This window comes from Pleurodeles waltl, chromosome 5 (genome assembly GCF_031143425.1).
Source record: "Pleurodeles waltl isolate 20211129_DDA chromosome 5, aPleWal1.hap1.20221129, whole genome shotgun sequence".
Classification (NCBI taxonomy): domain Eukaryota; kingdom Metazoa; phylum Chordata; class Amphibia; order Caudata; family Salamandridae; genus Pleurodeles; species Pleurodeles waltl.
Window position 1 is genome coordinate 1,235,991,520 of NC_090444.1, and position 72,089 is coordinate 1,236,063,608.

Genomic DNA, 72,089 nt, shown 5'->3' on the forward strand with positions numbered 1-72,089 from the left:
TCTTGTCCTATCCTACTAGCTGACTTCACTGAGAGTCTTAATTAGGTCATCCACCTCCTTCAAATTCTTAAAGTTGTACAGTTTTTTTGGGGGGGAAAACATGGCGGCCTTATAGGTTGTGGCCACGGCACGTCCGCATGGGGCCAGAGTAAGTTTTATGAGATGCTGCTTCCGAGCGGTGTCCAGCAGAAATAGACACCCGGCGAATACTCCCCTTTTCACCGCTAGCAACAGCAAGATGCTAAATTTGGGCTGACGGTGATACAAAAACTTAAAAATACTTTTGGCAGCTGTTAGGTGCTCCGTGCCGCGCTCTGCAGCAGAGAACGAGGTGGGGCTGGAGACGCAGGGGATGAGAGATGCGCCCAACTTGTGGGCGCAAGCAGCAGCAGGAAGAGGGTTTTGTTCCGGGGCAGCAGGAAGACCAATTGTGGCAGTGGCAGAACAAGCAGTGCAAGCAGCAAAGGGTCCTTGGAGGACCTCGAGTGGATGCAGCAGAGGCAGTAGAGGCAAGGTAACGTGCTGTTCCCCTCCTTAACAGTGGAAAGCCTTGAGACTGTTTTTGAAGAGAAGAGTCATGCTATGCTTACACATAAAGGTCTGAGGGGAAGTAAAAGTGCTGGCCTTACCTATTCCTTAAGGAGCAGCAGGAAGAACATTGGGGCTAAGGGAAATTTGGGTTCTGACGTACCAGAGCTCTCTAGTGACAGCCCCAAAGCGCTAAGAGACCAAGCTAGACCCAGCGGCAGAGGAGGTAGGGGGAACGATAAGCCCTCTGTAAAAACTGGGAGCGCTCGGGATAGGAGCCTTAAGATTACCCCCTCATGAAAGACTTTTTTTAGGATCTAGCCCCCAGGTATGGAGAAACCAGACTTAATGCAACAAACAACACAGATAGCGCAGTCAGTGCACGGGGAGAAAGGAGTTTCGGAAGTCGGCATGTGTGAAGGAAACAGACAAGTATCCCATGCCATTTGTAGCTCTAATAGATTTCAGCCACTAGAGAGTATGGAGATTGAGCAAATGGTGAGCAGCGGACTTCCACAGGGTTTCTCGCTAGATGGCCTTGCAAGGGAAAGGCTTAGTGGGGAAGTTCAAATTTTGGAGACGGAGAAGATGGATCTCAGATCCGAGGGGGATACTGAAGAGGCGAGACAACAGAGTCAAGGCCCTCGGCCCCAGAGTCCTTCCCCCGGGTGCTGATTAGGACACCTCCCAGAGATGAGGACACGCAACAGTGGGGTTTCGAGGGGGGGGAACTTCCCAACCACTCAATAGCAGGAATGTTAAGAGCCCTGTCCCTGGAGGTTAAGGGAGGCTTTGATACTTTGATTAATAACAAAAAGGAGATAAGATGCCTATGCAAGACCATTGGGGAAAAAAATGATGATCTAGCTGGGAGGACTGCTGCCTTGGAAGAACAGGTGGGGGAGTTGAAGTCAGTGATGGAAGTAAACAAGGTTGAGATTCAGAGGTTGAAATCTAACAAAGAGAATGTTTTATCGAAACGAGTGTTTGGAGAATAATCAAAGAAGGTGTAACCTGAGGCTCCTAAGAGTTCCAGAAGAGATGGAAGGAAGTGGCTTGAAAGGCCTCATAATATGGTTAATCAAGCAGGGTGTGCAGATTGCAGACACAGCAGAAGATTTTGCAAGAGATATCCAAGGATTGCACAAGGATCCATGTAGAAAAACTCCAAATAGGGATAAGCCCAGGAAAATACTGGTTAACTTTCACACGTATGCGCTTAAAGAGCGTATTTTGGTAGAAGCACTGAAACAGAAGTCGTTAGCAGTCCAAGGGGTGAGATTTGAAATTAGTTTGGACCTGTCGAGTGTAACCCTGAACAGGCAATGGGAGCTGGGAAGAAGGATCGAAGCTTTGAAAGGTTTGGAGGCTACGGCCCAATTGAAGTTCCCAGCTTCCCTGAGAGTTATGGTTAACAAGACAACTTGCATGTTGATCGAATGGAAGTGCTTCCTGTTGTGATAGACTTGTTCAGTTGCATGAGGTGGCACAAATGCACTATAAGTGCCATCAGTGGCTCCCACCACATGTGGAAGACGACCAAATCCATAGAAGTCAACCTTCATATTGGCTAATTCCTCATGTCTAGGGAACCTGAAATGGCTGTCAATGTGTTTCATCATTACTGATAGCATGACTTTTTAAAATACCACTGGACATAAGTTGTGACATACCACCAGATACAGCCACTGTATATTGAAATGACCCTGTGGCCAGGAAGTGTAATACTGCCATGAGTCTCACAATGAGTGGTATACATATCGGGATAGTGTTTTGAGGCATGAGCTCCGGCTCCAACTGACGACATAGATCTTGGAGTACTTGCCTGTTCAGATGGAACTGCTTTATTATGTCACATTCTGCCATGGTCTGAAGGTCTTGAAATGGACGGTAGACTGGAGGTTGTCACATCTTCTCTCTCCCAAGGTACCTATTTGTAGAATCAAATGATTTGAACCATTAGTCACTGTGTCCAAACCACCATATCTGATGAGTGTCAACAAAGTCATGTGACAAAACATTACTGGCAGAAATTAATTACACCCATTACACATCTAAACAGTCTGCTACTCAAGGTCCAGCTATGAACCCCATGGTTGTCTAGACATGTGTCTACAACATATAAGTGCACATAACACACCTATCTGCTCCTCTTGGGCCCCTTGATATTGTTAAGTATACCATCACAGGAGGGTTACAGTGCAACACAGTAATATGGCATCTGTGACCAGCAACACAATACACTGATGATTGTGTAGGAGAATGTACATATCAAGGGATGTTGACATATTTTGAAAAGTTAATGCACATTTATACATGTGATGCATTTTACAGTTAACAAAGCTGTAGTTTCACCTGCCAAAACTACAGATTCTTGACCTCGTTCGTTGACCCTTAGGAAACTCCCTTTGCTTGCAGAAGTTGACCGTGCAGTGGGTGGGTTCAACTGCAGCAGTCACAGTCATGGGCTAATGTTGACTGTGACAGTTGTGGGCCAATGGCTGTGGCCGTCGATAGTGATGATCGCATACATCACGTACATGTATGTCGTGTTTTTGGAAAATTACTCACTTACCTCCTGACACTGCTGTTATCAACACCTCCACAGCGTCAACTGCTGTGTGGCCCCTCTGGGAGCAATCATGCCAGGGCAAGCAGGTGAAACGGCCTCTGCCTTCTCTCCAGAGGAGCTGGAGAGGCTAGTGGAAGAGGTTCTTCCCTTGTATGGCCAGCTCTATGGCTCACCAGAGGAGCAGGTAGCTTCCTTACTGGCATAGTTGACTCTGTTTAACACCATCCTTTCCTTCCTCACAGGCTACAATCTGCCTGTGAGTCCCAGTGGGTTATTTGGGTACCTGTTGTCACAATCTGTGGTTCATACATAGGATGTACACGTTGTGGAGTGTGGAGCCCTCTGTTCTGTATATTTTAAATGACCGTTGTGTTGTGTGATAAGCCCTTGATCCTCCTTGTTTTGCCTTTATATGTCTATGCAAGTAAATGTCACAGACAAACAATGATACATGCGATGATCTGATGATGGTAAATGACACAGTAAATGTATTTGCATTACAGCATGAGCTGTCTATGAATACTGTTTGTGTCAGTTGAGGATGTTGGTAGCAGTGTGTAAAGCCCCACTGATCACTGAGCCCAGATCCTTGGCAAACGGTGGTGTGACAAAAACGTAATTCTCATGGAGCCCTTCAGAGTGCCACACAACCTTGAACTCATATATAGGATGGCCACATGATGTACTGTCATGCATGGAAGTGATGGAAATGTGATGGTTACGTAGGTTCTGTATGCTCAGCCTGCAGAGGGCAAGGCCTGTCAAAGTCTTTTCACAGTATGGGAGCTGGTGCACAGTAACTGTGACCATGCAACTGAGTCACCAGGCCCACTCAATGTAGACCTTCAGATCCTTGGATGTAGCCAAAATGAGTCTTAATAAGCAAAATTTGGTCTGAATGCTTTTGTAGGAATGGGGATTGAGGTAACCACCTGACCTGGTATTCATTTCCATTGACCCTCATTGGCAATGCTTGATAATGACTTATGACAGGCCCCTTACTCCCACAGGTCTGTTGTCACCTTTCAATAAGAATTGTTTCTACAGTAAAGGCCTAGTGCACAAGTGACAAACACACAGTGCAGGAAGATAGTTGGTTAACTCTGGGGAAATTATGACATGTGAATCACTAGCTTTGTAACATGCAACCAATCCCACCAAACATACCTTGCTATTTTAGATATCATCTCTGTCAGAGTGCTACATATTGTAACGTGTCTCCTGTAATACCACTACATACCACACAAACCTACGCAGAAGTGGTATGAGACCCCATTAGGTAGAGAACATGTTGACTCATCCACAGTGAAGAAGCTTTCAGTGACACCCATGCCAGCCCTTTCATTCTCACCTAAGTCTTAGGGTGTAGTCAGTTACATGGTAGTTGCCAGTATGAACCATATAAAGCAAGTCATTGTGTCTGGATGTTATGGTGTTTCTATAATCATGCATAAGTAGTTTACCCTTTAGAAGGTTGCAGTGGTGTGTTGTGTGTCATTGTGGCTCCCATCACAATACAGGTTGCTTGGGCCTGGGCTACATGATGTGAGTAGGCTTGCTTAGTCAGTGCAGACCTTGACCAGGGTTGTGGATAGTTAGCAAGTGACTCCAAAAGTGTGTATTTGTGTCCGTGTACGTATCACAATCTAGGCTTTTTACAAAATGCCTGTGCTAGGTGTTTCCAAGGTGTGTATTAAACAACCAGTCTACCATTAAAACAATTAAATAGTGACCTCTTCATTTGTCTATTGCATCTATTCAGGTCAAATACCATTAGAAGCAAGATATCTGAAGAGCCATTACAAGGAAGGTACGGACCATGGGGGGGTCCATCACTGGTGTAGCGTACACTGTCAGAAAAGGGGGGAGGTCCTCTGATGCTGGGCTTAGAAGAACGCAGAGGTTGAGGTGGGGATGTCCTCCCAATGTGGACATGCTGCATGCCGGACCTGACCCCCCTGATGACCCACATACTTGTGGTGGCCTACTCCGAACTTGATGGTTAATTGAGGGGAACACAGCAGCTACAAGAGGCTGAGTCCTGGGTAGATTCCTGCCTGTTGCATTGCCAGGTTAATGTGTTAGTGGCACCCATCTCCCCATGAATATTGGAGGTGGCGCATGAGCGATATACAAGAGGAGTTGTTGTTTGTGTAGGTATGGTGGTTGGTGCATGCTGATGTGTCTTGTGTATTATCCGAGTGACTAGGGACACAACAGAGTACAGTCCACTATCAATATACTCTCCTGGACAGACACATGCGTGAATACGGTGGTCAATTGTCTCATGTTGTTTCATATTGTGAGTGTCACTTGCACCCAACAGTCCCCTTGCCTTCAGTTTGTCACCCCTAACATAAAACATCATGAGGTAATACATCATTCTACTCATCCAGGTGTCTGGTCAAGTGAGCATATTGGCATCTATACCCAACAGGCCATTTGTTTTTAGTGTGTCAAGAGTGCTGATGCCTCGGTACCGTCTCTCTTGTGATAATGGCCATCACACATGTGACATGGCATATATTGTCCTTTGTGTGGAGACAGTGAGCAATACTTTCCCTTGGTAAGTAGTAAATGTACAGTTACATAATTTGTGTGACATCCCTGCTGGCAACAGTATTTATGCTGACATGTTAGCATGTGTACCTTATACTTTTGTAGTATCAGTTCCACTACTGTTTCATACAGCTTCTACCTGTCTTATTGAGGTGATGTCTGATTCCATCACATACTTGTGCATGCCAACATTTCTCAAAATATTTGTGTATGATGGGAATACAGTTCATGTGGTACCACAGATAGGAGTGTGTCAACATTGTTTGTTGAGTCACACATACCCTAAGCCTGATGGGTATGATGCACAATTGCAGGTGCAATGATGGACATAACAGGCAGACTTGCAGTACCTACTCACAATGTGCATTTCCATGTCATTGATGTGGAATAATTTGGCTACATGCTTGGCATATGTGTTGACATGCATCAGGGAGTCACATGCAGAAGTGTTAGAATCATATGTGAGTGTGTACACTTAGTAATCCAATGGAATCTGCATTTGCATGTCAAAAAGGTACAGTGAATAGCCTTCTCATTGAGATTCATGTTAAAGGCTCTCTTCAAATGATTGAGATTCCCTGAGCCACAACAATATTCAATGGACCATTAACTTTTAGTTAAACAATGTTAGAAGTGCATTCTCAGCAGTGCCAAGGAAGACAGGTGATTTCCCTATGCCTTGCTGATTCATTGTGCTGTGGATATTTCTGGACAAATCTCCCAGACATTTTGACCATATTGTCTTCATAGTACATGTCAGTGCAAGATGTGTCATCTAGCGAAGCAACATTAGTACAACTTCCATAAGACTATTCAGACAATGTAAAATTGGGACGTAACCACTGGTGAGTTTTTACAGTGTGACATGGATGTGTCAGTGTCACCTTTTTCCTGCTACTGTACTTTCTACTGCAACATGGCAAGATTATTTGCTCAACAATTCCTGATGATGTGGTATTGTGTGAATATATATATGCTGATTGCAAGACCTTGGGCCCCATTATGATCTTGGCAGACGGAAAACTCCATCTGCCAAACTCCAGACAGGGTGGTTGCCACCTATGTGGCGACTTTCCCACCGGAGCAATTATGGGTTTCCTGCTAGGTTGGAAGGAAGCAACCTAAGTTTCCACCTCTAGCCTAGTGGGAAACAGACTACAGCATTGTCTCCAGCTCATAAATGTGCAAGTAGCAATGCTGTAGCCTGCAGGGTGCACCAGCACTCCCACAATGTTCAGCGTCTATAAAACAGACAGTGAACATTATGATGGTGCTGGAAATGGGGACCCCTGTACTGCCCATGCCAAGTGTGTGAGGAGTACTGGAGTTACCCTATGGCCCCCCATGGCCCCCTGCACCTGTTCTCTGCCAGCTTTTTCATGGCAGTGCTAATGTCATTAAACCACTGTTGGAGAACAAGATCGTAATCCCCAGACTGCTGACATCCAAGATCCTGGGGGAGCTGACGGTTGCCAGACCACCACACTCGTAATAAGGCCCCTTGTGTTGAATCTGTGAGAATGAAGTTGCCATATTAATTGATGCCAACAGGCTAGATAGGGGTGCCATAAGAGCCAAACCATTTAAGGTGACAAGGACTCCTACTTGGTCCATGGGTATTATGATTGGAAAACTTCACTCATACAATTGACTCTGTATGTGAATCTGATTTTCCTGTGTGCAAATGTTTACAGTTCATGTAGCATGCATGCATGAGGTGTTGCAAATGTTGGAGGCATTTTGGAGGACCTTGTGGCTGGGGCTACTGTACTTTTTGGTAATGGTTTGTGCTCATAGCTGTTGTTCAAGTGTATTGAGGCACATGGAATGGCTTTATTTGTATTTGTGATTTCAGCATTACCCCAGGCAAGTGGAGGAGACAGGGCGGAGATGCAGCTGGCCACAGTACCTCCAGTCATGAGACAAAAGACCTGGATGGATCCAGTGGCCCAGAGGGTGATGGGAGTGCCACGGAGGACACAGGCTCCACATCATCATCTTCAGAGTTTACCTCTATTGGACACTCCCTAGTGGTGGCAGAACACTCAAGACCTGCTCCTATTCCATCCTGTCCACCACCCCTAGTTCCATCTACACTTTCCCTGTTGCTCCCCACCCAGTTGGCTGGGCCCTCTCCACCAAGAGAGTAGCAGCCTTCTTCAAACCAGGTACTTCACCCCCTTCCCCTGTTACCTCTGCTGCCCTGAGTAAGGAGGCCAGTGACCTCCTAAGTAGCATCTCTATCGGTCAAAGTGCCATTCTGAATGCCATCCAGGTGCAGGGCACCCAGTTTCAACAGCTCGTTACATCCCTGGGAGGCATTCATAGTGTTAAGTTTGCCCTATAGAGATCTTTTCAGGCTCTGGTATCCTTCCTCATGGCAGCCTTCCACCCCTCACAATCCCCACCACCACCTTCCTCATCCCCATCCAATTTCCCTATTCCCATATCTGTCCAAAGAATACTCATACATACACGTACCTCAACAGCTACAAGCAGTGCACATAAGCACAAGCACCACAAAACACAAAGCATACAAGCACTCAACAGTCACTCAAGCCACTCACCACCACATCCACTATACCCTCACACTCCATCCCAACACACACTAACACAGCCACCACTTTCACCGTACCCAGATACCACCCCCATCCCCACAGACACAGCCACCACTCACATCATACCCCCAAACACCACCCTAACACACACAGACATAGCCACCACATCCACCATAACCCCCAGAGACCACCCTAACACACACACACCACTCCCACCTTACCCTTCACACCCAGGTCCAAGCTCACCAAGAAATGCAAATGCCCACACTCACACATGCAACAGACACCCACAAAACAGACACACACACACATCAGCACAAACAACACACAAAGACACAGTAGACACAGGCACTTCCTTAACCTTCAAACCCCTAATCCCTCCTGTTCACCCACCCCATTTTCCCAAAGCAAGTTTCCTGTTTGGCCTGCCCATAATCCTGTAAAATCTCTCATCCCAAACCCAAATCGACCCCCCTACAACCCAAACTATCCCTTCTACATCCAAATCCTCCCCAGTGACACCTGCCCCTCCCCCGGGCCCAGCCATACCGCACCCACACCCAAAAAGAAAGGCACCCCTCTCAAAGTAAGGCCTATCCCTCCCACAACCAAACAGACCCTTACTAAACCCAACCCCACACAAGGCTGATCATTCAGGTGCCTGGACTGCCCATTAGATGCCCCTTCCTGTGGAGGTTCCTGTGGCAATGATTAGTGAGGCAAGTTTTGGGGCACAGCGGTGTGCTATGCACATGTTTTCATGGACTAGCCATTGGTCTTTACTCCATTTTAGTAGTTTTGTCAGTAAGGTTACTTTGGTTGTTGTGCTATACATTAGTCCTACAATTATTATGTTGCTACCTTCTTGATGTTCATGTATAATTTGTGATATATGACTACAGTTGTGTTTGTTTAACCCTGATAGATGATCCATTTGATGTAGTGTTGATCGGTGGAGTGGCACTGCTTTGGGTGTTGTTTCATGGGGTAAGCATTTCGTCTTCCTTTGGGTGTTGTTTCATGTGGTAAGCATTTCGTCTTGGCTTGGCCGTTGTCAGCATCTATTGGGTTTCATTTCTCCCCCTGATGTAGACTGGACAGTTGTATTACGTGTGTAGGCTAGAGGTTTGTTTGTCCACACATGAAGGGTGTTCAATTGTGCTACCTTTCTATACAACTAAATGGAGACTTGTCTATTTTGATGTGTGTACCTTACACCTTTTTTATCTAATTGTGTGACCCATGCTGTTACTGTTGTATTTGCTGTCTAGACTTGCACTTACACATTTGCCATATAGGTATGATACTTGGCAATGCTGGTGGTTGTCCCTGATATACATCAGGCCACAGTTCCTGTGCAAATAGTGGTTTAGAGGCATGTGCAAAGTGGAATGTGTCCCACGGCTGAAGCCTTCCTGGGGTCCCCCAATGCTGTCATGCCTACTGTGCAGGGATTGTTTACATTGTGTGCTTTGGATGTTTGTTATACAAATCATTCTGCATCCCATTTACCTTACATTCTCTTGCAATTTGGTTAATATGTGTGAGCCCATTACAAGGATGTTGAAGGGGAGGTGTGTCAATAACACATTCATACAAATGTTTCTGTTATGTCACAATAGGCTTTGGCATGTGAACAATGTGAGGGTGTCACTACAATTTGTAGATGTGAGATGTGAGATGTGAGATTGATGAGGATTAGCTATTGTGTTACACATCACTATCTCTGCAACTGAGATGTGCACACATTGAAAGTTTTGTAGTATGTGATGGTGCAGTGTCAGTGACCTGGCCAAAGGGTGTACCATGGGGTTCTGATTGTGACTCTAAACTTGGGCACAGACAATCTTTTGGCCCATCAAGCACAGCCCACATACCAGGTCAATGGCAGCCTATCGATTTGCTGTGGAGTGTGAGAGAACCCATAGATGTTTGGGTTACCATGAGTTGCATCCATGATGCCGTCAGTTTTGTGAACCATCGAGCAGCACAAGCAGCGGCAGGACATGTAGGACTGGCTCTATGGCAGCACTGGGTAAGTGAGGCTGCCTACAGGTGAGTTTTGGCCTTATAATCCCGCCAGATCAAGTGTGGTGGTTAGCCCACCATGGTCATGTCAGCGGTAAGTAAAATAGTGGCTGGGACAGTAGTTGCCCTGGCGGTCTGACCTCTGAAATCTGTATTGGGCTATCTCTCCAACACAGCGGTCAGGAATTTATTTTGGTGTGGGCAGGACCGTGGTGGTATTTCATCTATGTAACCACATGTATCATAATACGGAAGTCAGGCTGCCAACACTGCGGCAGTTAAGCTGCCACCATGTTGGTCTCCAGACTGCCAAACTTGTAACCAGGCCCATAGTTTGTAATTTTAAGTGATTTATAGTTTGTAATTTAATGGCTAATAGTAATTTATACTATCATAGAGGGTTACTATGTTTGTAGGGGTATATGTTGGGAAGTTAAGTAAGTATAAGTAATAACCACTTAATTTTTAATTCATTATTATTTAATTGATTAATAATCATGCAAATTGTGTAACAATTACATTTTTTAGGTTATACATTAGGTGTGGTCTGTTGGGTTTGGAGGGGTATGTGGTGGGATGTTAAGTAAGTAATAATTAATTAACAATTAATTATTAATGCATATCTATTCTATTGAACACTAATTATGTAGTGTGTAAAAATTATAGGGGTTATTGTGACCCCGGCGGTAGCGTTAATATTGCGGTAGTATCACCAACAGGCTGGCGGTACTTACCACCACATTGTGACATTGGTGGGTTGGCTGAAGTCAACCCGCCAATGTACCACTCCGACCGCCAAGGCAGTAGCAGCTGCCGGGTTGGAGATAACCATCTCTAGCCCGGCAGCCGCCATTGTGCCACCTGCGGGATAATGACCCCACCTACCGCCATGGTTTTCGTGGTGTTCGTAATGCCACGAAAACCATGGGGGTAGGTCCTATCAGTGACAGGGGATTCTTTCCCTGTCATTGATAGGTGTCCCCCGCCACCTCCACCTCCACCTCTTCAAACACCCCCCCACCCTCCCCTACATCCATGCCCCATCACACTTCACACACACATGCAAACATAAACTCATTCCCACATGCACACACGCATGCATTCATCTATTCACACACACATCAAAACATTCACGCAGCCACACTTCAATACATTCATGCACTTACACTTCAATACATTCACACGCTCACTATTCAATACAGTCAAGCACTCACACTTCAATACAGTCATGCACGCACTCAACAGTAAACACACACCCACATTCAAACACACACTCACACATACATGCACACACCCCCCACGCACACACAAAACACCCCCATCACCCCCTGCCAGACCTGACTTACCTGGATCCAGGGGGTCCTCCGGCAGGAGACGGGACAGGGCGCTACTACTGCCAGAAGCACCCGCCAGCAGAACACCTCAAGACCATAATATTTGTCATAATATGGCTGGCGGCAGTCTAGTGGTGTGGCGCTGCAGGTGGTAGCAGTGCCATCTTACCGCCATCCTCCACTATGGCCACAGCCAGATTTCCGTGGCAGAAATCCGTCTGTGGTCATAATGGGGTGGACAGCTGGTAGCCGCGGCAACGGTCTTATGGCGGCCATCGCCACGGCGGTAGGTGGTTTTTACCGCCGATGTCAAAATGTGGGCCTATATGTTTTAGTTTTATATTAGGTGTGGCTTGCTGGGTTTGTAGGGTTATAGGCTGGCAAGTTAATTAGGTAATAATACATTAACACTTAGGTAATGATGTATGATTAATTATTTATTTGATTATTAATTATGTTAATTGTGCCATACTTATTAATTTGAGTTTTATTTCAGGTTTGGGCTGCTAGGTTTGTGGGCTTATATAGTGCAGGAAATGAAATAATAAATATCATTGTAATTGATAATTGCTACATTTTTTCATAATCATGTACATTGTTTATATATGTCAGCGAGGATGGCACTGGGTCAATCCTATGCTTAAAGTTTTTGCTGCACAAATGGCAAAATACTTTGTCCCTATCTAGCTCGGTGTGGATAGCACTGTGCTAATTATATGCTTAAAATCTTTGCTAGATAAACAGGCATTTGGGATGAGCAAATCTAGAGTGTCACTGGTGTTGCAGGATGCTCCTTGTTGGAACTGCTCTCTACCTAAACTTGGGGACTACCCAGAGGTCTCTCTTCTTTTTGCATTATTTATGTGTCACTCTAACCCTGAAAGGGATTTGTTTTGACTTATACTGGGTGCTCCCTTGTGCCGGACAAAGCTAAACCCCGCTGAAGAGCTATAATGATAGTGAAGCTTGTGTCAGGGGTTGCTTTTATTCTTTTGAGGTTGGCTTGGAAGATATTTTACCAATCAAAAGCTGTTATACTGTCTCTTGAGGGGTGAATGGCTTTTGTCATTTTACAGCTCTCCCACAATAGCACTGGGTCAATCCTATGTTTAAAGATTTTGCTATACAAATGACAAAAGGCTTTATCCTGATCTTGCTCGGTGTGGATAGCACTGTGCTAATCCTATGCTTATTTTTCTTTCTAGATAAACAGACATTTGAGGTGAGCAAATATAGAGCGTCGCTGGTGTTGCAGGGTGCTCCTTACTGGTGCTGCTGTCCCCCTAAACTTGGGAACTACCCAGAGTTCTCTATATATATTGGTCAATTAATAATGTTTCTATTAAAAGTTGTATATTTCTAGTAAATTAATAGGGCTATTCAAATATGTTATGTCTTTGAAGTAAAGTACTTACCCTATTCCTTCACTGGGTGGATTGGGATACTAATTATTACCACTCCAAAGTCCAACGCTTTCCCTACTGTTGCACAGACTGGAGTGAGAATACTAAATTTAACCCATATGAAGCCCATCCAGTTTCCTGCTGTTGCAAAGAATGGGGTGTGAATAGTAAGTTTAGCCCAGCCAAAGTACAACGCCTTCCCTTCTTTTGAACAGACTAGCTTGAGAATAGTAAATTTAACCTCTTCCATGACAATCACTTTCCCTAATGTTGAACAAAGTGGAGTGTGCATAATAATGTTTTTAATTATTATTATCATTTGTTTAATCTTTATTTTAAATTATTTGTTTATAAGTGTATATATATATTTATATATATGTATAATTTATATATAATATATTTATAATAAGAATAACATTTTAAATGAATTTCTTTTTTTTTGGATTTTATATTTTTTATATTTAATTAATATTGGGTCATTTATTTAATGTTTTGCAATTGATTTGTTAATAGAAATATATATCTATGTATGCTACTTTATTTCTACCTTCAAAATATATATATATATATATATATATATATATATATATATATATATATAATAATAGCGTTACAGTGTTAATTTGTAAATGTGTATATAAATATTCACACACATGCATGTGTGTATGTTTACATAAGTATATATTTTACACAGTGTTAACTATTATTTACATTTAATTTATTTATATTACATTAATGTTATTTGCTAAATTATATTTATTTTTTATATTTATAAATATGTTAAAATGGGTATCTTATATGTTTTATTTGATATCAGTATGAAACGATTTTGAAAAAATTGTTTTCTACTTACCATTATAAGAACAGGAAAACAATACTTTTGTAACCCATGTTTGTGACACAATATTTTTGTTCTACAATATAGTTGGTTCCGATATTACATCACTGATCTTCATTGGAAAACTAGCTTTCTCAAACAATATAAAGCACTGAGAAAAGGTGACAAACATAAATGATGGACTTACAGTAAACAAAACCAAAATACTTTTACATGAAATATAGTCTGTTGTCAAACACTCCCTGAATTTGTTCCCTTAAAAGCATGAAAAGCATGAAAAGAGGACTATGCATTATTATTATTTATGGTAAATCAAATTCACACATTCCGTGTTTCAATTATATGGAATAAGTTTGAGGTTTTGCATAGTCATTAGGAAGATGCATGTTGAATTCAGCTTGACTTTATCCATGGGATATACACATATATGTCATTGATATACCGAAAACACAGATAAAAAACTGGGTGTATGTTTAAATATTACTCCATTGTGTCATGGCATATCCCACCCATCATTACTAATCACTAACATGGTAAAACTATTTACAGTTCTATACTATTTTTTTGACATTCTAAAATATCTAAAGCATATCCCAAACCAATTCACCCAAACTTGTAAAGGAGGTTGGCAAAATGCATCGTACATCCCAACAAAATTGAATTCAACTATTGATGTTGTATTAAGTCCTATCCTTTAAAACCTTTTAGTTTGCCAAGGCAAAGGCATGCATTGAGGCAAGTTAAAATACACCCATATGTAGTAAGGAAATTGATCCATCATTTATATTCTGATCAAATCAAAAATAATAAAATACCCAGCAGTACTGCACATGCATATAGGGAATCCTGCCCACCTGGGAAGACCATGGTGATGGTGGCATGCCATATATAATTATATACATTATCAAAAAGGCAATCAAATCCTCATCAGTCCACAAATAAGATGCACTTAATACTAATGCTTATGTACATGGGAAGATCAAATCAAATCAAATCATTAACATTTATAAAGCGCGCTACTCACCCGTGCGGGTCTCAAGGCGCTAGGGGGAAGGGGTTACTGCTGCTCGAAGAGCCAGGTCTTGAGTAGTCTCCGGAATGCGGAGTGGTCCTGGGTGGTCCTGAGGATGGTGGGGAGGGTGTTCCAAGTCTTGGCCGCCAGGTAGGAGAAGGACCTCCCACCCGCCGTGGAGCGGCGGATGCGAGGGACGGCGGCGAGAGCGAGGCTGGTGGAGCGGAGAAGACGGGTGGAAGCGTAGAAGCTGAGGCGACGGTTGAGGTATTCTGGTCCCTTGTTGTGGAGGGCTTTGTGTGCGTGGGTGAGGAGACGGAAGGTGATCCTTTTGCTGACGGGAAGCCAGTGCAGGTGTCTCAGGTGTGCGGAGATGTGGCTGTTGCGGGGTATGTTGATGATGAGGCGGGCGGAGGCGTTTTGAATTCGTTGCAGACGTTTCTGGAGTTTAGCGGTGGTTCCTGCGTATAGGGTGTTGCTGTAGTCCAGGCGGCGCGTGACAAGGGCGTGGGTCACGGTCTTTCTGGTGTCGGCGGGGATCCAACGGAAGATCTTTCGGAGCATGCGGAGGGTGAGGAAGCAGGAGGATGATACGGCGTTGACTTGTTTGGTCATGGTGAGAAGTGGGTCCAAGATGAAGACGAGGTTGCGTGCGTGGTCTGAGGGGGTCGGTGCGGTGCCAAGGGCCGTGGGCCACCAGGAGTCGTCCCAGGCGGTCGGGGTGTTACCGAGGATGAGGACTTCCGTTTTTGAAAATAGGTTAATCATTAGCATAGTGATCTAGCATATTTACATGAAGTTACAGGAATAGGGCTGATAAAACCTTACCCTAAATGTACAGCCATTTCTTCATCCATGTTCAGACCATCAGGCTAAGTGGACATCAGCCTGAGGATCTTCCTGAATTTCAACTTTCTTCATTGTGCGATTCTAGCTCCACCTCTCCTGATGGAGGTGCTCTCGCTGCACCAACAAAATGACGAGGTATCATCAGAATTGTGTACCTTTTTTAAATATCTTGTTAATGAAAATGGCCCATTTTTACTTTTTTGGACCAAGGTGGGAACCTCAACAAGGACTAGGGTCTAGAGTGGCAGGGTATCCATACCCTGCCCTATTATATATTTGTCTTAAAACATTTTCAGGACAAGGGGACCAGGTCCCTGAGTCCTATAAGGTCTGACAGCAATGTTCTTCTACCAGTTGCTGGCAGCCAATCAGAGCGAATTGGCTCAAGGAAAAAATACCTCTCTGGGTCAAACAAAATGCACAGTTTTTTAAAATTAGGTTCAAGAGATTCCCTCAAAAGTACCTCGAACTCAACCATCCATATATACAAATATTTTTGTACCTTAATTTGTCAAAAACTACTGAACAGATTTACACCAAATTACAAAAAGTAAGCATTTTGGACCAAGATCAAGCTTCCGGACAAATCTGGTGTAATTCACTTCAGGAGTTTTTGCAAAAATGGCTCTGATAAAAGTCTATGACACACGCAAGGAAATTTTACTTTTTGGGACCCCCATTTTGTTTGGTCCCTGCTTGATGGATCACCCCAAAACTAGACAGAAAGTAGCACTTTTTTGGAAAGTTTTGAGCAGATTTGTCAAACAGCGCCAATGTAATTTGCAAAACAAAGGCTTCACATATGGTAGTAAAATATTAATTTACATTTGTTGGAAATAGCCCTTTCTGCAGAGTTAGTCTCAAACATTTTGCCTTTTTCCACCTATTTTTCTGACCCTATTTTTGTTGGCTTTAGGTCTCTGGGCACTTTATATATATTCTTATGTGTTACATTTCCTAGTAGTGACAAACAGCCTATTTTCTTTTTCACTTCAGTGAGTGCTGCTCCTCTTATAGGGTTTCATTGGGAATTCCCTTATATATGTCTAGGTGGTAATTTATGATCTGTAAGGAATAGTGTGTGTATGTTTGGTATGTTTGGAATGGTAGTGCTAGTGCACCCAGTCCTTAGTAAGTAAACTTACAAGGGGATGCGTATAAGTTGATGAACCTTTTGAATGGCATGGAGTAACCTAGTTATGCAGTGAGCACTAAACCAACTTCAACATCAGCAAACAAGATAAACACTTTGAGGAACCACAATAGAAACCATACTAATCAGAAATGTCCACTACTCATGTAAAGGGTTAACACGTTTTATTCCCTATTGATTACAATTCTAATCATTTATTAATTCAATCTTTATTAATCAATCTTTATTAATCCATCAATAGAAAAACATTTTCTCAAAGGAAACATATATGATGATTGCAAAACCATAAGCTATGAATATCAGCACTAAGAATGCAATTCAGCAAATTAATTTGTCAGTTATTTGTCACCGTCAACATCACCCCTGACAGCCTACCTAACCAAGATTACCATTAGCATGTAGGTATTCATGCAAAAACTATTTAGGGAAAACATTAATTTATTAAAATTCTTCCTAAGAGTGAAATCTCTATAAAGCAGCACAGTTAGTACCTAGAAGAAAAGGCACAACATTGTCAGTCACATTCTGATAGCTACCTATCCAGGATGGATCAGCAACAAGTCAGTCTTCGTCTTCAAGTCATCAGAAAGTCAGCTATGGATCAGGCTCACAGAGTATGAGCCCAATAACTAAGAACTCTGAACAGCGTCTCCTGACATCATCAATTTCTTCTTCCGATTCGCCTAAATTCTGAATTCTTAGTCCCTTGTCATGTCTTTTTATTAGGGTCTCCCAGTCCATCCCACTAATTGCTAATTAGTCAATTTGTCAGTAGATATGACTCTAACCTATAGTTTTTGTTTACTAAATCTTTGAGTTTGTATATGACTTGAGTCCCATAGAACTGATTGGTTCTTTATGCGATGAGGGCATCATCCGGCTTTTCAGGTAACAAAATTGTTGCATCTGTTCCTTCAATCAGTGCCTCTATTGTTCAAGTCCTGGGAAAGTACATTTATCCTACACTACACATAATTGTATCAAATTGTCTTCATCCTCTCCTGTCTGTTGGTACATTGCAGAATGTTCTAGTTAAGCGGCTTGAACTCTGAACAGTTCAAGGTCTCCTTCTCCAGTTACCAGTCCTTTGCGAAGCATTCGAATTCTCAATGTTCAGAGCGAGCAAGGCCCAGTGAAACCAGGCCCTTAGTCCGGCTAATTTAAGAATATGAATTAATATAACACGTAGGTTATACATTTCATTATGACATGTTAGTATATTTTTCTCATATGTTTTTCATTATTTTGCATCTTTTAGTCCTTTTAGTACATATGGTGATGACTCCCTGAGGGCACATTTTCAAACGTGCAGTTTATTTTCTACAATTAATATCTTTTCATTAGTAAACACACATATAAGTCATTAATGATTTCTTAATTAACATCTGTGCTCCATCAGTGGTGAGAAATCCTGCTTACTGGGGTATTTAGGGAATGACACTTTTAGAAAGTAAGCATTTCTCTGTGCTTATGACTTTTGTGCTTTGCAGCCTGACTCCAATCCAGATCTAGAGTAGAGTGACAGCTGGGCTTTGTGCATACTTTCCAGACAGCGATCACACAGGAAGGGTGTAGGTGTAACAGGATTACATCTGTATCCTGGGCTGGGAGAGAGAAAGAGGTGGGGTGGACTTACATTTGTATTGGCTGTGTCCTGCCATCACACAAAGGGCTTGTTTACCTCTAGTGATATCTGAAGTCAGGTCTGGGGTGTGGTGCACTTCAAAGGTTCTTTTGAAGTGCCCCCTAAATCAAAGGCATTTTAATATTAGTACAGGTGCTTGTAACACCATGTTTTCAGACACTGCATGGGACCCAGACGCTGCTGACACTACATGCTACATCTGAGGACTGCTGTGCAGCCAGGAAAGATCACCACTTGGACTGTCTGGGCTCTGTTGTGCTGACCTATTTGCCTGTTAGCTTCTGGGGACTCTGCCACTTTGCTACACCAGTATGCTGGTCTGCTGCCTGCCTGCTGGTTCCTCGTGCTCCCCAGTGTTTTCCAAAACTGAGGGCTCCTCTCCTACTTCTGTGGGGTGAGGAAGGACTCCTGTAGCAGGCCTAAATTGGCCATGGAACCAAAGTTTGGCTGCATAAAGTTCCAAATTCAGTGGGTAAAGAGCAGTGAGTGAGGCCCTGTGTTTTCTCTGGCTTGTGGGGAGGTGTGCCTTGCCTGGGATGACTCCCACCACCTGTGGCACGGTGCCGGTAGTAAGTGTAGGGCAACGGTTCTCCCCAGGGCCCTAGGATCTTCAGGAGACCCATTTCTGTCCTGCCCCACCTCTCCAGGGATAGAGAGAGCCCCCTGCAGAGAATGACAATCCTCAAGAGGAGCTCCGTGGCAGGAGGGGTGCAGAGGCAATACCAGCCATGCCATGTGTTCCAAAGACCATCACGGTGCTGGTCCGAAGGAGGCCCACTGATATGTTTGCAGTAGCCTGCCCCCTGCCACAAGGAGAGCCAGGGGTGAGTTGGGCCCTGGGGGAGTTTGTGAGTCACTGTGCTGCCTTTTTGGATGCCCCCACCCAAGGAGAAAAGGGATGTATTCATCAGAGTCATTGTGCTGCACGCTTGTAGGCAGTTGACTTTTGGGAATTCCACTCAGGGGGAGCCCAAGCAGGGTTTCCCCACCATCCTCTTCTGGGTGTGTGCCCCCACATTCCTCCATACCTTAGGTAAGGGTCTCGGGGCATTGCTTGTTGAGGAGTGATTCTCCGTAACAGCCCCCAATAGAAACATGGGGTGACCTCCGAAAGAAGAAAAAACAATTACCGTAAATACAGTGGTAGATGCACAGGAACTCGTGCACCTGAAGTTGTGGGTGTGTAAGTACTGCACTACTTATAGAAGGAGCGCGAATGCACTATGACTTTCATGTAGAAGGCATTTGTGGTGACACCTGTACTTCCGGGGATTTCACATGCAATACAATCTAAAAAAGGAACGCAGGAGCACTGTGTCTCATGGTGAGGCAGTTGATGTTCTTATGTATATGGTGATGTGGTGGTGAATCATTTATGTTCTGGAACACACCACTGCATTTTATACCCTCAGTATTCACTGTAATGTGTTGTGGCATGCCTTGGATCATCAGGGTACACTTATAATTTGTAGTGTGACAGTATGACCTGCTTAGTAATGGTGTTTTCATTATGTGCAGCATAAAATCCTTCCTTTTATTGCACTATGATGGTTTGACAACTGTCTAGTTGGCAAAGTAACTATTGATCTATGGTTTAAATGCAGTACAGTTTATTTCCATATAATAGTGTGTGGAGTCTCTCATGTGGTGTATTTATTGTGTCACTGGAGTGTGTGTGTTGCACAAACACCTTACACATTGTCTCTGGGATAAGCTTGACTGCCCTGACCAAGCTACCAAGGGGGTGAGCAGAGATTATCTTGGGTTTGTATTTCCCTTACCCTGACAGTAGTCAACCAGAAACCCCATTTCTAACAACGTTAAAAATCCCCAGATATTCACTGAAAAAAAACATAGTAAAGTAACGTTATAGTTAGGTGACATATTCAACATGGCATTTTCAATTCTAAAAACCACATAAATTAGCCAGTTATAGTTAAAGTTTACTTAAGTAACTATAACTTTTGCCCTAATGTAACTATAACTCACACCCTTGCCATACACTGCTAAATACCCCACAGATTACATCACTCATGACATTTTCTATGACTTCATTGATAATATTACTGCAAACATTTGCAATGAAATTATTGATGAGACTACTGTGCAGTCTAGGGTGGGAGGTGTAGTTACATGAGATAACGGTAAATATAACTGGTCAATTTCAGTTTTTTTTTGTTTAAAATGTCACACATATATATACACATACAAACACACACAGAATGAGCCCAGCACAGATCTAAGAAGTCGGTATCCAAGTCAGTATCCAACCGCATGCATCTCTGTAAAATTATAAACCTACTGATCTGGGAAAATAATTTAATGTCAATTACAGCTGTACTCGTACATCTTGTTAAATTCCACAGTTGGATTCTGGGATTATATGTGTCCATAGAGACAGAAGACTTCATAATTCAGTTGAAAATTGGAATACATCTACTTATCAGATGACCTACAGATCAACTGTGATGGACATTGAATTCTTTTCCATGATCAATAAGTTGACTATTATAGTTATCTTAGGGCACGAGTTATAGCTACTTGAAAGAACTCTAACTGTAACTGCTAACTGTGGCTTGGCAGTAGCTGTCAAAGCTGCAGCCAAGCCACAGCAAACAGCTATGTCCCAGGTCTGGGCACCCTGAGACATGGCAGGAGCTGGTCCTGTGGGGTGGCGGGTGCAAAAGTGGTTCCTCCAGGGGGGTCATGCTGCCCCCCCTACTAAGATATCCCTAGGGAGGTGGTAGTCCACAGGCCTGCAGGGGTCTTAAACGGACCCCATTTCTTTTTTTTAACATTTGCCCCTGAGAGGTGGTAGTCCCTGGGGCTGCAGGGGGTGCCATGGGGCCCTCCACATAGAACTTAAGAAATGCCTGAGGCAGTGGTAGTCCTGGGGCTGCGGAGGGCTCCGGGGGGCTGCGTGCCCCCCCTGCATACATTTTGAGCAATGCCCCAGGGTGTTGGTGGTCCCTGGGGCTGTGGGAGAGGTTGCACGACCCCTGCACACAATTTGAGCAATGCCCTGGGGATGTGGTGGTACCGGGGGCTACGGAGTATTCTGAAGTCCCCTCATTGCAATTGCTTAAAGGGTCAGTGAGGTGGTGATCCCCAGGGCTGTATGAAGGCCGGTGGCCCCCTGCATTTCCTTTTTTTAAAGCCCCAGGAAGGTGGTGATCCCCGGGGCTGATGGGGGGACCAGAGGGCCCCTGCATTAAAATTTTTACTGCCCCCAGGACCTGGCCCACCTAGGGTCCTCACAAAAACAAGCACAGGAGCCAGTGAATTCACACATTTTGTGAATTGTTTGGCAAAACATGTACAAAAAAAGGCTTTTTAGCCCTGGGGACCCTTCTGGGGGGAGCTAAGGGGTCAGTGTGTCCCTACTCTGGTCCCTTTTCCTTTTTTCACATTTTGTAGTTGGACTCAGCTGAAGCAGAGTCTCAAGGTGGCTGACAACACTTCACGGTTTAAAGTGTTGGCTGCAAGTCAGAGCTGTGCATTTGCAATGCACAAGGTCTTAATCTTCTCCACGACATCGCAGCCAGAGATATACAAATGTCTTTTCCCTTTAATATCTCAACAGATTTACACCAAATAAGTGAAAGCACAATCTGTGTACCGAAAGCTGCCAAATATGGTGTCATTCTATCCAGTGGTTTGGGCTGTAGTCGTGTCTAAAGGTCCTCCCATTTTTTCTTGGCCCCTGCTTGATGGATCACCCAAAACTTTCTGTGCACAAAAAAGAGTCACTGGTGGACTTTTTTGGGAAAATTTGGTGAAGATTCGTCAAACGGTGCCAAAGATATAGGCAAGTCAAGTAACGCTTTTTCTATTGAAACATGGCCCTTACTATAAATATATATATACACACACACACGTATACATTAATTGCAGAATGGTGGTAGCCACTCTGTAGTCATAGTTAGGATTCCTAGAGATAGGATTTTCTTGGATTTTTGCTTGCTAGTAACCTTGCCGCAGCTTGCGAAATCTCCATAAAGCTATGATGCAACATTTTGTCGGGATTATTTAAGGGGGTGCAAAGATAAAAGGGTGGTATCAAAACAAGTTTTTTCCACCAATGAATTTTCCTTAGACTTTTTATACAGATGTAGCATCAAAACGCCTGAACAGATTTTTACAGACTTTACAAAGAATATAGTTTATGGTCTGGAAAGGATCCTTTTTGGTTTTCCATGAAAATCAGTTAAGTAGTTTTTTTAGTAATAAAGGACAAGATCTTAGTTATATACTGGGCTGTGGTCTACCACAATACTTTCACGGTATACAGCGGAACATAGCGATGACAAAAATAGCATAAAGCTATATTATTGGCTAATGAAAGCTCCTACAAAATGGAAGCCATATTGATTAGAATACCCTTTGGCTGTGCCGTGTGTCTTGTACTTGAGATATAGCTTATTACAGTGTGTTTAAGCTGTAGGAAGACATGGGACACTTTACCATAGTCTGTGCACATAGGTAAAATTATTTATATTGCTGTATTTATTTTTAAAACAGTTTTCCAAGTACCACTGTACTCTTTTTCGAGAGTTCCAAGGCACTTCTGAAATGCTAAAAAAAAAATGAGGGATGCAAGTAGAGGGGTGCTTTACGTAGCAGACAACAACACTCTACTGTATGCCACTAAACTGTAAACCACTGCACTATATGACAACGCACTCTACATCACTGCACTGTACTCTGCACCACTATATGTCAATCAACTCTACTGTGTTCCACTGTACTCCATGCCACTGTACTTTACCCTGCAACTATACTTTACCCTGCACTGCACTCTATGCCACTGCCATCTGCTTTGTGCCACTGTACTCTATGCCACTCTACGTGCCATCATTGCACTCTATGCCACTGTACTCTATACCACTGCACGCTACTTGACTGCACTCTGCTCCACTATGCTCTGCTCCACTCTACTCTACACCAATGTTCTCTACCCCACTGCACTTCACACCACTGTACTATATGCCACTCTGTTCTTCTCTGCACTACTGTACTCTATGCCAATGTACTCTACCCTGCTGTGCACCACTTTACTCTATGCCACTGCACTCTGCCCTTGCAGTCTACTGTACGCCACCGCACTTCATGACACTCTCCTGCAGTTTGAACAACTCTACTCTATGCCACTGCACCATACACCACTACACTGTACACCACTCTACTCTATGTCACTGCACTCTATGCCATTCCACTCTACTCTGCACAACTGTGCTCCACTGCACTATACCCCTGGGCACTATATGCCACTATACTGTACCCTGCAGCACTCTACAATACCACACTCTACACCCCAGCACTCTATGCTATTATGCAGTACTTTGCACCATTCTACTCAATGCCACTCCACTCCGCAACACTGTGCTCTATTGTGCACCACTCTACTGTATGCCACTGCACCCTATGCCACTGCACTCTACGCCAGTCCACTGTACTCTACTGTACTCTATGCCTCTCTGTCAAACCACACTAAACTATGCCATTCTACTCTGTGCAACTCCATTTTACACCACTTTATTGTATGCCATGCCACTCTACTCCATGCAGTGCCACTTTACGTCACCCTACCCCACTCCACTCCACACAATGCCACACTACTGTATACCACTGTACTCTATGCCACTCTACTGTACGCCACTCTATTCTACACCACCTTACTAAACTTCACTCTACCCCACTTAACTCTATCCCATTTAACTCTAGGCCACTCTACTCTATGCCACTGCTGTCTATGATACTGCACTCTGCGGTACTCTACAGTACTCTGACTACTCTTCTCTGTGCCACTGCACAGTACACCAATGCACTGTACGCTAGTACACTCTACGCCAGTGCATTACTTATTTAGTGTGCTAGTGAGTTGACAGCACTGTGTACCGAGGTGCACCAGCTATAGTATATTTTGACTAGGGCACAGATTATTAATGTAAGTTATAACAATAGTTTGGGAATTTCTAATGTTGGTGTAGCTTGTGTAGTTTAAGTTGGTTTTGTATACGAAAAATTATTAAAGTTTTTCTAACTATAACTTAACTTTATTATCCTTAACCTTTGTTTTTTAATTAATTATATATATGCATATTACCTAGTTGCAGTCACCACTAGGTGGTTAGAGTTAGGACCAAGTTTCAATAGGAAAAGCAGTTTTTTGATTGCTTATGAAATGTTCACGAAAAGTGTCTCGTGACAGTCACGTAAGCTGCTGTTTAGAAAGTTTCCGGGTGATCTGTGAAGCAGGGGCCAAGATAAAGGGGGTAAAAATTAGAGAGTTTCCCATAGGAAAATTTGAACATCGATAGTGCCAAAACCACTGGATGGAATGACACCAAGTTTGGCAGAAAGGTAGCTCTTGGACCTTTTTGTTATTTGGTGAAAATCCGTTCAATAGTCTTTGAGAAACTGAAGAAAATCCAAATTTACATCTCTAGGGATGTGAAGGATTCAGAACCCTCCACGATCGATCTCGTGACTGGGATCTGATTGGCTGTCAACACTTCAACAAGGAAGTGTTCACAGCCATGCGTGGATCCGGCTTGTGCCGAGTCCCAGAAAAATAGAATAAAAAATTTCAAAAGGGACTAGGGTATGAAAATTCTGGCCTATTAGCTCTGGTGCTGGGGTCCCAAAGGGACTTCCCAGGGCAAAAAAGTTTTTTTTGTAATTTTTCCTGCAAAATTGTGATGGGTCACGAATCCACGGTAAAAAAAAAATTTAAAACAAAAGAACAGGCTTACGCTCTTGTTTTTAAATAAGTCCCGGGTGGGCTAGGTCCTGGGGCACTGTTTTTTTTTTTAATTGGGGTGGGCCTCCTGGCCCCTTCCACAGCCCCGGGGACCAGCACCTCCCTGGGGCGATTAATTAAATAAGTGTTAGGGGGCGCGTGGCACCCCTGCACTCCAGGGACCACCACTTCTGGGGGGCAAAATGCTTTTATAATGTGAGGGAGGTCCAATGGCCCATCCCCACAGCCCCGTGATCCATCACCTCCCTGAGGCTATATATTAATATATGTGCAGCGGGCTGCATGGCCCCCACACCCAGGGGACCACCACCCCCTGGGGCATTACAGAAATTAGGTGCAGGGGGCCAACCTCGTCATGCACTGCTAATTACCCCACAAAATACTGCACTCATGGAATCTTTGATAATATCATTTGTTTTTTTAAAGTGTATACATATATATATATGTAGATAGATAGATAGATAGATAGATAGATAGATAGATAGATAGATAGATAGATAGATAGATAGATAGATAGATAAAAACAGGTGTAATAGGAAACAATAGTGTCATCAAGGGAGCATGATGACATCACAAACTACAAGGCTGGAGGTTGAAGTTTTGTAAATGTCACTAGAACATCTTGATGGCAATATTGGACCATATTATACAGTTCACCATTGTACCCTCGCTCTCTCGACGTATCCATCTATATCTATTTTACAGAGAAAATAATAGTTATGGTTAAATTAGAGTTTACAGGGATTTTTTTTTTTTTCATAACTGAGGTACAATTTAATAAAATGCACACATCGCTGCAAAAATGAAGTACATCAACTTTTAATTCTTTATGACAAGTCTACTCCAGATCCATCAAGTAGGGGCCTGAAATACAGGCCTAATGTGACTTTTCCCTTTTTCAACACTCATGAACTCTTTGACAGAGAAACTGGCTGAATGGAATTACAATAAGCTTGGCATGTGAAAAGACTTTTACTCGAAGATGTGCCTTTGCTTGATTTTTTACAAATCCATTCAGTATTTTTTGAAAAATTTAGAGATTAAAAAGTATTCTGCTCTGGGCAAGGATAGATCAAAGTTAGGAGATAACTGAATGGTTAGTTCACAGATCCTCTGTGGATTAGCGAATCCATGGAGGATTTGAAAACCAGTAGGAAAAATAAAGGCACACCACTGGACTTATACTTTTACTTGTGTCAGCCATTGCAGATTTGTAAATACACCATGCTCTGAAGGGGCTAGGGCAGCATGAACAATCCTGATCTACAAACCCATGCAAGGGGGGGTCTTAAAGCACTGCTCCTTAACAAAAAGCATAATTATCAGAAAAATGGTTTGGTCATAGGACTCACAAATGTTATGTTAGATTGACAAATTCTAGACCTTTTCGATGCTCATCATTTGTGAATTCAGCAAAACATTTCTAAATCTGGTAAAACACTTCTTAAGAAACTATTCCATATAATACTGCTGTGTTCAGACAATGACCGAGAATGGGACCTGGCCACAGGTGACAAGGTGGGAACAGGCGCACTCTAGGCGGGCAGCCAGACCCACTCTGAACACATGTGAATGCCTTGTGCAGGTGCAGTTGGCCGCCTGTGGATGGTTGGGCGCAGATGACTGGAGGCCAAGCACCGTGAACAGTATTGTCGCACACGAACCAAAGCCATTGTGGAGGGGATTGGCTGTCTACAAAGTGATGGTAGCAGGGTTTGGTTGTAGGCTCGTCCCTGTGGTCAACCCACACTGCACACAGCTGGAGGCATGCTTCAGTTGTTGGCTGCCTGCAAACGTTTGGGCCTAGTCAGATGGCTTCTCCTGTTGACAATCTGCTGCTACACTCAGTAGAAGGCCATGCACAGCTGAGGTCATGACTGGTGTAACATGAGAGGTCATAAGCAGTGCAGGGTGTGTGTGCAAGTTATAGTTGGCTCACTTTGGCATAACTGGTGAATTATTTTTTTTTAACATTTGTTTTTGCATTAGTTCAACATCTAACAATAATAACACTTTTTCAGTGAGGTACTAGTTTTTTTTAACATCAGCTAAAATCCTATTTTCTTACTTTTAACTCCACTTTAACCTTTGTTTTTTCTGTGAATTTCTGAGGATTTTATATATAATGAGAGATATTATTACATTACCTAACTACAACGTCACTTAACCTTTATCTTTTTTACTGAAAAATATTCTGCCTACTCCCCCAATGAGCACAGCATTTGGCTGGCCAGGCCAGTGACTAGCCCTTTATGGGTGGCCAACCCCCTGCCGGATGCAGACTTCAATAAATACATGTTTAAGAAGGTGGTTTAGGCCTGTTAAACATGTACAGCAAGGCTAAACTGTGTAGTCCTGTGTTTGACCTGACTACCTTGTTGTGATTTTCCCCTAACTTTTTGCCTTTAATCCTCCTGTGTTTGCTGATTTTGTTTTTGCTGGTCTTAGGACTCTACACACTTCACCACTTCTAACCAGTGCTAAAGTGCTTGTGCTCTCTCCCTAAAGCATGATAACATTGGCTTATAACCAATTGGAACATTAACTTTATTTGTACGTCCGTATTAATGTGGCACTAGATGTACCCAGGGCTGGCAAAATCAATGCTTCTAGTGGACCTGCAGCACTTATAATGGCACCCACTTAAGTAGCCTTTTAAAACATGTCTCAGGCCTGCAATTGCAACCTTTGTGTGCAGTTTTTATACTGTCATTCCAACCTCGCAAAATAAATCTTTTGCCATGCCTAAACCATATATCACCAGAAGGTGGGTCCTAAACAGCCCACAGGACCTGGTGCAGTATATTTAAAAAGTTGGACATGTACTTTTAACGTTTACATTCCCTGGTAGGGAAAATCTCTTAAGTTAATTTTTCATTACTGTAATGAAGGGCTTACCTCTGATGTAGGATATCATTTAGTTACCTTAGTACATTTGGGAGCAAGTAGGAAGCTCAAGTTTGTATCTAAAGATTTGTAATTCAAAATCCACTTTAATGGTAAAGTTGGGTTTTAAGTCACGATTCTGAAAATGCCACTTTTAGAAGTTGGCATTTTCTTGTCCCATCCATATGGTGCCTGCAGCCTGTATCCTTGGTTACATGGTCAGGTGCAGCTGGCAGTTGGTCTTTGTGTATTGCTCCCAGACAGAAAGACAAAGAGGAGTAGGTTTTGGCAGGATGGGCCGTCCCTGACTTGGTAGGGGACAAAGCTGTCACCCATCCAACTTGGACATTACAAAGGCTTTGCTGTGACACACTCACAAAGGATTTGACACTAATCTTTTGTGTTCCTAGGCAAGTTGGGGCTAGAGCAGGGAGTCAGGAAATTTCAAGCACCTCTGGTGGTAGAAAACTCTATAAAACCTTCTGCTACTTCAAAGTGGGCATCAAGGTTAAATAGTGGACCCTTATACCTAACACTGCAGAACACATCTAGACCTGCCGATACTACAGAAGATGAACTTCTATGCTGCTGTGCTGTCAGAAGGAATGCTACTCTGCTGCCCTGCCACTCTGCTGCGCTGCTTACTGAGAAGGAAGACTGGACCTGCACCCTTTAATCCAGGCTGAAATGATTCTAAGGGTCAGCTGACCGACCTCCTGTTCTGAGCTCCAGGGGTATAATAAGCTCCAGACACCTCTCAGCAAAGGCCCATATACCTGCTGCACAGACCTGCAACTGGACCTGCCTGAGCCCTGCTGACCTCTGCTGGAGGGAGTTCCTGATCCCCAAGAGGTCCCCCTCAGGTCCTGGACCCTAGCTGTGGCATCAGCTGAGCTGCCCCCGAAGAAAAGGAGAACTCCATATTTTTTGGCTCTTCACAACTGTGAACAGGCCAGTTCACATCAAGATTCTGACACCTGCCAACACAAAGCTCCAGTAAACTCAACTCTTCATGCCACAGCGATCACCAGTGACAATTGGCTGCCCAAGATCTTCACTTCACGCCACAGCATAGACAACCTGTGGTTACTGCCAATGCAAATCTCAGCAATGACCATCCACAATGTCTGACAGGATCTTCAAGCTACAGTGATGACCATCAGTGACGACTGGCCTGCTCTCCGCACTGCATCAAAAACCCCTACAACACTTTCTCTGTTCCTTGCAGTCCCCTCCACCGCAAACAGAACACTTCATTCTGCACTTTTGAAGGTAACTCTTTCGGCAGTATTAACCTGATCCTTGCATCCAGCCCATGCTTCATTGCACGCTGTCTGAATTTGTGACTTTTAGGTGCTGTACTTACTTGAACTATTTAAAATTGCACATCTTCAGGTCTACTCATTGTTTTTTTGTTGTGTTGGTCCCAAATAATATATTACATTTTACTCAATTATTCAAAAGTGTTGTGTGTTTTTTCTTGTGTTGTATTTTCACCTCATTACTGTTTTAAATGCTGAATGAATATTTTACTCATTGCCTCTAAGTTAAACCTGGTTGCTTTTTTGCCAGGCTACCAAAGGCTTATACACTGTTTAATTTGGGGTTGCTTGTGGCTTCACCCTGATAGGAATTGTGGTTGCTGCTTGAGTAGATTTTCATCCACCTAAACCAATAACCAAGTTTCCTGCAGCCTGCAGTCATGTTTACACTGTCACTGGTATGGATGGCACAATGGGTTCTAAAATCCACCTGTCACATTTAACATGCAAGCCCTGTGTTCATTTGGCACCGTATAGTAGGAATTTATAGGTAAGGTAAATATGCCAGTTATGACTATCCCAATTTTACCATGTTGAAAGGATGTTGAAAGGAGGTGCAAACACTTTCTCACTGGTTAGCATGCCACAGCTAGCAAGAATATAGGTTCCAAAAAAGGCACATTTCCTACAGATTTCCTTTAGCAGAAAGTGTAAGGTCAACCATAGACATAGCTGCTGACCAAAACATAGTCTAGTCAGGTGTGATATTGTGTTCATAGAAACCAAAGACACAATAAAATTGGAAGGCTTCATTGTGCACTGAACGTACAAAGTCTATAAGAATAGTAGCTATGTGAAGAGATACACATTATTATGCAGTGAAAGAAATAGGGACATACGAAAATACCTCACCTGCTGTTCTGATTATGTTGTTTATGCTTTGATGCATCTCTTTAACTCCCTCGGTGCCTTGGACGAGCTGGTCTCGTCCAGGCGCACGGTGCTTGTGTGCCCTGGACGAGATAAGCTCATCGTGCACCTGCCCACTGGCCTCCCACCCACACCCCTAAGTCGAAGATTGAAGGGGAATCCCTTCCCCTTCCACTCCGCCCCCCCCTCGGCAATCTGAAGGGGGGTCAGGGGTGGAAGGGGAAGGGAGCGTCACAGCATGCCGACGTCATCAGAAGCTGCAGAGGACGCGCTGGAAGCCATTTGCTTCCAGCGTGAGGGGTTAGAAGACTTGAAAAGGTAAGTCTCTCTCTTTTAGGTTTTTTTTGGAGGGGAAAACAGACACGGGGGAAAGGAAAGAGTTTTTCCTTTCCCCCGTGCCTGTTTCAGTGGATTCCTGGTCCACGATCGCGGACGGGGCCCGCAATCGTGGACCAGGAATCCCCACTAGGAAGCAGGGATTTATTTTCACGTTTATTTTTGGGAGTGACCACTTGGGCAAGGGTCGCTCCCATGGGGGGCTACTATTTATCCTATTTTGGCCCCCCTGGGGGCAGATCGGCCGTTTTTTTGGCCGATCTGCCCCCATGGGGTGTGGAAAACCACTAGACACCAGAGATTTTATTTTCCTATTTTTTTAGGCCCAACTGCCCCAAGGAGGGCAGAAAACACCAATGCACCAGGGATTCTTTTTTGTTCCCCTTTTTTTGTTTTGTGCTGGGGGTGCCCCCTTGGCAAGGGTCGCCCCCTAAAGGGGGCACAGAGCTGTTGACCATTTCTGCTCCCCTTGGGGCAGATTGGCCAAATTTCTTTACGCCCATCTGCCCCCAAGGGGTGCAGAATCCACTTAGGCACCAGGGATCCTGTGTGTGTGTGTGTTTTGTGTGGGGTGGGTGGTACCTTTGGTAAGGGTCGCCCCCTAAAGGGGGCACGTTACTGATGGCCATTTCTGCCCACCTTGGAGGCAGATCAGCCTATTTTTTTTAGGCCCATCTGGCACCAAGATGTCAGAGATTCTTTTTTTTTTTGGTTCCCTTTGTTTTTTTGTATGCTGTGGGTGCTCCCTTTGACAAGGGTCGTCCCCTCAAAGGAGGTACAGAGCTGTTGGCCATTTCTGCCCCCCTTGAGAGCAGATTTGCCTTTTTTTTAGGCCCATCTGCCCCCAAGGAGGGCAGAATCCACTTAGGCACCAGGGATCTTGTGTGTGTGTGTGTTTTGTGTGGGTGGGGAGGCGGCCCCTTTGGCAAGCATCACTCCCCAAAGGGGGGCACATTACTGATGACCATGTCTGCTCCCCCTGGAGGCAGATCAGGCTATTATTTTTAGGCCTATCTGCCCCCAAGGGGGCAGATGCCACCATGACACTTTTTTCCTCCTCTTAGTTTTTTTGTGCTGGGGGCACCCCCATTCACCCCCTTTGGCAAGGGTCGCCCCCCACAAACAGGGTACAGAGCTTTTGGGGGCAGATCAGCCTATTTTTTTTAGGCCCAACTGCCCCCAAGGGGGGCAGAAGCCACTTAGGCATCAGGGACAATTTCTAAGTTCTTGGTGGCGGGGTGTTTTTCAACTTGTGAAGTATTTGTATTTATGATTATGACAGTTTATTTCTTCTTTTTGTTCTAGTTCAAAGCTTTTGCTTCCTTTGCTGTGGATCCTTGCGGTTTTGGCAGTAGTTGTCCTGCGGTTTGCATAGTTGCATGTTTTAGGTAAGTGAAAGCAATTTACTCCAAAGGAGTATTGCTGACATGCATGCATGACATGTTTGTAGGTGGTGTACTAAATGCAGTATTATGTGTGAAATTGTCCTTAGATTTGAGCACAATGATATTTGTCTTGTCATATGTCTAATTTTCTTTTTTCTTTTTAGTGGGATATCATTGGTGATTGTTGTGTCTGTGCAGAGTAGTTGCTGGTGAGTAGCTTTTTCAGGCAAGTGAGTGATATAGTTTTTTAGTACATAACTCTTTGTGATAAAGCTACACTTTGTTTATTACTTATTTTAGTGCTGGTTGTTGTTGGTAATCCATTTGTTGTTAGTGAGGATCATGGCTAGCCACAGAGTGACCACTCAGCAGGTTGTTGGCATGCTTTTTGAGTCGTCTTCAGACCATGATTACGAGACTGAATTTGCATCTGAGGCAGAGGAGGAAGTGAAAGATTCTGGCAGTGAATTTTCTGTCCGAGAGGATTCTTCTGATGAGGAAGCCACTCTCAGTGCAGAAGAAGAGCCTGTTTTAGAGGAGACATTGATGTGCCAAGAGTGCAGCAGCCTGGGACTGAAGGGTTTCCCATTAGAAGACCTGACACCTGGATTGCCCCAAACATGGAGCAGCCACAGTTACCTGCATTTAATGGTCTCCCTGGGTGTAGAGTCAATATGGAAAACTTTTTGCCTGTCAATTTCTTTCACTTGTTTATGGACAATGTATTTTTGGAAGAGATTGTGGAGCAGACTAATGTGTATGCGGAGCAATATTTGAGGGACAACGCTGCCAGACTTAGGCCTCAGTCTAGAGCTACTCAGTGGGTTCCCACATATCTGGAAGAGATGACAGATTTTTTAGGTTTGACTTTTTTGATGGGGTTGATAAGGAAGCCATCACTGGCTTCTTATTGGTCTACTAGTCCCTTGATGGCAACAGCTATATTTCCTGCAACTATGACTCGTAAACGCTATTTGCTTCTTTTTCGTATGCTGCATTTTGTACCCATGCTTTAGTCGTGCCACGAGATCACCCTGATTGTGACCATCTTTTTAAGATTAGGCCTGTACTTGATCATTTTGTAGATCGGTGTTCAGAGGTCTATGTTCCAGGCAAAGAGATAAGTGTGGACGAGTCTTTGGTCCTTTTCAAGGGGCGTTTCGTTTTTAAGCAGTACATTCCTAGTAAGAGGGCACGATATGGGATTCAATTGTATATGCTGTCAGAAAGCAGTACAGGACACGTGTATAATTTCCGGGTCTACACTGGTAGGAATTCCAGTATTGACCCTCCTGGTTGTCCGGCCACTTTTGGAGTTAGCAGAAACATTGTGTGGGAACTTGGTAGACGACTGTTTAACAAAGGTCACCATTTCTACGTAGATAATTTCTACACTGGAGTGCAGTTGTTCAAGGAGTTGTTTAGAGGGGACACTGTTGCTTGTGGCACAATCCATTCTAACAGGAAAGGCTATCCAAGGAAGCTTGTCTGTAAAAAACTTGAGAGGGGACAGTGCAGTGCCTTGCGGAATAATGAGCTGCTAGCTCTGAAATTCTCAGACAGGAGGGATGTGTACATGCTATCTACCACCCATGATGAGAGTACTTCCCCTGTGACTGTCTGGGGTCAGGTTGCCGAAGTGCGCAAACCTGCGTGCATTTTGGACTACAATAGGTACATGGGTGGTGTTGATAGAGTAGATCAGAGGTTGGAACCTTACACTGCTCTTCGTAAGTCTTACGTGTGGTATAAACAAAAAAAGTGATGGTGTGTGTGGGGTGGCGCTTGGCTGGCGGTGTGTGTGGGGTCGCGCTTGGCTGGCGGTGTGCTTGGGGTGGGGCTTGGCTGGCAGTGTGCGTAGAGTGGCGCTTGGCTTGTGGTGTGTGTGGAGTGGCGCTTTGCTGGCGGTGTGCTTGGGGTGGCGCTTGGCTGGCGGTGTGCGTGAAGTGGCGCTTGACTGGCGGTGTGCTTGTGGTGGCGCTTGGTTGGTGGTGTGCGTGGGGTGGTGCTTGGCTGGCGGTGTGCGTGGGGTGGCGCTTGGCTGGAGGTGTGCTTGGGGTGGTGCTTGGTTGGCGTGTGCGTGGAGTGGTGCGTGGCTGGCAGTGCCAGCCAAACGTCAATCTACACACTCCCATCAACTAGTGTGACTGCTGTATCAGGTATGTGGGCATATGTAAGTGATGGGCCCTTGAGTAGCGCAACCTGTCAATGCGAGTGTTGTAATGTGCTGGGCCCGTGGCTGGCGGCGTGAATGGTCTTGTGCATGTCATTTATGAAAGGTGTGTGAATGGACCTTAAAACGGTTGGTGCCTTGACGTGGCTTTACAGCTCACAAGCTGTGAGTCATTGGTTCAGTTTTTTGCCTTTCAGTTATTAACAGTGCATTTCACTTTTGCGAAATCTCTTGTTAAGAAAATTTGATCCACTGAACCATCGCTCACCCTCGTGCCAAATCCAACCAGTATGTGTGGTACAAACGACAATACCTGCTCCGCTGTAATCAGGCGTCGCAGCACACTTGTCACACGCTAGGTGTCTCAGGTGGGACCCCGATGATGAAGCATGCCACCAACTTGGTTGGTGGATGAGGGGTCTTTTTCACATAACCTAAGAGTGCTTCTTTTCACAATTTTAGTGTTTGGCACATCACGGACGTACGTGGACACATCAAAATGATATATTGTAAAAATACCTGTGTTTGTGGAGGCGGGGGCACATATGTTTTTGGTCGTGGGTGCAGCCTTCATCTAGGGGAACCTACCAAACCCAGACATTCTTTAAAACTAGACACCCCAAGGAGTCCAGGGAGGTGCGGTTTACGTGGATCCCCCAACATTTTCTTACCCAGACTCTTCGGCAAACCTCAATATTTGCTTAAAAAATAATATTTTCCTGACTTTTCTTAGTAGGATCACCGTTCCAGCACAAAATTCCTACTCCTCAGTATTCCCCTCAGTCTCCCAAGTAAAATGACACCTCACTTGTGTGGGTCCCCAAAGCAGAGTCAACCTAAAGATGTATAAAAGAAGAATATGTCCTAATCAGCTCGCTGTGCTATCCCCTCCATCTCTACAAGTTTTGGGCCTTTTTATGTTGCAGGCACCTGGCCCACCCACACAAGTGAGGTATCATTTTTATCAGGAGACGTGGGGGAATGCTGGGTGGAAGGAAATTTGTGTCTCCTCTCAGATTCCAGAACTTTCTGTCACCGCAATGTGAGGTAAATGTGTTTTTTAGCCAAATTTTGAGGTTTGCAAAGGATTCTGGGTAACAGAACCTGGTGAGAGCCCCACAAGTCACCCCATCTCGGATTTCCCTAGGTCTCTAGTTTTCAAAACTGCACAGGTTTGGTATGTTTCCCTAGGTGCCAGCTGAGCTAGAGGCCAAAATCCACAGGTAGGCACTCTGCAAAAAACACCTCTGTTTTCTTCGAGAAATGTGATGTGTCCACTTTGTTTTTTGGGGCATTTCCTGTTTCGGGCACTAGGCCTACCCACACAAGTGAGGTACCATTTTTATTGGGAGACTTGTGGGAACGCTGGGTGGAAGGAAATTTGTGCCTCCTCTCAGATTCCAGAACTCTCTGTCACCGAAATGTGAGGAAAAAGTGTTTTTTAGCCACATTTGGAGGTTTGCAAAGGATTCCAGGTAACAGAACCTGGTAAGAGCCCCACAAGTCACTCCGTCTTGGATTCCCCTAGGTCTCTAGTTTTAAAAAATGCACAGGTTTGGTAGGTTTCCTAGGTGCCGGCTGAGCTAGAGGCCAAAATCCACAGGTAGGCACTTTGCAAAAAACACCCCTGTTTTCTTTGAGAAAATGTGATGTGTCCACTTTGTGTTTTGGGGCATTTCCTGTCGCGGGCACTAGGCCTACGCACACAAGTGAAGTACCATTTTTATCAGGAGACTTGGGGGAACGCTGGGTAGAAGGAAATTTGTGGCTCCTCTCAGATTCCAGAAGTCTCTGTCACCTAAATGTGAGGAAAAAGTGTATTTTTAGCCAAATTTTGAGGTTTGCAAAGGATTCTGGGTAACAGAACCTGGTGAGAGCCCCACAAGTCACCCTGTCTTGGATTCCCCTAGATTTCTAGTTTTCAACAATGCACAGGATTGGTGTGTTTCCCTCGGTGCCGGCTAAGTTAGAGGCCAAAATCCACAGGTAGGAACTTTGCAAAAAACACCTCTGTTTTCTTTGAGAAAATGTGATGTGTCCACTTTGTGTTTTGGGGCATTTCCTGTCGCGGGCACTAGGCCGACCCACACAAGAGAGATACCATTTTTTTCGGGAGACTTGCGGGTATGCTGGGTGGAAGGAAGTTTGTGGCTCCTCTCAGATTCCAGAAATCTCTGACCCCGAAATGTGAGGAAAAAGTGGTTTTTTTAGCCACATTTTGAGGTTTGCAAAGGATTCTGGGTAACAGAACCTGGTGAGAGCCCCACAAGTCACCCCATCTCGGATTTCCCTAGGTCTCTAGTTTTCAAAACTGCACAGGTTTGGTAGGTTTCCTAGGTACGGGCTGAGCTAGAGGCCAAAATCCATAGGTAGGAACTTTGCAAAAAACACCTCTGTTTTCTTTGAGAAATGTGATGTGTCCACTTTGTGTTTTGGGGCATTTCCTGTTGCGGGCACTAGGCCGACCCACACAAGTGAGGTACCACTTTTATCAGGAGACTTAGGGGAACGCTGGGTGAAAGGAAATTTGTTGGCTTCTCTGAGATTCCAGAACTCTCTGTCACCGAAATGTGAGGAAAAAGTGTTTTTTAGCCAAATTTTGAGGTTTGCAAAGGATTCTGGGTAACATAACCTGGTGAGAGCCCACAAGTCACCCTGTCTTGGATTCCCCTAGGTCTCTAGTTTTAAAAAATGCACAGGTTTGGTAGGTTTCCCTAGGTGCTGGCTGAGCTAGAGGCCAAAATACACAGGTAGGCACTTTGCAAAAAACACCTCTGTTTTCTTTGAGAAAATGTGATCTGTCCACGTTGTGTTTTGGGGCATTTCCTGTCACGGGCACTAGGCCTAACCACACAAGTGAGGTGCCATTTTTATTGGGAGACTTGGGGGATCGCTGGGTGGAAGGAAATTTGTGGCTCCTCTCAGATTCCAGAACTTTCTGTCACCGAAATGTGAGGAAAAAGTGTTTTTTTGCCAAATTTTGAGGTTTGCAAAGGATTCTGGGTAACAGAACCTGGTGAGAGCCCCACAAGTCAACCCATCTTGGATTTCCCTAGGTCTCTAGTTTTCAAAACTGCACAGGTTTGGTAGGATTCCTAGGTGCCGGCTGAGCTAGAGGCCAAAATCCATAGGTAGGAACATTGCAAAAAACACCTCTGTTTTCTTTGAGAAATGTGATGTGTCCACTTTGTGTTTTGGGGCATTTCCTGTTGCGGGCACTAGGCCAACCCACACAAGTGAGGTACCATTTTTATCAGGAGACTTAGGGGAATGCTGGGTGAAAGGAAATTTGTTGGCTTCTCTGAGATTCCAGAATTCTCTGTCACCGAAATGTGAGGAAAAAGTGTTTTTTAGCCAAATTTTGAGGTTTGCAAAGGATTCTGGGTAACATAACCTGGTGAGAGCCCACAAGTCACCCTGTCTTGGATTCCCCTAGGTCTCTAGTTTAAAAAAATGCACAGGTTTGGTAGGTTTCCCTAGGTGCCGGCTGAGCTAGAGGCCAAAATACACAGGTAGGCACTTTGCAAAAAACACCTCTGTTTTCTTTGAGAAAATGTGATCTGTCCACGTTGTGTTTTGGGGCATTTCCTGTCACGGGCACTAGGCCTACCCACACAAGTGAGGTGCCATTTTTATTGGGAGACTTGGGGGAATGCTGGGTGGAAGGAAATTTGTGGCTCCTCTCTGATTCCAGAACTTTCTGTCACCGAAATGTGAGGAAAAAGTGTTTTTTAGCCAAATTTTGAGGTTTGCAAAGGATTCTGGGTAACAGAACCTGATGAGAACCCCACAAGTCACCCCATCTTGGATTTCCCAAGGTCTCTAGTTTTCAAAAAAGCACAGGTTTTGTAGGATTCCTAGGTGCCGGCTGAGCTAGAGGCCAAAATCCACAGGTAGGCACTTTGAAAAAAACACCTCTGTTTTCTTTGAGAAATGTGATGTGTCAACTTTGTGTTTTGGGGCATTTCCTGTCGCGGGCACTAGGCCGACCCACACAAGTAAGGTACCATTTTTATCGGGAGACTTAGGGGAACGCTGGGTGGAAGGAAATGTGTGGCTTCTCTCAGATTCCAGAACTCTCTGTCACCGAAATGTGAGGAAAAAGTGTTTTTTTGCCAAATTTTGAGGTTTGCAAAGGAGTCACAAATGCACAGGTTATGGTAGGTTTCCCTAGGTGCCGGCTGAACTAGAGGCCAAAATCCACAGGTAGGCACTTTGCGAAAAACACCTGTTTTCTTTGAGAAAATGTGATGTGTCCACTTTGTGTTTTGGGGCATTTCCTGTCGCAGGCACTAGGCCTACCCACACAAGTGAGGTACCATTTTTATCGGGAGACTTTGGGGAATTCTGGGTGGAAGGAAATATGTGGTTCCTCTCAGATTCCAGAACTTTCTGTCACCGAAATGTGAGGAAAAAGTTTTTTTTTTGCCAAATTTGGAGGTTTGCAAAGGATTCTGGGTAACAGAACATGGTGAGAGCCCCACAAGTCACCCCGTCTTGGATTCCCCTAGGTCTCTAGTTTTAAAAAATGCACAGGTTTGGTAGGTTTCCCTAGGTGCTGGCTGAGCTAGAGGCCAAAATCCACAGGTAGGCAATTTGCAAAAAACACCAGTGTTTTCTTTGAGAAAATGTGATGTGTCCACTTTGTGTTTTTGGGCATTTCCTGTCATGGGCACTAGGCCTACTGTAAGGAAATGCCTCCTTGACATGGTTACTCCCTGACTTTTTGCCTTTGCTGATGCTAAGTTATGATTTGAAATTGTGCTGGGACCCTGCTAACCGGGACCCTGCTAACCAGGCCCCAGCACCAGTGTTCTTTCCCTAAACTGTACCTTTGTCTCCACACTTGGCACAAACCTGGCACTCAGGTAAGTCCCTTGTAACTGGTACCCATGGTACCAAGGGCCATGATGCAAGGGAAGGTTTCTAAGGGCTGCAGCATGTCTTATGCCACCCTAGGGACCCCTCACTCAGCACATGCACACTGCCTCACAGCATGTGTGTGCTGGTGGGGAGAAAATGACTAAGTCAACATGGCACTCCCCTCAGAGTGCCATGCCAACCTCACACTGCCTGTGGCATAGGTAAGTCACCCCTCTAGCAGGCCTTAGTGAGGGCATAAGTGCATGAGCACTATGCCCCTACAGTGTCTAAGCCAAACCTTAGACATTGTAAGTGCAGGGTAGGCATAAGAGTATTTGGTCTGGGAGTCTGTCAGACATGAACTCCACAGCACAATAATGGCTACACTGAAAACTGGGAAGTTTGGTATCAAACTTCTCAGCACAATAAATGCACACTGATGCCAGTGTGCAATTTATTGTAAAATACACCCGGAGGGCATCTTAGAGATGCCCCCTGAAATTATACCCGACTTCCAGTGTAGGCTGACTAGTTTCTGCCAGCCTGCCACACACCAGACATGTTGCTGGCCACATGGGGAGAGTGCCTTTGTCACTCTGTGGCCAGGAAAAAGGCCTATACTGGGTGGAGATGCTTCTCACCTCCCCCGCCAGGAACTGTAACACCTGGCGGTGAGCCTCAAAGGCTCACCCCCTTTATTACAGCGCCACAGGGCATCCCAGCTAGTGAAGATGCCCGCACCTCCGGCCACTGCCCCCACTTTTGGCGGCAAGGCTGGAGGAGATAATTAGAAAAACAAGGAGGAGTTACCCACCAGTCAGGACAGCCCCTAAGGTGTCCTGAGCTGAGGTGACTCTTACTTTTAGAAATCCTCCATCTTGTGGATGGAGGATTCCCCCAATAGGATTAGGGATGTGCCCCCCTCCCCTCATGGAGGAGGCACAAAGAGGGTGTAGCCACCCTCAAGGACAGTAGCCATTGGCTACTGCCCTCCCAGACCTAAACACACCCCTAAATTCAGTATTTAGGGGCCCCCAGAACCTAGGGAACTAGATTCCTGCAACCTTAACAAGAAGGACTGCTGACCTGAAGCCCTGCAGTGAAGACGGAGACGACAATTGCTTTGGCCCCAGCCCTACCGGCCTGTCTCCCAACTTCGAAGAAAATTGCAACAGCGACGCATCCGACAGGAACCAGCGACCTCTGAATCCTCAGAGGACTGCCCCGCAACCAAGGACCAAGAAACTCCTGTGAACTGCGGCCGTGTTCAACAATCTGCAACTTTCTTGCATCAAAGAAACATCTCTAAAGGACTTCACGTTTCCTGCTGGAAGCGTGAGAATTTCCACTCTGCACCCAACGCCCCCGGCTCAACCTGTGGAAAACCATCACTACAGGGAGGACTCCCCGGCGACTGCGAGCCCATGAGTAGCCAGAGACGACCCCCCCCTGAGCCCCCAAAGCGACACCAGCAGAGGAAATCCAGAGGCACCCACTGACCGCGACTGCCTGTAAAAAGGGAACCAACACCTGGAACCAACACTGCACCCGCAGCCCCCAGAACCTGAAGGAACCAAACTCCAGTGCAGGAGCGACCCCCAGGCGGCCCTCAGCCTAGCCCAGGTGGTGGCTACCCCGAGGAGCCCCCCTGTGCCTGCCTGAATCGTTGAAGAGACCCCCAGGTCTCCCCATTGCTTTCAATACAAAACCCGATGCCTGTTTGCACTCTGCACCCGGCCGCCCCTGTGCCGCTGAGAGTGTACTTTTTGTGCCTGCTTGTGTCCCTCCCGGTGCCCTACAAAACCTCCCTTTTCTGCCCCCCGAGGACGTGGGTACTTACCTGCTGGCAGACTGGAACCGGGGCAGCCCTGTTCTCCATTGAAGCCCATGTGTTTTGGGCACCTCTTTGACCTCTGCACCTGACCGGCCTTGAGCTGCTGGTGTGGTAACTTTGGGGTTACCTTGAACCCCCAACGGTGGGCTACCTTGGACCCAACTTTGAACCCTGTAAGTGTTTTACTTACCTGTGAACTTAACAATTACTTACCTCCCCCAGGAACTGTTGATTTTTGCATTGTGTCCACTTTCAAAATAGCTTATTGCCATTTTTACAAAAACTGCATATGATATTGTTTTCATTCAAAGTTCCTAAAGTACCTAAGTGAAATACCTTTCATTTGAAGTATTACTTGTAAATCTTGAACCTGTGGTTCTTAAAATAAAATAAGAAAATATATTTTTCTATATAAACACCTATTGGCCTGCAGTAAGTCTTTGAGTGTGTGTACCTTATTTATTGCCTGTGTGTGTACAACAAATGCTTAACACTACCCTCTGATAAGCCTACTGCTCCACCACACTACCAGAAAATAGAGCATTAGAATTATCTCTTTTTGCCACTATCTTACCTCTAAGGAGAACCCTTGGACTTTGTGCACACTATTTCTTGCTTTGAAATAGTATATACAGAGCCAACTTTCTTCACCTACCCACACAAGTGAGGTACCATTTTTATCGGGAGTCTTTGGGGAACGCTGGGGAGGCAAAAATCCACAGGTAGGCACTTTGCAAAAAACACCTCTGTTTTCTGTGAGAAAATGTGATGTGTCCACTTTGTGTTTTGGGGCATTTCCTGTTGCGGGCACTAGGCCTACCCACACAAGTGAGGTACCATTTTTATCAGGAGACTTGGGGGAAAGCTGGGTGGAAGGAAATGTGTGGCTCCTCTCAGATTCCAGAACTCTCTGTCACCAAAAGATGAGAATAAAGTGTTTTCTTAGCCAAATTTTGAGGTTTGCAAAGGATTCTGGCCTACCCACACAAGTGAGGTACCATTTTTATCTGGAGATTTGGGGGAACATAGAATAGCAAAACAAGTGTTATTGCCCCTTGGTTTTCTCAACATCTTTTCCTTCCAAATATAAGACACTCTATAAAAAAGACGTCTATTTGAGAAATGCCCTGTAATTCACATGTTAGTATGGGCACCCCAGAATTCAGAGATGTGCAAATAACCACTGCTCCTTAACACCTTATCTTGTGCCCATTTTAGAATTACAAAGGTTTTCTTTATACCTATATTTGACTCTTTATATTTCAGCAAATTAATTGCTGTATACCAGGTATAGAATGAAAACCCACTGCAAGGTGCAGCTCATTTGTTGGCTCTGGGTACCTAGGGTTCTTGATGAACCTACAAGCCCTATATATCCCCGCAACCATAAGAGTCCTGCAGACGTAACAGTATATTGCTTTCAAACATCTGACATTGCAGGAAAAAGTTACAGAGTAAAACGTGGAGGAAAATGGCTGTTTTTTACCTCAATTTCACAATTTTTTTATTTCAGTTGTTTATTTTCTGTAGGAAACCCTTGTAGGATCTACACAAATTACCCATTGCTGAATTCAGAATGTTTTCTACTTTTCAGAAATGTTTAGGTTTCTGGGATCCAGCATTGGTTTCACACCCATTTCTGTCACTGACTGGAAGGAGGCTGAGAGCACAAAAAATCGTAAAAATGAGGTATGTCCCAGTAAAATGCCAAAATTGTGTTGAAATATTGGGTTTTCTGATTCAAGTCTGCCTGTTCCTGAAGGCTGGGAAGCTGGTGATTTTAGCACCACAAACTCTTTGTTGTTGCTGTTTTCAGGAAAAACACCACAAGCCTTCTTCTGCAGCCCTTTTTCCCCATTATTTAAAAAAAATGAAATATTCACTGTATTTTGGCTAATTTCTTGGTCTCCTTCAGGGGAACCCACAAAGTCTGGGTACCTCTAGAATCCCTAGGATGTTGGAAAAAAAGGACACAAATTTTGCATGGTTAGCTTATGTGGACAAAAAGTTATGAGGGCCTAAGCACGCCCTGCCCCAAATAGCCCAAAAAAGGCCTGGCACCTGAGGGGGAAAAGGCCTGGCAGCGAAGGGGTTAAGTCCCTGCCCTTTGTACACACTGCCCGTCACTACTACCGATTGGATGGTTTAGTGAGGTCCTTGGATCGGCCCCGCCGGGGTTGGCAACGGCCCTCGCGGAGAGCAGAGAAGACCATCAAACTTGACTATCTAGAGGAACTAAAAGTCGTAACAAGGTTTCCGTAGGTTAACCTGCGGAAGGATCATTACAGCTGAGCGGCCCGAGCAACCTAGGGTGCCAACCTGAAAGCCCTCGGCTGCCTCCCAGAACAGAACACCAGTAGGCACAGGGCCAGGGCCTCACCGTCGCGCATCCCTGGCTGGCGGAGCGATCCGCAGCCGCCGGGGTGCCTGGGAGAGAGGACTGTGCGTGGGGCAGGCTCCTCCGGCTGGGAGGACCCGACCCTCTTACGCGGGAGGGAGCGGGGAGCGGGGGGGCGCATGCCTCCCCAGCTCCAGCCCCTCCGGGAGCGGCAAGATGGAGAAAGCCCCTCTCGAGACGGAACTCACGCCCACACGGCACGACCCTGGGAGGGAAACCAAATCGAAGTGCCTCCCCAGGCTGGGACCAAAACCCTTGAACGTCCTGCCATCTGGGCGCTCCAGCGCCCAATGCCCAGCTCGCCCAGGCTTCGGGCAACTGAGGAGCGGCCCTCCTCGGGCAGCAGTGTCGAGGAGGAGCCGGGGCCACAAGGGAACCGCGGCTCCCTCCAACCAGGGCAGGGGGGTGGGCTAGTCCCAGCCCGCCGTCACGCCTTGGGTCCGCCCACCTTGAGCCCGATGACTCTCGATGCGTAATGGTTGAGACCCGGTGGCAGACGGCCGGTGTGCAGGTGGGGCGAGACGCTCCCTCGTTGCCAGCACCTGGAAACGTTCTTGGAATCATGGAGGCTGACTCTCAAGAGGGGAAGCCTGACGGGGTGGTGGGCAGTCACGCAGCATGGTCGGTGGACGGGCGGCATCACCTTCCTCCCACCTCTCCTGCCCCCTGCAGGTGGGCGAACGTTGAGAAAAGTTGCCTGTGACTCTTGGCGGTGGATCACTCGGCTCGCGCGTCGATGAAGAACGCAGCTAGCTGCGAGAATTAGTGTGAATTGCAGGAGACATTGATCATCGACACTTCGAACGCACCTTGCGGCCCCGGGTTCCTTCTGGGGCTACACCTGTCTGAGGGTCGCTTGATCGTCAATCGCCCCAGGGCTTTTCCTGGGGCACAGCTGGGGCTGTTGCAGGGTAGCTCTGCTCCCTTTGTCCCCCCAACTCCAAGGTCAGACCACCCCTGATCGCCTGTAGCAGGATTCCAAACCCCCACCCCGGGTCCCGCCGCGAGGTACATCGGCCGGCGCACCCAGCCTCGCCACCCCTCCTCAGCGGTAGGGCGTCCCGGGGCACCTGGCTGCGTGCCACGCGTGGCTGTCTGTGGTGTCACATGGCTGCCCGCGTGCCCCACCTCGGGCACCCACCTCTGCGGCCGGTCCCCCTGCGGGGAGGCAGAGGGCTATCTGCTGGCCTCGGGCTCCGATCTGGGGGGAAAAAAATAAATGGGTGCGCTGCAGCAGCTCCCCTGTCCCCTGCAGCCCAGTGGGCGGTGGTCCCAGCTCGCGCCCCCACTGTTTGGCATCCGACTACGACCTCATATCAGACGTGGCGACCCGCTGAATTTAAGTATATAACTAAGCAGAGGAAAATAAACTAACCAGGACTAACCCAGTAACGGCGAGTGAAGAGGGAAGAGCCCAGTGCCGAATCCCCGCCAGGCGGCGAGCGCGGGAAATGTGGCGTACAGAAAACCGTTGGCCTAAGTCCTTCTGATTGAGGCTCACCCCGCAGAAGGTGTTAGGCTGGTAATGGCCCCCAGCTCGCGCCGGGATCAGGTCTTCTCGGAGTCGGGTTACTTGGGAATGCAGGCACAAAGCGGGTGGTAAACTCCATCTAAGGCTCAATATAGGCGCAAGACCGATAGCCAACAAGTACCGTAAGAGAAAGTTGAAAAGAACTTTGAAGAGAGAGTTCAAGAGGGCGTGAAACCGTCAAGAGGTAAACGGGTGGGGTCAGTGCAGTCCGCCTGGAGGATTCAACATGGCGGGAAGGACGGTCGCCCGGGGCGGGGAATCCCCTCAGAGGGACTGCTGCCTGGGCGCAACCGGCCCCCGCAGGGTGCATTTCCTCAGTGGCAGTGCGCCGCAACCGGCTCTGGGTCGGCTGGGAAGGCTCCGGAGTTGGGGGTGGCTCTCCGCTCCGGCAGAGAGTGTTCCAGCCCCCCTGGCAGCAGCTTCGCTATGTCTGCGGGGCTGAGGGAGATTCGACCGCCTACGTGGCCCTCCCCTGGCAACCGCCACCGGCCACCCCTCGGGGTGCGCTGGGGTGGGGAAGGGGGACAGGGCCCCCTGATCGGTGCGACTGTTCGACTGGGGCAGACTGTGCTCAGTGTGCCGTGACAACGTCGCGCCACTGGGCAGGGAGGCCCACGCCGGGCACCAGGGGTCTGCAGTGATGTCTGTTACCCACCTGACCCATCTTGAAACACGGACCAAGGAGTCTAACACATGTACAAGTTGGAGGGCCGAGCGAAACTCTGTGGCGCAATGAAGGTGAGACCCGTCTCCCTGCTCTGTCAGGGAGGTGGAGCATGAGCATGTTTGATAGGACCTGAAAGATGGTGAACCATGCCTGGGCAGGTCGAAGCCAGAGGAAACTCTGGTGGAGGTCCGTAGCAGTCCTGACGTGCAAATCGGTCATCTGACCTGGGTATAGGGGTGAAAGACTAATCTAACCATCTAGTAGCTGGTTTCCTCCAAAGTTTCCCTCAGGATAGCTGGCACTTGGAAACCCCAGTTTTATCTGGTAAAGTGAATGATTAGAGGTCCTGGACCGAAACGATCTCAACCTATTCTCAAACTGTAAATGGGTAAGGAGCCCGGCTCGCTGGCGTGGAGCCGGGCATGGAATGCGAGTGCCTAGTGGGACACTTTTGGTAAGCAGAACTGGCGCTTCGGGATGAACCGAACGCCAGGTTAAGGCACCCAATGCCGACGCTCATCAGACCCCAGAAAAGGTGTTAGTTGATATAGACAGCAGTACGGTGGCCATGGAAGTCGGAATCCGCTAAGGAGTGTGTAAAAACTCACCTGCCGAATCAACCAGCCCTGAAAATAGATGGTGCTGGAGCGTCGGGCCAATACCCGGCCCTTGCCAGCGCTGAGAGCCGCGGGGGCTAGGCCGCAACGAGTAGGAGGGCCACTGTGGTGCGCACGGAAGCCTGGGGCGAGGACCCAGGTGGAGCCGCTGCAGGTGCAGATCTTGGTGGTAGTAGCAAATATTCAAATGAGAACTTTGAAGGCCGAGGTGGAGAAGGGTTCCATGTGAACAGCAGTTGAACATGGGCCAGTCGGTCCTAAGAGATGGGCGAGCGCCGTTCGGAAGGGACGGGCGATGGCCTCCGTTGCCCTCAGCCGATCGAAAGGGTGTCAGGTTCAGATCCCCGAACCCGGAGTGGTGGAGACAGGTGCCCTCGCGGCGTCCAGTGCGGTAACACAAACGATCCAGGAGAAGCCGGCGGGAGCCCTGGGGAGAGTTCTCTTTTCTTTGTGAAGGGCAGGGTGCCCTGGAATGTGTTCGCCCCGAGAGAGGGGCCTGAGCCTTGGAAAGCATTGCAGTTTTGGCGGCGTCTGGTGAGCTCTCGCTGGTCCTTGAAAATCCGGGGGAGATGGTGAATAGCCGGGCCGTACCCATATCCGCAGCAGGTCTCCAAGGTGAACAGCCCCTGGCATGTTGGAACAATGTAGGTAAGGGAAGTCGGCAAGTCAGTACCGTGACTTCGGGATAAGAATTGGCTCTAAGGGCTGGGTCAGTTGGGCTGGGGCACGAAGCAGGGCAGGGCGCGTGCCGCAGCTGGACGAGGTGTCCCCCCCAGGGCGGCGGTGACTCTGGATGCGAGCCTGGCCCTTCCTGTGGACCGCCCCAGCTGCGGTGGTCGCCTCTCCCTGTGCCCTTCCCTTGGTGCGGGGCCGGCGCTCTGCCTCGGCCGGTGCCTAGCAGCTGACTTAGAACTGGTGCAGACCAGGGGAATCCAACTGCTTAATTAAAACAAAGCATCGCGAAGGGCCAAGGCGGGTGTTGACGCGATGTGATTTCTGCCCAATGCTCTGAATATCAAAGTGAAGAAATTCAATGAAGCGCGGGTAAATGGCGGGAGTAACTATAACTCTCTTAACCTCTTCTCAGTCTTAGTGGCCTTTACCTCCTAGTGGTCCCGCTGGTAACTGTCTCTATACAACTCTACTCTTTGAGAGGAAGTCTATAGAGGCAGGCCAAACAAGGTTCTATAATGGCAGGGTGCGTGATAGTGAGAAATGGCGAAACAAACGACCTCGATACCAGATGGGTAGTTCCTGGTTAATAAAAACCCTGCTCAGATGGCGAAAGGGGGTACTGTCTTTGCCACAAATCTCTATTCTCATCACCGATTTTGTCCACTTCACACCCAGTTCCAATAAAACAATGGATAACATTGTCTTGAATCACATTACATCAATCAGTAAACAAGATGTAATGACAGATGAGGAAAATATAGACCTCAAGGAAACATTGAATTCCTAGCATTGTCAGCAAAGAATGACATATTGACCTAAAAATTTGAAAATTTGCCTGATGTATATGAGGTCAAAGACATAAATGGTAAGAAAAGTGATTTCACCAAAAAAGTCATGTAGGAAGTTGGCTCAATGGTGTGCACAGAGTCCAAGGGTTCCCCTTAGAGGTAAGATAGTGGCAAAAGTAGATAATTCTAATGCTCTATTTTGTGGTAGTGTGGTCGAGTAGTAGGCTTATCAGAGAGTAGTGTTAAGCATTTGTTGTACACACACAGGCAATAAATGAGGAACACACACTCAAAGACTTACTCCAGGCCAATAGGTTTTTATACTGAAAAATATATTTTCTAGGTTTATTTTAAGAACCACAGGTTCAAGATTTACAGTTAATACTTTAAATGTAAGGTCCTTCATCTAGATACTTTAGGAACTTTGAATGAAAACAATATCATATATAGTTTTTGTAAAAATGGCAATAAGCTATTTTCAAAGTGGACACAGTGCAAAAATCAACAGTTCCTGGGGGAGGTAAGTAGAGGTTAGATTAGGAGGTAAGTAAAACACTTACAAGTCTCAGTCCTGGGGCATAGGCAGCCCACCGTTGTGGGTTCAAGGCAACCCCAAAGTGACCACACCAGCAGCTCAGGGCCGGTCAGGTGCAGAGGTCAAAGAGATGCCCAAAACACATAGGCGCATATGGAGAACTGGGGTGCTCTAGTTCCAGTCTGCCAGCAAGTAAGTACCCGTGTCCTCAGGGGCAAACCCGGGGGGTGTTGTAGAGCACTGGGGGGGACACAAGTAGGCACACAAAACTCACCCTCAGCGGCACAGGGGCAGCCGGGTGCAGTGTGCAAAAGCAGGCGTCGGGTTTTGTATTGGTTTCAATGGAGAGACCCAGGGGTCACTCTAGCGGTGCAGGCAGGCACAGGGGGGGCTTCTTGGGACTGCCACCACCTGGGCAAGGCAGAGGGTCACCTGGGGGTCACTCCTGCATCGACGTTTGGTTCCTTCAGGTCCTGGGGGCTGCGGGTGCAGTGTTGGTTCCAGGCATTGGGTCCCTTGTTACAGGCAGTCGCGGTCAGGGGGAGCCTCTAGATTCTCTCTGCAGGCGTCGCTGTGGGAGTCCGGGGGGTCGTCTCGGGCTACTCAAGGAGTCGCAGTCGCCAAGGAGTACTCCCTGTGGTATTGGTTCTCTAGATCTCGAGCCGGGGGCGTCGGGTGCAGAGTGTGAAGTCTCACGCTTCCGGCGGGAAGAGTGAGGTGTTTGAAGTTGTGGAAAAGTTGCAAGTTTGTTGCTGGTTGTTGAGCAGAACCGCTGCTCACTGGAGTTTCTTGGTCCTGGGAGTCAGGACAGTCCTCTGAGGCTTCAGAGTTCGCTGGTCCCTGTTGGATGCATCGATGGTTGCAGGTTTTTGAGTCAGGAGACAGGCCGGGAGGCTGGGGCCAAAGCAGTTGTCATCATCCGTAATTAAAAACTAAACTAAAAGGTGTCAGTCTCACTGGTCCACCTGCATGTTGTGCCCAGTGGAGGGCCAGGCCCTGAAGTCCTGGCCCTATTGGTAACATCGACTTCACACAGGGCAAGGCCATGAACTGAGCTGATACCAACAGGACAAGCACAACATTTGGCAAGGGATCAACATTTTTCACCTGGCGTGGTAACCTTTACATTTTCCATATTTCACCAAATTATTGTGGCACAACTAATTAACGATCTGAACATTTGAAAATAAGACTAAAATATGTTATCATCCTTTGTATAGACTTATTTTATGACCCTCCTCCAAAAGTAGATATTCTCTTCAATGTATTCAATAAAAACAATTGTGAAGCCTTATCACTAAAAAACGATACAAAAGGTATGTTTCATATATTACCCTCACCAGTATAGTGATCCATTTATTTAAAAATACACCAGATTCAGATTCCCAATGGCCGATTTTTTTTTTTTTTTAAGTGAGGCGCATTCCAAATTACGTATTGGCAGGTTCCCTCGTAGCTCTACTACAGTCAGTAATTACCAAGGAATTTCATCCTGCTTAAATGAAAAGGTGCATGATTTGTTGTGTAACTACCCCCATAGGTCTCCTTTAGAAACATACTCTACTACTCAGCCCACAGTGCTATTATTGCTAAACCTCTTCATTCTGTTCCCTGGCATGAATGGGTGTTGTTTTACCTTAAGTCTAGAACATGTTTTGCATTTATCTATGTATTACTTTGTGTAATAGACCTTTGAATGCCTTTATGAAGACTGAGCATATCTTTACTGCCAGGTCCTGATGATAATAGATAATATACTTTAGGACCAATAAATTGGGACCACTTATGATTTCAAAACATCCTCTGACAATGCCTGCGATAATTCCACGTGAGGTGACAGGTAGGCCTAATATTAGATCATGCAATGACTCTGTATGGAAACTTTACACCGATCTTCCTTTGTCTCTTTATCTTACTTTCAGGAGATATTTCTGTTTCCACTATTTTTCTGAAAACAGAGTAACATTAAAGCCAATAAGTTGTTTATTTAACCCTGACCGCATATTCAGTTTTTCAAATAGGAAAATGGTCCTGTCAATTACTACAAACAGACGTTTCTAGAAATAGTCAGTGGATCCTTACCTGACCCGTAAGATGAATGCCCACTCCGATCACACGTAGCTCCTAACAGAGCTCTTATGTAAATCACAATCACACCATCAGTTTGTGTCCAGCTGAGGAAGAATTCGTCGTGACACCTGGAGGCCTGAAAGGACCAATAATGTTCATTAAAAAACTCCATCTTCAAAGTTAATCGCATTACGTTACGTCCGTCACCAAGGAATGAATTTAATATTTAATTAAACAACTGTTTTTTATAACTAATCACTCTTTTTCTTTTAAATCCATTGAAGCGGACAACTAAGATAATTAATGCAGAATCATCTTAATTAAAATTGTTAGCTTCTAATTAGAGTCATTGTTTACCTCGCCAGAAAACCATTATGATTCGGGTCCGTGCTGTCCTGTTCAATATTTTATTTTTCTATTCTTTGAGTTCGATGTTAAGTGTCTATTTTCAGTTTAAATCAAACGAACAATGCATTTCTCACAAGGATTTAGAGGGCAAATAGGCCATCTCGCCATTGTTAAATATTGTGTGAACAATTAAGAAATAATCTGTGCGGTACATGAGTGTGCAAACAATTTACGTTAGATTATCCACTGTACTCATGTTAAATTTTGAAATTTAGCAAGGCGTATCCCTGGCTTTGTAGACTAAGAAACTGCTAGTCAGGAGCGAGAACCGACTGCATTAATCGTCACTTAAGATACGTGTCCACTCAGATTATTTCTATGGTTTAGGTATGTGCATTTGGACTGATACCTTTTTTTGTGAATGCTGTATGTATTTTAACGCACTTCAAACTGTAGTAAATGTACTCTAGTTCATACATGGAGTAGGTGTCCAGCACCACACATGGCCTGCCATGGATACTCCAATACCTAGCCCACAGAAAATAATGGAGGTAAGGACCTAAATTAGAACTTAATTTCAAATAATGTTCAAATACATGAAAATGTTTTACCTTCTTGAATATATATATACATTTAGTTAAATGATAAACATTTAAATATGTTATAAAAAGTATTTTTATATTTTAATTGACTTTTTGATTAAACAATACCTGTAAAGTAAAAAAACAATTATTTTTTGAATTGGCGTACTTTTTAAATAAATATATGAAATGAAATTAGTGTACATTAAAATTTAAAAAAATGTAAATTATTATTTAGCTTTTTTGTTAACTTTAATAATTTTTTATGAATTTTCCTATAGTTTACCATGGGGCAATCTCTGCCTGGATGGTGGAGTTCTCTGCCAAGCGGGAGAAACATCAAATGCATCAATGTTTTGTGACCATGACTGTTGTTGCAAACCATTGATGAGTTACCTATCCTAATAGTTGGGGGGGATCTTTGTGAATCATGTCACTGATCTTGGGGGGAAAAGGTAGTGGTCCAATGTACCACTGTCTGCTCCCCTCCATGTCTTTCAAAATGCCAAACTTTTTTTTAAACAGCATCTTTACCTTTAATGGACAGAGGCTACATAAAAAAATGTTTCCCGTTTAGGAAAGTAAATGCAAGAAGAGAGAATCCCTGTGCCTTGAGGGCATCCATCCTGCATTGGCAGCCATTCACATGGAGGCCGCAAATTCTGACCTTCATTAGTAATATTTATCAGGCAGATTATTAGACCTGACATCCTTAGGGTAGTCTTCCCCAACACTTTTTGCCTTTCACCTCCTGTTTTCGCTGCATCTTTTTGTTGACCTTAGGACTCTTAACAATTTACCACTGCCGGCCAGTATTAAAGTGAACGTGTTGTCCCTTAAAGATGGTAACATTGGTATATACATAATTGGTGTATTTAATTTACTTGTAGGTCCCTTATAAAGTGATATGCCATATGCACAGGGCCTGTAAATTGAATGTTAGTAGCATGCTTGCAGCACTGATTGTGTCACCCACTTAAGTAGCCCTGTAAACATGTCGCAGGCCTGGCATTGCAGAGCCTGTGTGTGCAGTTCCACTTTGACTTGGCATTTAACACCCCTTGCAGGCCTTAAACTCCCCTTTTCTTACATATGTCACCCCAAGGTAGGCCCCAGATAGCCCAAAGGGCAGGGTGTCATGTACATAAAAGGAAAGACATGTTCTTTAAAGTTTTACATGTCATGGTAGTGAAAACTCCCAAAGTCTTTTTTCACTACTGTGAGGCCTACTTTTCTCATGAGCCAGCATTGCGAATTTCTTAAAATACCCTTAAGCTTTAAACCCTGATAAGAATGGAGTAGCCACATCATGTTTCATATCATTGGGATAGTAATAATAAATCCACTTCACTGGTAAGTCGGATTTAACATTACTATTTTAGAAATACCATTTTAAGAAAGTGGGAATTTCTCTGCTCTTACTGCTGTGTGTGCCTTGCAGCCTGTCTCCATTACACATCTGAGGTAGGTGACAGCTTCTCTTTTCGAATTCCCTCTACAGAGCCACAAACACAGGAAGGGTGATTGTTACAAGGGACTCATCTGCATTCACCTGCATTCTGAAGGGGCTTCTTGGGCAGGAAGGGTGTTGGGGAGCTGGCAAACTTCAATAGGGATGTTTCTGCACCCACACAAGGGCTGATACCCCCTACTGGTTGTCTGGAACCAGGGCTAGAAATAAAGGATTTCTGTGCACTTCAAAGACCCTTCTCTGAAGTCACTCCCACTTCAAAGGCACATTTGGGTCTAAGTACGGGGTCTCTGACCCTCCCAAGCAAGTACACTACTAAACTTTAGTAGAAATCTGCTGGAGTAAAGACTGCTGTGGTGTTAGGATTGCCACTTTGCCACTACTGTTTGCTCCAAGGACCTGCATCTCTGCTTTGCTGAGCTGACCTGCTGCCTGTTGATCTATTCCCAGCTGAGTACATGGACTGAACCTCTCTCACTTGCACCCAAAGTGACTCCAAGGGCTTGCAGGCTTGCCCCTTGTTCTTCTGCAGTCTCAGATACCTAAAAGACTGCCTGCAACGGTCATGGTACTGCTGGATTCTACCATCTGTGAGTCCTACCTTTGACTGAGGTGCTCCCTCCAGTCCTGGGTCTCAGAAGCAGGTTTTGCAGCTGATTTGTGCAAAAATAGATGTATCATCACCACTGCATCAGTCCAAACTCACACACTGCCCCTTCAACGCCTACACAGAGTCTGTTCAATGACAGGTGATTCACTGCCTGTAAGGGCCAATGACGATGCTCTGCGTGGCTTAACCACGATGACACATTGCATTAATCTCTATGGAATACGACATCAACGCAGGACCCGACTGAGTGGAAAATATCTCTGCATTGCCTTCACATTTGTTCCTTGATGTAGATGCTTACTCCATACAAGGTAGTTCTTCCACTGATCCTTCGTGGGTTCTGTAGCTGACCTACCCTCCATTGTGGTCAGCCTGAACTTTGGATTTGCAACGGTACATTGCGAGCTCTAGTAAACTTTTGACCACTAGTGACTTCAAAGCACTATTTTTAGTTTAATCTTGTGTGGAGTATTTTTGTGGTGTTTTCATTGTGTTACTTTGCGTGTGTTGCACAAATACTTTAAGCATTGCCTCTTAAGTTAAGCCTGTCTGCTCTGTGCCAAGCTACCAGAGTGTTAGCACAGGTTAATTTAAAGTGTGTACCTGACTTACCCTGACTAGGATGTGGTCGTTACATGGACAGGGTGCATACCTCTGCCAGCTAGAGACCCAATTTCTAACATAGATCATTTTGTAACCTCCTGCAAATGTACAATTTGTAATGAGACCTATTATTCTTATCACATTGAGCAAACGTTTCCCATATGAGGTTGGATGAAAAACATCTGTATCCTTGATGTAGGAAAATACCCCTTTTCCTGAGGATAATTCTTTGTCCCTACTGTCAAATTAGAGGACCTTAGGTATATTAATAAAAATATATGGGATTACCTCACACACTCTACTGGGTGTCAGGCTTCATCATTGGTCATCCCACGCTCGCCAAAGAATCCTCTAATGGTGGGGGAGGTGGGTGTCTGGCCCTCTATGTAGTGTGCAAAACTAGGCACACTGTGCAGGGGGTCCAGTCAACCACATGTTGGGCTGCAGAGGTAAAATCTAGACCACCTAATGCTCTTAATGTTATGGTAGCTTGGTCGAGCAGTTAGACTAATGTTGGAGAAGTACAAAGCATTTGTTGTACTCATGGTATCAATAACTGAAACCACACACTGAAAAGAAATACTCAAAACCAATTTACAAAAATACTTCAGAATTGTATAAAATGTTTAAGGCCAAGATCATCAAAATTAAGTAAGTACTCTTTTTGTGCATAATTATGCACCATAGGAATCAACAGAGAAGATACACATAAAATCAGGCAATGCATTTACCAATGTCTCCTTTCGCAGGTATGTTGAGGTCGTCAGTGGACACTACGGACCAGCTGGAGAAGTTCGGGTGGCTCCCAGTTTCAGTGGGAGCAGCTGCAGAAAGTCATTGAAGCTGGTGGAAGGCCACTGCGGAAGACCACTTGGAAAAGCACTGCACAGGTGGACTTAAAGGTAAGTCTGGTGGGTCCCTTGGAATGTTGAGGTCAGAAGGGGTGGGGGACCCTTAGGACACAGCTGGATCTTCGATGCAGGGCACAGGGCAGCTGAGTGCAGAGCAAATTGGTAAGCCATGAGCTGTGCGCAAAAGTGTCCTTGGAAGCAGGACGTAAATCACTTTGAGGATCGCTTACAGGTCAGCAGGGGTAGTCTGGTGGGAGGTCCAGGTGGTTTCTAAAGTTTCTTAACTGGGACTTCCTCCTGGTCCTTCTACAGCCGGATTGAGCTGTTTTTCTGACCAGTACCTAGGGCTATTGCACGATTTTGTCACTGGAGGGTGCAGTGACACCAAACTTAGCACACTTGCAGGGTTTTTACACTCAGTCCATTGGGTGGAGTTTGGGCCGCTGTGGTGTCCAGTTCCTTGGTCATCAGCTGGTCAGTGAAGTGGCCTTCACTGGGTCTTTGGTCTTGGGTTGCAGGACAGTGATGCCTTCACTCTGGCGGGAGATCTTTGGAAATTATTTGCACTTACTTTATGTGTTTGCCTCCTATCAGCACAAAATTTTCCAAATTGCAACTGTCACGAGGGGCTAATATAGTAACTCAAAGGTTCAGGGTAAGTTGAGTAACTGATTTTCTGATATACTTTAATGCATATAAACACGCCCTCCATGGCCAGGCAGATACTGATTACACGAGAAGTGCAATGAGAAAGCAACAGAGACAGTTGGCGACTATGATAAGCATGTTTGTGGGTACAGCTAGAAGGGTAAAGAGAGAGTAGCTTGCCTTCAACTCTAACAAAGTGTAAGCACCTTTCCAGATCCCAATGAATTGACACTGCTGCAGTGACAAAATGTATTTAACATGCTTACTGGTTGTTGTAGGAGATTTTAATAATTTGCAATGTGTGCTGTTTGAAAATGCCTATAGCCATTGTGAACTATATGTAGCCCTCTTATGTTTGTGCTTCAGTGGGAACAAACCATTATTTTGGTGTGTTTACCCCACTGGGAGCGTCCTTACTATCTAGTCTCAACTAAGTAGAGAATTAAGTAGGGCTGCAGGGCTGCTTTAAGGCATTGGGCAAAGTGGAAAAATGGTCAAGACTCTCCACCTTCCGATTGCCCCACTGACAGAGTAGCCAGGACAGACAAATGTTATGGTGTGCACAAGAGAGAGACTATTTTTAAGTCTGTCATGGTGACCTTTTACCTGTCTCAGCAACCTCAACTCATCACACAAATTCCAAAGCAAAAATATGTTTAGCTATACATAGATAGAGGGACTTTTGCTCAGCCCACTTTAATCAATTGTCTATTCAGCTGTGTAAGAAATTGGGTTGCTGGTTGAGTGGTGTGAAACCCTACTAAAGTAGAAACCACAATCCTTGTCAGGGTCAAGTCACAAGCAAACTCTAAACTAACCTGTGTCTACTCCATGGTGGACTGGCACAGAGCAGTCAAGCTAAACATATAGGCAATGTGTAAAGTGTTTTTGCAACAATTCAAACAGTAACACACAGTAAAAATATATCAGAAAAAGATCTCACATCAGATTTAGATTTAGAAAAATAGAGTCGATTTTAATAAATAAAAGAAGACCAAAGCATCAAAAATCCATTCAGTAGATCCAGAGTTATGCAATTTTAAAGATTGCAGTGAAAAAAGTGGCAAAAAGTACAAAGTGCCATTGTGGACATCTGGTTGCGCCATACTAGTTCGAAGACACAAGTTCAGGCCAGCTCTGATGGAGCGCAGGCTGGCTACAGTGACCCTGTCAGGCCCACTGAATAAGAGTACCTTAAAACCTGGCTGTAGAGTGTTGTGAGGTCCTGTGCCGAGGATGTGTTGCACAGCTGAAGCGATGGTTCGGGTCCGAGGTACTGCCATGTGAGGTCCTGTCTCATCATCAAGGATCCTGTTGATGAGGGGCTATGATGCAAAGTCTAGCATTAAGGATGTGTTACGCAGTCGAGGTGATGCGATGTGTTAGTTTTGAGGAGCTGTGAGGCTGCAATGCGAGAACCTGTGTCATTGTCGAGGCTGCTGTTGACAAAAGATTTGCGATGCGAGGGCCTGCATAAGGGAAGCATCAGACAGCAGCAGTTCTGATGCAGGCTATGAGGTTGATGCATAGTCCTTGTGCTGACAGAATCCTCCCAGCAGAGACGATGTGTTGGTTCTGATCGGGATTGCACTGGTCACCAGAGAAGAAGTGTAGGCTCTGCTGGTCAACAAATGGGCTGGCAGAGCACATTCAGGCCCACTTCTAAGGCTTAAGGATTGGGACAGGACCACATGGCAAGCTAGGACGCATGGTTGACAGAGTCCAGGTGCTTGGTTTAAGGTTGTTGAAGCCTTTTGTACCTGAAGATCTAGTCAGGAGGCAAATCACTCTGAGGTCCTGGGTTCATCAGATGCAAGTCCAGTCCCCTCACCCAGGCAAGAGGGCAGCAGGTAGCAGGCCAGCAAGGCAACAGTCCAGAAAAGCTGTAGCCCGTCAGGGCAGCAGTCAAGCAGAGTGGCAGTCCTTTCAGCAGCACAGCAGCCCTTCTACCTGGCAGGGTATCCACAGGAACAGCGATGTACTGAAAGATTGGTGTTTTGGGCCCAATATTCATACCTGGGCCTTCCTTTCGAAGTGGGAGAAGCTTCTAGAGGTTTCCCTTTGAAGTGCACATGTGTCCTGCCTCCCTGGCCTGGCTCCCGTCTAACTGGAAGGGGTATGTAACCCTTTGTGTGGAGGCAGGGCACAGTTTATTCAAGTGTAAGTAGGGTTGTGACTGGCACTACGCTTCCATCGTGCCATTGATGGCACATCGAGGCACACCTAAGCTCACTACTGTGCATGGCTGCATATGAGAAATTCACAAAGTCCATTTGCCAGCTTCACCCACGCATGTGACCCAGAAACAGGCTTTATAAAAGTAGCAATTTCAAAATTGTTACAAAAATTCGTCTTCAGCGTATGAGAGGATTTTTCATTACAATTTCAAAGACACCAAACACAAACTAGTTACCTGTTCCCCTTTGGAAGTTGCAGCTTAAAATTGAATTAGGTAACTCCAATGTCATCCCTTACAGGAGGCAATCTTTGTGGTAGTGAAAAAGGAATTTAAGTGTGTTTTACTACCAGGACATGTAAAACTTAAAAGAACATGTCATACTGTTTAAATACACTGTACCCTGCCTTCTGGGCTGTCCAGGGCGCACCCTAGGGCTGACAGATGTATGTAAAAGGAAGGTTTGGGCCTGGCAAAAGGTTTACTTTGCCAGGTCTACATAGCAATTTAAAACTGCACACACAGGCTGCAATCTCAGACCTAAGACATAGTTAAAGGGCTACTAATGTGGGTGCTACAATCAGTGTTGCAACTCCACTAGTAGCATTTAATCTACAGGCCCTGGGTACACAAAGTGCCATTTTACTAGGGACTTACAAACAAAGGTGCCAATTGAGTATATGCAAATTCCACCATGCTTAAGGTAGAGAGTGTTTAGCAGTGGTAAAGTGTGCCGTAAACTGCTAAAGCCAGTAACAAATAGAGTTTGGGGATGATCCTGCTGAAAGAGCCAAGTCTAGCAAGCGGTCATTCACATTTTTGTTTATTTCACTCATTGACTCTCTTGCAGTGTGACTGACAGCATTTGGCTTCATGATGTGTTCATTTCGCCCTAAAAATAATGCACTTCAGAGCCAGGGCTAGTGGCTTAACATTGTCAATGATTGGTTCCATTTTTTGACATTTTATGTTTTTTTAGTCATTCCTTTGTGTTTCAATTAGTTTTTCAGGTTACAGTAGTTTAAATCTAATAGTACATTTTCTTTGCACCAATAGGAAGAATATTTACATGCAATGTGCATTAATGCTTAACAGTGGTTCTGCAACTTTTTAAAGTATACCTTCCTGCAAAAAACACCCATACTCTTCTATTAAAATTCTATGCAATACTTAGACTAGTGGTGTGCGAAAATTGAACAATTTGCTTTTCCATTATTAAGCGAAATTAATTCCGTGCTTAAGCTTCATTGTGTTTTTTTTAAGGTCAAAATGCATCCTTACAACAAGTTTTGGCACGAAGATGTGTTTAAATGAAACCACCATGAACGAAAGCCAGTCACGTTCAGTTATTCCTGTACATTCGCAGATTTTTTTTGTCAAGAGATGCACCATTGTGCATAATACTGCAAAGTGGCACAATGGAGTAATTTCATGAATTTCATTTAACGGCATAATGTGAAGTTTCTCAAATTACACAAATTATTCTTGCATAATTTAAATTTCGCCTAGGTCTAAATTAGAAAGGCCAGTCCTTTTCTCCTGTCACCTACCCCATACCAGTTCTGTTACTCAGCATCAGAGTTGGAGGTCGTCTGTATAACAAGAGGTGATGCACACAGGAAAAGAATAGGTTTGGAAAGGCAGAGGACGAAAACCAAAGTTCAGATATCTCCTAAAGGAATGGAGAACATCCACAGACCATTATTTTCGTTTACAGTGTTCCAGCAAAAATGCCAGATGTGAGGGTAGGTTTATTTATGATTATGGACATCCAGAAATTAAATCCACAATTTCAAGCACTATGTTACTATCTTTATTTAGTATTGTGAACTATTCTACTCAACGCCCCTAAGTCACAGTTGTCAAGCCCTTCCAACAATGAGAGGGACATGGTGAATAGACAATAATTACGAAAAGAGTAAAAAAAGATTATGCGTTTTCAGCCGGTTTCCTTTGCATCAGGTTCTGAAGGTGTAATTTATGGTTCAGAAAATGGGTGTGTTAAATTCAAAGTTTATCCGCACTGGAAACATGAAAATAAATCTTGGCTTGGACTCCAAAAGCTTAAAATCGCACTGGAGGAGTCAGTACACGTGTGCTTTGGACGTTAATCTTTCCATATTTTGTATGTGATGTATCTTAAATTGTGTAATGCATTGCCTACTTATGGGTGTTTAACATGAAGTTTTCATGCTCCCAATCCCAGCGTAGGTATTGGAAAATATCATCAACAAGCAACTCATGAAATACCTGGAGCAGAACAAGCTACTTGATGCCTCCCAATCCAGCTTCTGCAGCAATCACAGCTGACTCGTTTCTCTGCAGGATACTATCCACCCATTAAACTTCTTCAGGGCTGATGAGAGCAGAGCAATGAGACATAAAACAAATTTGCAGTAAAATACAGTTAAAGAATCTTCTAGGAATTGCAATATGAATTCAAAACGTTTCACTTTGTCTTGCTATATAGTGTACTTGTATCAGAAATATCGGCCTGTGTGGCTGATCATTAGCCTCTACAAAGGTGCTCAGTCACTTCTGTGTCCAATCTCCATTATACAAAAGTCACCTATAGGACTAACAGGCTAAATACCTCACCTTATACTTATAAATGGGTGATATGTAACAACGTCTTGGGATTACCTTTCTGTAATACAGACAAACATATTTAAAATGCAAAACCTAAAACACTAGAAAAATGTGCAGCAGAATTATTAACATTTATTAGCAGAACACACTTCTGGCAATATTTTTATGAGACTGTCTGAGCCCCGCAGACAAAAGAAATAATAATCAGTTGCCAAAACAAATAAAAAAGACCGCCTCATCCCACTTAGTTTTCCAATTTTAGCCAGTCCCACCAATCATAGACAAATGGCTTATGTCTGTAATCCCACCAGGTTGTTTAAAAATCTTACTAAATTTTGACCAATGTTAACGCCTAATCTGAAACCAAAATGAGGTTCTACCACATTATCAAGTTCATATTGTTGTGCTGTAAGTGTATATCATTGACTTCTTAAATGCCATGAAGAAGTGTGTATAGAGACTTACTATTCTTAACTCCACATCAAACAACACAAAGCCACTATGTGTAACCCTTCTTTGCTTGGTTTATCTACAGAAAAGCAATGCAAAGCAGGTCACTGCCTTGTGTTAATCTGCACACCATAAACTACACTCTTCCAAATTTCAAGTATATTTGTACCCACTACACTGTACGGCACTACACTTGACAACACTGTACAATATTCTAGTGTATGCCACTGCAATGTACCCCATGCCACTGATCAGAACTCCACTGCAACTGACTTCACCATACGCTATTCCACTGTACACCACTCCATCCTATGCCATTCCACTATATGCCACTCCACTGTATGACACTGCACTCTATTCTATTTCACTGTAGCACACTCCAATGCATTTTACTCCACTGTATGCCACCCCACTTGAGGCCACTCTATTGTACACCATTCTATTATACAATATACCCTTAGTCGAAACTCCACTCTGTGCCACTCCACTATATGCTATTCCACTCTACACCACTCCACTGTATGCCAAAGTAGTATTCGCCACTCTACTGTACACAGCTCTACTGCATGTACTACACTGTGCACTTTCTGACCCCTAGCAATGTGTTTGCGACCCCTAGATTGAGAGGTGAAAAGTCAGTGCAAAGGACACAGTGGCAGCACGGTTGGGACTCCTTTCTCTTTGTTTCCATTAATTTTTTATTACACTAATAGTAAATAATGTTTAATTATTCACTACTACTTTAATTTAAAAAATGGAGTACGATTAGCTGGAATATGGCCTCCCTGGCAGCTGTGGTAAGTAAACAAATGTTTTTAAATGTATGTTGTGTGTGTGTGCTTGAGGCTGAGTGTGTGTTTATGTGAGAATGTGTGTGGATGTGTGCAGGTGTAAGAATGTGTATATGAGTGAAATTGAAGGTCAAAGGGCGTGTGATGTCACTTCCGCCACCCCTGGCATTTTGGTAAATTGAAGTTCATGTGTAAAGCTACCATTTACATTTGTTGTACTTATGAAACACTCTATGCAGATATCTTGGAAGCAATGAAATCAGAGGCCATGCTTGTAGTGCTAAGTCAACATAAATAACACAAAGGAGTGACTCCAGGAATGACAGAAACCCGTTGTTTGCAACAGTGCAAGGCATTCAGGCTGTAACATATGGAGTCAACCTGAGAGTAACATAATCTCTGGTCCTGGTGGTAGTACCAAATCACCAAATCAAGTCAACACAGGATCAACAGAAAACTAAACCCTAAGGCATTGTTAAGCCACTGGGGTATACCATTATGTCTAGGCGAGTAAGACAGACCCATCTTTGTAGATGATCTGTGGCATAATGTGAGAATTATTGAATTATTTGGCAGACAGAGTAGTCAGCTGAGGTGACATCTAGTAGTATGTGTAGGAGGAATGCGGTAATTGTAAAGGCAGTGAGGAAATCAGAGGTGAAAGGACAGGAGTCATGGCAAAAAGGAATATGAGGATATAGCCTTATGTCCAGCTCATAAATACTATTCACCCCATAGTCAGAGCTGGCAGTGCTTGACATATTTCAGACTATGCTTGCCAGGGTCCTCACAGGAATAGCAGAGATATCACTTATGGCATGCACAGGTTTCAGTAAGCGATTATGAATGCAAACTACAGTCTCCAAGTGTGACATGAGGAAACACCCATGGCTTACAATGGTCACAGGCAAGCAGATAAATGCCCAGGAGTGGCAAAGGGGTCACAGGTCACATGCACTGGTTAAATGCAGCCAGGATAAATACCAAATACAAACTCCGGAAGGCCGGGGGGCTAGAACATGGCATGCCCTGGTTACAGTTTTGCCTCATGCTGGAATTCCAAGTGATGTCATGTACCTTTAGGCTCTTTGGGTTTCTCTGGGTGGAGAATGTGGCAGAAGGACTGAGCCGAGCATAGATGAGCACCCTTTTCTAGTGGGGACCATTGGTCTATGCTACCAATCTACTTGAACTTGATATATCTTTACTTTTGCTTTAGGTCTACTAGGGTTTTATCCGTGTATACCAAGCCACTCCACATTACCGATGGTAGTAATATCATCTGGTAGTCTTGTCATAAGAGGAGAAACCACAATCCAAAATCACTTTTATATTCCTACGTCTATATTTAATATAGCCCATTTGAGAAAATTAATGAGTAATCACAAACATATATTAAAATATTATCAGATATTCAAGTTAAGAAAATTTGACTATTGTTATTTGTGTTCATTTAATGCTACTAAAGCTGGATATTCATTCAGTTATAAATATCAGTTTAAAAAAATCCTCATGCTACACAAAGACACATTTACACCAGCGATAAATTTTTGCTAAAAAGCAAATCTGACATGATTTGACCATTATCAGCAAAGTGCTCATATAGAACGTTAACATAAAATACAAATAAATAATACTTGTCTGCAAGACGTCTAGGAAGCCTTGCTGTTGCTGTCACTCTGCCCACAGGGACTACGTGTCCCAGACTTCTTACTGTCAAGGAGGAGGGGATCACCCTGGTGTCCCCGTGCAGCATGCCACATATCACACAACCACCTCCCACGGGCCATACAGGGAGCATTGTTGGTGCTGCCACTCTGCCCACAGAGTATAAATATCCCAGACTTTTCACTGTCAAAGAGGAGGGGGCCCACTTGGTTTCCCAGGACCATACGCTATGTAGTGCCCAACCACTTCCCACAGTGCAGGATTTCCAGAGAGCCTTGATGTTGCTGCCACTCTGCCAACAAGGACTGCATGTCCCAGACTTCTTACTGCCAAGGAGGAGGGTCTCCATCTGGTTTCCCTGTACCGTGCACTATATAGCGCCCAGGCACCTCCCACGGCGTGAGATGCGTGCGGGCCATGCCTGGATGAAGACCAAGCCAAAGGTGTGCCCGTCTGGTGCCTGTCATCACCAGAAAGAACCAATTCAGGGGCACCCCACTTGGCTTTTGCTTCAACCTTTTACATCTGTCTACTACATGATGGATTGATTCCTGCTTGCTACTCGCTCCACAACTCGAGATGAGAAATACCTGCTTCAACTGAAGTTAGCGAGTCCCTCGCATGCCTGCTTTCTTACCCGATTGCTGACTTGTTTGACCCCTACTTCTTGTTCCTCAGCCCCCACTGGTTGCTGTGGAGCCATTCTGTCCTTAGGAGGAGGTGAACGGTATGACCCGTTTTCCTGAGTCGCGGTTTCCTTGCATGGGGATTTCACCTCACTGCCCCCATTCTCTGTGGGCCTGTGCCCTGGGATCTTGAAATGGTTTGCAAACTGCCATCCCCAACTAAGCTAAGCCTAGCACTTACCTTGTACTCTACCAAACCTAAAGTGGGCCCACGTTGAGAAGGGAAGCGTGAGAAGCAGTCTAGTGTGACGGTCTCTTTTTAGACTCATTCATTTTATTTCTATTTTACTTCTCCTTTGCAGGGTTTAAAGGGCAAAACTTGCTTATTTTATACCTCCTTGTTTAATCTAGTCTTTGAGTTTTGTCCTTCATTTTGTGCTGACTCTAAACCCCTCTGGACTGCTCTTAGATGCTGTTTTTGTCCTAGTGCTTCTCCTGTTCTTTCTCATTCTTCCGCTCCTCTTTTTTTTTTCTTTTGTTGCACCCGATTTGTTAGTAATTAAGAAAAGGTGTTCATAACTGGTATTTTCCTGTGATGTGGTCAGCATCTATTGCTTCCTTCTATTAAATGCACTTTATCTTATCTTTCTGTACTTATAGCTAATTTTAATATGCTGTTTTATATACTGTGGTTTATTGTTGCTTGGCTGTGGAGTTTTGAAGTTTCTTTATTCTTTTCTATTTCATTTCCTTGTTGAAAATAGGCAAGAGAAAAGCTGAAGAGGGCTCTCTTGGGCCTTGTAAGACCTATATCCCCCCAACCAATGCTGCTGAGAACTGCACCATAAGAGAGATTGGCACCTTAATTGACGAGGTGGAATCTCTTATTAGTGAGGGAAAAAAGGTGCCTCCAAAATCACCCATTTTTTTAATAAACCAAATAAAGGCCCTCACTCTGCCTTGCCTCCAAGGCATGCATCACCTATTCCTCCTAAATGCATCCAGGTACTGACTCCTACGGCACCAGTTTCTGCATTAATATGAATCCTGCATCCATTAGCTCTCCAATGATATGCAGTAATAGATATGTAGTTCTCCAAGAGCTGGATGCCAATCAAGGTACAGGTCACTCAAATCCCCCTGATCATGGTAGCAATCTTGCACCCCTTGTTTTGGATCATTTTTCAGTGCTAAAAATATGAAGCTGAAAGATGAGATATCTAATTTAAGATCTGTGGTTTCAAAACTACTCATATCAAAGAAGGTTACATGTTCCAGGCCTACCTTGAATAAAGGAGCTGTCACACTACAAAGGTGCCCATTAAAAGTCCCGACAGTCATCCCTGGCTACCTGCCAGACACAGTCCATTCGTATCAAATTTCGTTTTGGCATTTTGCCCTTGAGGCATTCACCAGCAACTGAAAGCAGTACCCATCCTCCATGATTGACTACAAACTACATCGGTATAAACACAAGTATATTGATCAGTTCACTTAAGTCTGTTTGTTAGAGCTATGCTGCTTTGTCACTTGCACTTTATTCAAATGCCTTGTTCCCCCTTTCTTTTACTTCATTTTACTTCTAAAACCGTGTTCTCTAATTACTGTGACAGATGACTGCTGCCAAATCTGTGTTTTGTATTTATCCTGTACTTTTATGGACTCATGGCCAAAATAAAGTTTTTTACTAGTACATGTCTGCTGTTCTGTGTGGATGCTAATTATAAAGAAGTGACAAACAGTACCATTTTAGATTTGCATATTTTACTGGCAGGACTTCCACCCCTTTGTTGTGATAACTGCTATTCACTTGATAAAAAGAAAGACATGTGATCTTGCATTGTCTTTATAATGATTGGGAGAGCGTATCACAGACGTCTATGGGTTATTAAAATTTTTTTAGCAGTTGTTCTCCCATTAATTAACATCATAGAATGATGCTGCCTCACTGTCCATAAAACCTCCCTTCAGCAAAGAAGACAGGCCTTGCTGCATGCTTCGAAACCAGCGCCAACAACACCAAGGAACCTTTCAACATCGTTAAGGAATTCTCCAACCTGGCTGCCAGCGAAAACAACATCAGACCCTCACAGGAGCTGTGAGACAATTTCACCCACTTCTTTCATGACAAGATCGCAACCATATACAGAAACTTTGAACCCCAACCCACACTTATAGTCTTCCTCAACAGATATGCCACCACCGTACCTGTCACGAACCACACACTGACCAACTGGAACACCCTCTCCACCCAGGACATCACCTCCACTGTGAAATCTATCCACTTGGGAGCTCCCACAGACCCATGCATGCACCCCATCTTTAACCTTGGAAACCAAATGATCGACCAGGAACTCACCATCCTGCTCAACTTCTCTATCATCACTGCAACATTTCCCGATGTCTGGAAACATGTCGGTCAGACCACTGCTTAAAAAAATCTCAGTTGACCCCAGTGAACCCAAAAACTACCCCCCAATCTTTCTGCTCCCAATCCCAGCATAGGTATTGGAAAATATCATCAACAAGCAACTCATGAAATACCTGGAGCAGAACAAGCTACTTGATGCCTCCCAATCCAGCTTCTGCAGCAATCACAGCACCAAAACTGCCCTGATCGCAGCCACCGAGGACATCCAAACCCTTCTTGACTGAGGAGAAGCAGCAGCTTTAATCCTCCTCGACCTCTCAGCAGTCTTTGACACCGTATCACATCACATGCTGATTAAAATACTCCACCACATCAGCATCCAATAGGACGCATTGAGATGGATCATCTCCTTCCTCAGTGGAAGAACCCAGAGGATCCACCTCTCACCTTGCACCTCTAAACCCAAGGATATCACCTGCACTGTCCCCCTGGGCTCATCCCTCAGCCCCAGCTCTTCAATGTATATATATGACCCCACTGGCCAACACTGTCAGATTCCATGGTCTCAACATAATTTCCTATGCAGGTGATACCCAACTTACTCATCGACGACCCCTCCACCACCAGAACCAACTTCCACAAGTGTATGATGAGCATCGCTGACTTAATGAAGAATAACTGCCTACAACAGAACACAGATAAGATGGAAGTACTGATCTTTGGCAAGAGCAGCAACACATCAAATGACTCCTGGTGGCCATCAGACCTAAGACCCACATCCACTCCCTCCAACCACACCAGAAACATCGGAATCATCATGGACAACAAGCTCACCATGAAATCACAGATCAACGCCATCTCCTCAGCCTGCTTTCTCATTTTGCACATACGACGTGAGATCTTCAAGTGGCTACCCCTACACATGAGACACACTGTGACACAGGCCTTCATCACCAGCTGACTAGACTATGGCAACGCCCTCTATGTACAAATCGATTCCCACCTCCTACAGGGACCACAGACCATACAGAACGGTACATCCACACTCATCCTTGGCCTTTCCCGACGAACCCATATTACACCCCACCTCAGGCAATTCCACTGGCTCCCCGTACAGAAGAGATGCCATTTCAAGCTGCTGACCCACCCACACAAGGCTCTACACAACAAAGGACTCGCGCACATTAACCACTGCCTGAACTTCCACCAACCAATGAGAAGCCTACGCTCTGCCTCCCTTTCACTTGCCCAGACCCTCCGCATCTACCGAAGCGGAAGTGGAGGACACTCCTTCTCTCATATCACAGCAAAAAACTGGGACAGCCTCCCCACACACCTCCAGACTATCACCTCACTGCCGGAATTCCAAATGGCCTTCTAGACCTGGCTGTTCAAATAAGACTCTGGGCCTGCAAGCACCTGGATACCCTATGGGGTGAATAGTCATGCATTATAAATCCTCATTGATTGAATATGCCTTATCTATAGGATTTAGTAGAATTCCTGTAACTGAAGAAAAAAATCACTGGTCTAAACAATACCAAAATCCAAAAAATGCTGAAACTGCCCAATTTCATGTGCATTTTGGGTTACTTAAAACAACTTAAAAAAAATTCTTTCTAAAAGGCATGCCTTTTAAACTTTTCAGAGGATTAAAAATAATGACTCTTAAACTGCGTACACGATTGCTGTGATTATATCATAAGGCATGCATACTCTTTAAAGGCAGTGAAGCATTAATTTTGGTTGAAGTATAAAAGCTGTCAAATGCCATTCTGATGAAGACGTTTGTGTGAAAGCAATAACAATGGCCGTGTACCAAGTGTGCTCGAGCAAGTGGAATTAGTAGTAGTAGCAGAAAAAAGCAGTTGTTTGTTAAACTATACAATACTGTCACAGTAGTGTCTTGCGAGATTTAGAACAGAACCTTTATTGCTCCCCGAGGACTATGCATCAGTGTGATGTAATTGCTAGAATAGGATATAATGAACATTTAGTTTAGAATGTCGAAGTTCATAGGTACATGCAGAGGAATAAACACATGTGAGTCCCTGCTCTGTGTGTAGTTTAGTCATTCAGTGGATACCAGACTCTACAACTGGCGAAGAGATAGGAGTTAGGAGTTAAAGAACCCAAAGAAGAAGGTGAACTTCTGGAAAGCTTACCTTTGTCTAAGCAAACTGCTTGTGCATGCCACATGTGCCTTTGTTGAAGTGCTGAGTGGACGATTGGCATATGTGGACTCAAACAGCAACTTCAGCCGGTGTAAAGTGTATGAATGGACAGAGGGCTTCATGGAAAAGTCTACGCATCATTGGTCATGAAACTATGACCAAGATCTTACACAAAGGAAAATATAGGTATACAGTATACAGAGCATTAACACTGAAGGCAGATTCAACCAGTTTTACAAAGTGCAGATAAAGACAATTATCACATACCAAATAACGCTGGAAGGCAGAGATAAACCAGGTGTACGAAAATGCAAGCTGAAGTGTAAAAAGAGTCTGATAAGCAGAGTCATCATACCACAGTTGACGGTGGCCCCAAGAGAAATGCCTAGGGTTGTGCTAACAGAGTGGTCCATATCCACAGCAGCAAGAACTTTGGCAGAAAGCCACTCTGCTGATGGAGGCCATCAAGGACAACCCTGGCACTGGCCTTTCAAAGGGCCAAGATAAGGACCTGAATGTGACAGATCCTAATTTCTGGTCAAGCAAGCCAGGGAGAGCTCAGACCACTGTGTCTGCCAAACAGGTGAACAGTTATTATGCTCCCACCTTCCTGAAACCACCACTACCTTTCGAAACTGCCAAAAGGCAAAATATTGGTGATAGATTGACTGCTCAGTTAGAGACAGTTGAAGATTTAATTGATGCACTAGAAGAGACTGGTAATAGGAAGACTAATAAATATCTCAAAAATCTTGCAGGTGATGGTGTAGAAGAAGTCATAAAGAAAATGCCAAGAAATTATGAAGAAGTCATGTACCTTAAGATTGAGAATGCATTAAATCTGAAGTTGAATCCAGTACCAGACGTTGATTATCAACAACGTGTTTTCAGTCACAAATGTCAAAGAGTTGGTGAAAAAAGTCAATGAATTCATGGAAAGACTTGACATTCTCTTCAAACACTGTGAATTCAATTAATTAAATGACGAAGGAGCCATGCGGCTTTGAGTGATCAATGGATGCATGTCCAGTTCATTCAAACGATGACTGCTGAGAGAAACTCTTAGCCTGGAGCAAGCATTGATGGATGCCAGAGCTGAGGAACGTGCTGAGAGACAAGCTGCCGACATGGAGGCACCTGGAACGAGTCAGTCACAAGTGTGAAAAGTAAGTTGCAACAAAAGACTGAAGGACACAAAGTGACATCTACATGCAAAAAGAAGTTGTATTGCAGATATGGATTTGTGTTTCCATATGAAAGAAAGTGTCCCGCCATTGGTCAGATACGCAAAGGCTGTGGTAAAGAGAATCATTTTGTGATGATGTGCAGAGCCAAGGAAAAAGTAAGTGCATCACAGCGCAAATACCAAATGGCCAGAAGAAAGTTTCAGAAGCAACACAATGTCTACTTCAGAAAAATGTGCACATGTTAAACTGGTCACTTGTGAGGAGAAAAGTCAGTAAAAGAAAAGTTGACCTATCAAAGCAAAAAAATCACACACTCTCCAAAGATTACATTGAGCATAAATGGATGTTCAATACCTTTCATTATCGACAGTGGTGCATCAATAAATTTGATGTGTTAGAAATTGGGTCTCCAGTTTGCAGAGGTATGTACCCTATCCGAATAGGGACCACAATCCTAGTCAGGGTCTGTCACAATACAACCTAATTTACCCTGTGCTCACCCTCCAGTAGCTTGGCACAGAGCAAGCATGCTTAACTTACAAGGCAATGTGTAAAACACCACACCAGTTTAGGATAATAGATAATATGTATCTGAATAAAAAAAGACCAAAAGGACAAAATTCACAAATGCACAATTCCAGATATCAATGTTTAGATGAGTCTCAATCCTTAAGAGTAAGTGGTTGTAACCCTTTTAACACACAGCTCCTGTGTTGTGTCAAAAATAATGATGGAGAGAGCAGCAGAGGAGATATGTCGAAAAGTAAAGCTGTCCATCAGGTTTTCCAGCATGGTGAAGGTGATGTGTCATTTCTTTCCACGTGGCAAGATGATGTGTTGATTTCCAAGCACTCAGCCTTGGTTCCTCACTGCGATGCAGGGATATTTTGATGCCCAGGGATGATGCATGGAATATCCAAAATGTGTTGTGAAGTTAATTTGAACCAGCAGATGATGAAGCGATTTTTCAGCCAAGAGACAGGTGCTGTGTTGATTCTACAGGCGTTGCGTTGAATTTTGCAGGCATTGCATCGTTTTTCCTGCGCTGTGGATTATCTCCTCCAGATGAAGTCTTTAATGGTCCTGAGATTTCAGAACTAGGGGCAAGCTCAGTCCAGGCCCTTGGATAGCACTTGTGGGGGAAGGCAGTGTCCTTCCAGCAGAGTCAGGGGCCAGCAGGCAGCAGGGCAACAAGCAGGAGAGTACGCCTTTCAGTAAAGCAGTCCAGATAAGTTCATTGAGCAGCACAGCAGTCTGTCTGACAGAGTCCAGTTATAGGTGCAGAAGTGTCTGGTTTTAGGGGGTCACAGACCCAGTATATATACCCTATATATATACATGACTTTGAAGTGGAGGAAAACTTCAAAGAGTGGTTTTGAAGTGCACCCGTTCCCTTTTCAATGCAGTCTTGTCTGCCAGGAGATCTGTGGGGGTTATTAGTCCTTTGTGGGAAGTCAGGCCACTAGCCTTTGAAGTGTAATGGAGAGCCCCTCCACCCTTCCTGCACAGGAAGACCCATTAGTATGCAGACGAACGCAGATGCAGCTGAGTGTCCTGTGTTCATGGAGGTCTGGTCGGAATGCAAAAGGGGAGCGTTTAAGTCTTGGCAAGTAGTTTTAAATGCCAAGTTGAAGTGGCAGTGAAACTGCACACAGAGGCCTTGCAATAGCAGCCCACAGACATGGTTAAGGCACTACTTATGTGGGTGGCACAATCAGTGCTGCAGGCCCACTAGTAGCAGTTAATTTACAGTCCCTGGGCACATGTAGTACTCTTTACTATGGACTTATAGGTACATTAAATGTCAATTGGGAAGGAGCGAATTGTGCCTTGTTTAGTGGAGAGTACACTTTGGTCCTAAGCGAAAGGCACTAACAGGTCGGAAAATCAAACGAGCTACGTCTTGGGCAGTTTCACACAGCTTTCTAGTTTACCACACAAGGCCCTTGGCTCTCTCAGAGTTGAATGCCTATTTCAACTGGAATGCTTTTGAAAGGGGAAATACTTGCAAGGTGGATAATGAGGTCTTTGACGTTCCAGCTACCTTGGGTAGAATAGGGAGCAAGCCTCCAAGTCCTTGGAGTCGCTCTGGGGTTCAGTCCTTGGTTCCTTTTAACAGGGCTGAGGTCAGCAGGTGACAAGGCAGCTCAGCAAAGCAGGCAGCAGTTCCTTAGCACATAGCACCCTGTCCTATGGGCAACTTAGGGCCTAACCTTGGAGTGACTTATACGTAAGAAAAGGGGAGTTTAAGGCATGGTAAGAGGCTTTAAATGCAAAGTTAAAGTTGCAGAGAAACTGCGCACTGACCTGCAGTGGCAGGCCTCGTACATGTTTTCAGTGCTACTTAAGTGGGTGGCACAATCAGGACTGCAGGCACAACAGTAGCATTTAATTTACATGCCCTAGGTACATGGTATACCACTTCACAAGGGAAGTAAAAATAAATTAAATATACCAAACAGGTATAGACCAATGGTACCATGTTTAGAGGATAGATCACATGCACTTTAGCACTGGTTAGCATTGGTAAATTGCTCAAGATCCTAAAAGCCAACAAAAAGAAGGTCAGAAAAAGAGGAGGAGGGAGGCAAAACATTTGGGGCAATCCTGCCAAAAAGGGCAGGTCCTACAGTTATGATCAGTTTGAACTTGTAGAAAGCTGTCGATTCATTACAACTGTTTCAACAAACGCTGGTTTGTTTAGATATAAGAGACTTAGGGCAAGATGTAACAATGTTTTTGCCTGTCGCAAA

The 72,089-nt window shown here is 44.9% G+C and overlaps 1 non-coding gene across 1 annotated transcript; it reads left to right on the forward strand.

The window, feature by feature from the left end:
* Positions 1-44,010: 44,010 nt before the first annotated feature.
* Positions 44,011-44,164, forward strand: LOC138297522 (5.8S ribosomal RNA). Its single transcript, XR_011204124.1, has one exon. It is a non-coding gene; the product is annotated as a 5.8S ribosomal RNA (ribosomal RNA).
* Positions 44,165-72,089: the final 27,925 nt, after the last annotated feature.